This window comes from Danio rerio, chromosome 21 (genome assembly GCF_052040795.2).
Source record: "Danio rerio strain M-AB ecotype USA chromosome 21, GRCz13ab, whole genome shotgun sequence".
NCBI classification, from domain to species: domain Eukaryota; kingdom Metazoa; phylum Chordata; class Actinopteri; order Cypriniformes; family Danionidae; genus Danio; species Danio rerio.
This window is the reverse complement of record NC_141041.1, coordinates 9741435-9813523: the sequence shown is the minus strand read 5'-3', so window position 1 is coordinate 9813523 and position 72089 is coordinate 9741435. Positions and strand designations below refer to the sequence as shown.

The 72089-nt window shown below is 35.2% G+C and overlaps 7 protein-coding genes and 1 pseudogene across 7 annotated transcripts; all 8 read left to right on the top strand.

The window, feature by feature from the left end:
• The first annotated feature begins 28863 nt into the window (after positions 1 to 28863).
• Positions 28864 to 29714, top strand: LOC147838757 (chemokine XC receptor 1-like; annotated as a pseudogene).
• A 5506-nt stretch (positions 29715 to 35220) lies between these two features.
• On the top strand, positions 35221 to 42479 carry LOC147838756 (uncharacterized). Its single transcript, XM_087300731.1, has 3 exons — positions 35221 to 35281; positions 37416 to 37560; positions 38701 to 42479. The coding sequence occupies exons 2-3, from the start codon at positions 37454 to 37456 to the stop codon at positions 39551 to 39553; spliced, it is 960 nt and encodes a 319-aa protein (XP_087156857.1). The 5' UTR covers positions 35221 to 35281; positions 37416 to 37453; the 3' UTR covers positions 39554 to 42479.
• LOC147831776 (chemokine XC receptor 1-like) lies at positions 42172 to 43018 on the top strand. The gene is given in 2 exon segments (XM_087300369.1): positions 42172 to 42396; positions 42398 to 43018. Coding segments are annotated over 2 exon segments (846 nt in total).
• A 4724-nt stretch (positions 43019 to 47742) lies between these two features.
• On the top strand, positions 47743 to 49420 carry LOC147831775 (uncharacterized). The gene has a single exon (XM_087300737.1). It carries the CDS (start codon positions 48101 to 48103, stop codon positions 49022 to 49024), a length of 924 nt encoding a protein of 307 aa, XP_087156863.1. The 5' UTR covers positions 47743 to 48100; the 3' UTR covers positions 49025 to 49420.
• A 2009-nt stretch (positions 49421 to 51429) lies between these two features.
• On the top strand, positions 51430 to 52883 carry LOC147838755 (C-C chemokine receptor type 8-like). The gene is made up of 2 exons (XM_087300368.1): positions 51430 to 51466; positions 51632 to 52883. The coding sequence occupies exons 1-2, from the start codon at positions 51430 to 51432 to the stop codon at positions 52531 to 52533; spliced, it is 939 nt and encodes a 312-aa protein (XP_087156494.1). The 3' UTR covers positions 52534 to 52883.
• On the top strand, positions 52621 to 56133 carry LOC147838754 (C-C chemokine receptor type 8-like). Its single transcript, XM_087300367.1, has 2 exons — positions 52621 to 52636; positions 55241 to 56133. Exons 1-2 carry the CDS (start codon positions 52621 to 52623, stop codon positions 56131 to 56133), a joined length of 909 nt encoding a protein of 302 aa, XP_087156493.1.
• A 2349-nt stretch (positions 56134 to 58482) lies between these two features.
• Positions 58483 to 59352, top strand: LOC147831772 (C-C chemokine receptor type 8-like; the record flags this gene model as incomplete). Its single annotated transcript, XM_087302020.1, has 1 exon — positions 58483 to 59352. A coding segment is annotated over one exon (870 nt), but the record flags the coding sequence as incomplete, so codon positions are not given.
• Positions 59353 to 63145: 3793 nt separating this feature from the next.
• LOC147831771 (uncharacterized) lies at positions 63146 to 66773 on the top strand. Its single transcript, XM_087300366.1, has 4 exons — positions 63146 to 63554; positions 63645 to 63808; positions 63872 to 63937; positions 65922 to 66773. Exons 1-4 carry the CDS (start codon positions 63146 to 63148, stop codon positions 66771 to 66773), a joined length of 1491 nt encoding a protein of 496 aa, XP_087156492.1.
• Positions 66774 to 72089: the final 5316 nt, after the last annotated feature.

The window sequence follows — 72089 nt, the reverse complement described above, 5'->3', positions numbered from 1 at the left end:
CTGTATGCTTTATCCATTTGATTCATTAAATTGAATGAACTTATTTAAAGCCTCTGACCGATCATTGAACTTGGGGGACTAGGAAATAGTCCAACATGCTAGATAAACAGGTATGCTACTGTCCCATAGGCCACCTTGGCTTCATCTTGTGCAAGCTGAACGTTGATGCTTACTAAAATGTGATGGGATGTAACAATGAAGAAATCTAACCTTGGCCAGGATAGGGAGTACTTGTTCCTAAGCCTTCCACGTTTTAAGAAGATCTATGTGAAGGTTTGGGTCATCCCAACCTCTTGGTCTAGCCCAAATAGTTTTGGAACAGAACTTTAGCCCTGGTGGTAAGGGGGTAACAAACCATAAAGGGCTTTATTTCAATGCCAAGACTTAGTAGATGTGCCTCACTGTTAGGAGACACTATTCTGTTGATGGGTGGTGTTTATTACCCAGTTGGTCATGCTGGCAATGCCATATCAGATCTATAGCTGGCTCCTAAGGGTCAGAATGATTCTTCTGCAGCCACAGCTTCCGCAGCCATTTCTTTCCTGTTTATTGGGGGTCATTTCTTTAATGAGTTGAAATTTGCATGAATATATTATATATATTTAATGACAATGGAAGAACTGAACTTGAATCATGTCATTTTTAATACTGTAACATAGCAGCTATTTTTTCTGGCTCAGTCTTTTCCCTGCAGCTTCAATAAATCGTTTCATAGATGCCCATGGCCTAAGCTGTTGACATTTTATCTGGCTCTTCTATAATTCAATATATTTGCATAGATTTGTAAGCGAAAAAAAAAAAAAAAAAATCCAACATTTTTCATTCTTGTATGTGAGCTGCACTGCTAGTCCAAGGGCACCGAGTTTGTCATTTATGTTGAAACTGTGAGAAAATTTTCCAATATTAAAGGAGAAGGTATGTTTTTTTTCTTCTCTTAGTGTCATATGCAGCCATTGGTAGAGGTTTATTTTGTTCATCATACTTAAAACGTTTCATGAATATTTATATTTTTACTTACAAATTTGTTGACTCAGTTACTACCAATGTACATCAATATTGAAATGCAGTTTTGTACTAAAATAATCTCTGCTGACCGTCACTTTTTTTTTTTTTTTTTGGATGTTAAGTAAACTGAGAAAGATTCTGAAAGAGAAATGGACCTTTTCTTCATTTCAAACAGCAACATTACAGCAAACACAGCTACTGCTTTCTTAGATTTTCAAACTGCCGGATGGATCTTCACCCTACTGGTTGTATTACCTGAAAACTGCTATGTTATCTGGCTCATCATCACGGGAGCTGGAAATGGAGTTGCGTCAGAGTTCTTCAGCCTCAATCTCTCTATTTGTGAGATTTTTCTCTGCCTGCAGTCTTTTTTGGCTCTACTAAGCAGAGTTCATCAAAATATCTGGTTTGCTATCGAATTTCTGTCAGGTTTTTCCATCACGGGTTGTCCTCTGTTTCAGTGTCTGATCTGTGTTGAGCGTTATCTGGCAGTGGTTCATCCTGTAACCTATCTGAAGTACAAACCTTTCAGATATAGAGTGATCTGCACTACTGTGGCCTGGATTATTACTGTTTTGACTTGTGTGTTTGCCAGTTTTACTTTCTTTCAACATCATATGTTTTCATTCATGTGCTTTTACCTGTGTCAGGCTCTAGTTACTTTCTCTCTCATGTTGTTCTGCTGTGTGGCTGTTCTCAGAGCTCTGAAACAGTCAGGACCAGGAGACAGGAAGAGACAAGAGGAAAACCGCATGAAGAGAAGAGCTTTTAATATCATTGTAATGATAGTGATGTCAATGCTACTCATTTATTTTTCATTTGTGTTGTCAGGGATCAGCTTTATCGTGAATAATGAGGTTGTTGTAAAACACTGGACTGCTGGTCAGTTCTTTTTTTTGCTTGGTGGATTAGTTCAACCGCTACTTTATCTTCATCGGACGGGCAAACTACCATTTTGTAAAGCTTTATTTTCTTGCTAATGCTTTGGCTTTCGTTCATGTAAACATACTGTATCTTTTCTTTACATCAATATAAAATACAACCCAATAAAAGGCAGTAAAAAGAGGCCTGCATGTCATTTCTCCATATCCATGCAGGCATGTTATCCACTCATGGATTATGGCAGAGAATTTATTTGAGAGTGAACTGAACTGATCTGACAGACTGCTGTCAGTGCTGTGTACACATGCAACAAGGTCACAACCACATTAACAAGACTACCTTTAAAATGAATAATACAATAGTGCATTTAACACCAGATTAGCATAGCTAATTTTTAGCAATACAAATGCCCTAATGTCCGAATCCCTACTGTGCCAGAGTGCTGGGAGCCAAACCAGCTTACCCACAGGATGAAGATACAGGCAATTTTTATATAAATATATATTTTTTAATTCAGATATTTGCCAACCTAAAATTGCTATCTTCAATGGGTACCAGACTTAATCCTACTGTTGGGCCAGGGAGACTGAGGCAGCTGTGGATTCACCACCATCACAAACTACAGAATCCTTGTTCAAATCCTCATGCTGCCACTTAAGATGAGACTGTAGGTAAGGCAGGTAATGCTAGGCAAAGTGCCTAGAAATGCTTAGCTACAGTCAAGGATGCAGAGATAGAAGCTAGGGGTGACTGGGACTACATCCATGTCAGATTAGACATGGGATAATGGTTTTCCTTTCAGAATCCATATACTGTATTACAGTCAAGATATAACATAAGATAGGACATCTTTTGGCAGGGACTGATTTCCAGCAACAAGCTGTTGGGCAGTCTTCACTGATTTGATTTCATGTTCCCATAACAAAATACGGTACTCTTAAGAGTAGATCAGACATAATGAACACCATTCATTCATTTTCTTGTCAGTTTAGTCACTTTATTAATCCGGGGTCACCACAGCAGAATGAACCGCCAACTTATCCAGCAAGTTTTTACACAATCCAGCCGCAACCCATCTCTGGGAAATAATAATGGACACCATTGTTGACAAAACTGCTTCCTCCGCAGTGGGAAGGCTCTGTAGGCAGTTATTAACATAAAAGCATTGTTTCATGCTTCATACACAACTTTATATCTCCTCTCAATCTGATCATTTGTATGAATTTTCTAAATTAACAGATTGTATAACTGATATTAAAAATTAGATGACTTATTGGACCCAAAAACCTCACACGCAAAAACCTACAACACCATCTAACCCTTGATGGACTCTCATTTCAGTCCTGATCTTCAGTCAAAAATATGGGGGTGATTTTTGATAGCAACCTGTCGTATGAAGGCCCGATTTCAAACATCTGTAAAACTGCATTTTTTCATCTTTAAAATGTTGGCACACTTCGGCATATGCTATCAATGTCTGATACAGAAAGCTAATTCATGCTTTCATGACCTCTCAGTTAGATTATTGTAATGCGTTACTAGGCGGTTGCCTTGTTGGCCTAATTATCAAACTGGCTCAGGGATGTAACATAATAAGGGAGACGACAAGGAGAAGTATAATCAAAAAGAAGATTTATTTAATCAATTTAAATTATATAATCAAAATATCATTATTAGTATGTTCAATCAGTGTGAAATGCAAATGAATGGATGCGGTAAATGTTGTCAGTGATAGTGTATGGATGCGAAACAAAGCATAATGCCCAAATAGGAGCGCGGCTCTGGCCAACTGCCAAGTGAATGGACAGTAGCCCCGACAAACTCTCTGCCGGGGTTTAAATAAGGGCGCCAACCAGCATTAGGTGCGCTGAAGGCACGCCCCCAATCTAGGATCAAAATCAAACACACAGAAACAAAACGCAGTCCTAACATGGTTCAAAATGTAGCTGCTAGAGTGCTTTTTAGAACAAAGAAGTATGATCATATTACTTCAGTTCTTTCATCATTGCATTGGCTCCCTATTAAATATTTTATAAATTTTAAAATCTTTTTGACTTCCTACAAAGCCCTGAATGGCTTAGCTCCCCAGTATTTGAGGGAGCTCCTGGTGTATTATAGCCCCTTACATCCACTACGCTTAGTTAATTCTGGACAATTGGTTATTCCCAGAATATCAAAATCAACTTAGGCGGTAGACCTTTCTCATATCTGGCACCTAAACTCTGGAACAGCCTTCCTAGCACAGTTCATGAAGCAGACATACTCAATTTAAAACTACATTAAAGACTCATCTCTTTGCATTAGCATACACATAAAACACAAATGCTTTTAAAATCCAAATCCTCTAAAGAATTGTTAGGATGCATTAATAAGGGCAACTGGAGCTGGGAACACGTCCCAGAGGACATTATAAATTAAACAGCATCTACGCTTATGCTAGTCTGTTTTTCATTATTCCCGAGGTCCCCATAATCCCGGACCAGGCCGTATTCTGAGCAGATACTGTGGTGGTCTTGGAGGAGAAGAGAGCATGAGAGTAATTTTTAAAAGACCCAGTGACAGACGACTCTCCGCACTGATCCAATGGGCCAGCCTGAACACCTACCGGTGACCTACTCACACCAGCAGTTTCTCCTAATTGGACGTCCAGCTATAGAAATAAAGATGAATTGCATTGTATTGAATTGAATTGAACTGAATTCAAAGGCATACCTTGCCATTTGTGAACATCAGGCTGATCCCCTTTTTGCAAGTTTTGACAAATAAAATCAGAAGTAAAGTCAAATAAAACAAAAAAGGACTCCTAACAGTTAATCAGGCGAGGTCCAATCCTGGTTAAGGGAGAGACCTTAAATGGGACTTTAAGACTTTGACAACATATCCAACATCCAAAGTGTGTAAGCACTGTTGAGGTGACACTTGGTGTGTAATTGTAATGTTTTGGTGAACTAATCTAATAAAATGTAATCTATATGAATAAAAAAATATAATCCCCCCTAAAAAATAGCATGCAAAATAAATAAAACAGTATTTAAGGAAAGCTGATAAAATCTTTTGGTTCCTACAGTATCCCCATCATTAACTGTCTTTAGTTTAACTATTAGCATTTCTTTTTTTATTGGAGGGGAGTTGGAGTCATTCATTTTATTATTTTTATTTTACTTGAAAATATGATGTATTTTTTAATGACCATGGAAAAACTGAACTTGAATCATGTTATTTTGAATACTGTAATATATCAGCTGTATTTTTTTTTTCCGTTGTCATTTTCACCTGGCTCTTCTATAATTCAATGTATTTGCATATATTTGCCGGCGAGAAAAAAAATAAATATATGCAGCATTTTCTTGCTGGTGAGTTGCATTGCTTATCCAAGGGCACCAAGCTTGTCATTTATTTATGTTGAAATTGTAAGAACATTTGACGATATTAAACAACAGAAGGTATGTTGTTATTGTTACTTTTTCCTTCATATTCAGCTAAAACTAGAGTACTTTTTATTTATTTTTATTTATTTTTTGCTTAAAACTTTTATTTAACATTCATATGTTTAACTGTAACTGTAGTTTTGAATAAAAACATGTATTGCTCTTGAACGTTTTTCAGATATCAGGTAAAAGGAGCAAAGAGAAAAATGGTTCTTGACATCTTATCAAACAGCAACATCACAACAAACACCACTGCTTCATTCTCAGACTTACAAACTGCTGGATTGATCTTCACCCTCCTGGTTGTATTACCTGAAAACTCCTACGTGATCTGGCTCATCGTCACAGGAGCTGGAAATGGAGTTGCGTCAGAGTTCTTCAGCCTCAATCTTTCCATTTGTGAGCTGTTTCTCTGCCTACAGTCTTTTTTGGCACTACTGAGCAGAGTTTATCTAAATATCTATTTAGTTCTGGGATTTCTGTCAGGTTTTTCTTTCACAGGTCGTGGTCTGTTTCAGTGTCTGATCTGTATTGAGCGTTACCTGGCAGTTGTTCATCCTGTAACTTTTCTGAAGTACAAACCTTTCATATATAAAGTGATCTGCTCCACTGTGGCCTGGATTATTATTCTTATGACTTGTGTGTTTGCACATTTTTCTCTAATACAACTTCATATGTTTTCATTCATGTGCTTTTACCTGTGTCAGGCTCTAGTTACTTTCTCTATCATGTTGTTCTGCTGTTTGGCTGTTCTCAAAGCTCTGAAACAGTCAGGACCTGGAGACAGAAAGAGACAAGAGGAAAACCACATGAAGAGAAGAGCGTTTAATATCATTGTAATGATTGTGATTTCAATGCTACTCATATATTCTTCATATGTGTTGTCAGGGATCAGCTTTATCGTGAATAATGAGGTTGTTGTAGAACACGGCACTGCTGGTCAGGTCTTTTGTTTGATAGGTGGTTTGGTTTTACCACTTCTTTATCTCCACAGGATGGGTAAACTACCATTTTGTAAAGCTTTATAGTCCCGCTAATGCTTTGGCTTTTTTATGTACACCTATGTGACATTGTTTTGCATGTTTTGTGTTTGTGTACAGATATCAACATTGCCAAAATTATTCCCATTCTTATTAATCTACAAATCTAACTGCAACTGTGTTTGTGTGTTTTGTATGTCTACAAACTAAAAACAAAAGAATAGCCAAAATATTTCCCTGGCAACTAGCTGACACAAAATGTCAATGTTTTAGTTCAGTAGCCCAATCAGAAATAATTAATAACACCTGTTTTATCTAGTAATTGGGCCGGAGACAACTTCTTAAGTAAGCATGCGAGACCAGTTGAGAGAGAGAGAGAGAGAGAGAGAGAGAGAGAGAGAGAGAGAGAGAGAGAGAGAGAGAGAGAGAGAGAGAGCGCGCGCGCGCGCGCTAAGTTACTGCAAGCACTTTATTTGAGCCTTGCACTATTGAACACTCAAAATAAATAATAAATCGTCACTTACCTTATTGCTGAACCTGTCTTCTTCTTCCCATAACAAAGAACCTTTCTACAGTGGTGCCAAAAACTAGGGAAGAAGAAGACAGGGTCGGCAATAAGGTAAATGACAATATATTATTTATTTTAAGTGTTCGATAGCACAAGGCCAGGCCCGGATTGGCTAATCGGGAGGACCGGGAGAATTCCCGGTGGGCCGGTCCGTTTTTTTGGCCGCGAGGGCCGGTGTCCCTAGTTCCAGAATCTGTTGCTCTCAGCAGTCACACTTTTTAAAAATAATTTATTTATTTACTTGAGCACAGCCTTCTTATTCATTATTTTACCGCAGCTCTGCTCTTTTTATCTATTTTCTCGTAGCCTCGTGAGCAGGATGCAGCCTGCAGGTTTATCATGATATAACTAGATAAGTCACCAATCACCATACAGCAGTTGTGGTACAGTGGTTAGTACGTTAGTTTATGACGCGGCCAACCTAGGTTTGGTCCTTGTCTGAGTAACAATTTTTTTTTCATTTTTATTGTTAAGACATAATACTGTAAGGGTTGTTGAACATTTGAAGTTCTAAAGCAGCTGTTTTCTCAAAAAAAGACGTGATAGTGTAATTAGAAACTGATTTGGAAATGACCTTATTTTAACATAGTCAGTGGTGAACTGAGGTGGGCTTGTCTGAGGCTTGAAACTCCAGGGCTGAAAAAGAGTCCCACTCCGGCCCTGCACAAGGCTCAAAAGTGCTTGCAGTCGCTCAGCTCTCTCTCACCCGACTGGTCTCTCCCGTTCCCTTAAGAAGGTTTCTCTCCAGCCCAATCACTAGAAAAAACGTGTGTTATTAATTATTTCTGATTGGGCTACTGACCAGCCGCTGGTTTCTACACTCTCCCCCCTTTCTGGGTGTTTGGCCACGCTCTCCCCACCACATTCAGTTAACACTTCTGAAAATATGGGGTGGCACGGTGGCTCAGTGGTTAGCACTGTCGCCTCACAGCAAGAAGGATGCTAGTTCAAGTCCCAGCTGGGCCAGTTGGCATTTCTGTGCGGAGTTTGCATGTTCTGCCCGTGTTGGCGGGGGGTTGTCCTCCGGGTGCTCTAGTTTCCCCCACAGTCCAAAGACATGCGCTATAGGTGAAATGGGTAAACAAAATTGGCTGTATGACTGTGTGAAGGTGAGAGTGTTTGGGTGTTTCCCAGTTCTGGGTTGTGGCTGGAAGGGCATCCGCAGCGTAAAACATATGCCAGAATAGTTTGCGGTTCATTCTGCTGTGGTGACCCCTGATAAATAAGGGACTGAGACGAAGGAAAGTAAATAGTAAAGGAAAGTAAGGAAAGTAAAAAGTAAAAATATTGATAAAATCAATATAGTAAAATCACAAATTTGACAAATTGCTAGTGGTCCTCTCACTTTGGATGTCTGCCAAATTCAAGATTTTTTTTTTACCTTGTCATTTATGAATATTAGTCCATTAAAATGTATATGGATTGTAGGCAAGTCATCATTTGTAAAGTGCACTGTTTATTTATCCCTATTAAAACACCTGCACCCTGATTTCTGCACTGTTATCATTGAATATTTGAGCATATCTACAATTGCTATTCCCACAGTTGAACGCAATGATATTATGTAAAATAAATAATAATAATTTCATTTATCACTAACAACAAGCAAACACAATTCTAACTCACCCAAACAAACCAAAACGTATCTCTGACATCTGGAATGCTGTAAACACACAAAAAGAGTCATATTTATTTAAGAAGTCAACAAATAGGAATCTAATATTTTTAATTAACGTTTCACAACAACTTTAACTAGTCAAAATGCTCAGAAACACACTTTTCCGCAGCATCTGATCCGGTATATTTATATGACAACACTTGGTGTACTCTGGTGTCACTGCCGATTTATTTGAATGTAAAATATGGATAAAAATATGGATTAGATTACATGTAAAAAATTTTTACACAAGATATGAAACAAGACAATTTGTTTGCTAAGAGTGGGCTATCTCATATTTGTTTATTAGGCTTCATGTGTATAAATTAATATGAAAACACGGCGACCTCTTGTGTGTATATGAAAAATATGGATTACAGAATGCCTTAAATTACAATTATTTGTATACACAGATATGAAACAGCATGCAGAAAATTTGCATAGGTTTGTATACAAATGTGATTGCTACTAAGAGATGAATATGTCAAATTTAATCTCATATTTGCATTTAAGGGTTTTTTGATGTGGTATGTAGTATTTGAAGTCAGCCATATATATCCAAAGTGACAGAAATCAGTCAGCAAAACTGCACAGGGATTGACACAGATCCTGAAAGCATTCAATCTTCAGGTGAATCATACATTTTTTCCATTGAACAATGTATTATTATGTTATTGTGATTACTGGGCTTGAGGATGAATATTTAAATTCAGATGCATAAAGGTTATTGCTCAATTTGTTTAGAATACATAAAAGGTGACTGAAAATGATTTGTTTTTAAACAAATTCTATTTTCAAATGATGTACTGCTGGGACCCAGACTTGTTTTGATTTTGTTTGCAGTGCAGGAAAACCACATGAGCTTTACATGAGAAATGATTGTAACACTTTATTTTGATGGTCCATTTGAGTATTAGTAGTCTGTCTGCTTAATATCTGTTGATACTGCTCCTTCAACAGACATTTAACTGACTATAAAAAACTTTGCAAGTACATGTCAACTTACACTAACCCTAATCCCAACCTAACAGTTTTTATTTACTAAGAATACGTTGGCATGCAGTTGCAGTGTAACTTACATTCAACAAGCAGACCATCAAAATAAAGTGAGACTGAAATCATATCAGGCCTGTTAATTCAATTCATGGATTTAATCTAATGAATGGGGGAAAATGTGTCGAACTACACTATTTGATAAAGTGTTCTCTGTAATTACAGCTTCCTGATGAAATTCTTACCTTAAAAAAGTCACAGCAGATTGCTGAACTGCATAGATTTTATCCTAAATCTATGTAAAGCACCTTTAAGCGGACAAGTTTTTCAAGTTTTTTCAATGTTGGTAAACAACTCAAGCTACACTGCTTGACTTTGCCACAATTTTACAGTTATTTACAGCAAAACGGCCAGTAACATACCACACACATTCTTTACAGTTCACTACTGTAATGCACACTGCATTGTGGGTAATTTAAAAATGTTTACAGTAACTTACTGCATATTAGGAATTTACGGTAATCTACTGTAATCAAAATAATCAAGTACTGCTTCTGTAGTTCAAGACAAATATGAGACAAGTTAGTTATTAGAAATGATTTATATTCAATAGTGAAAACAAAAAATAATGGTTTTGTACAGCTAGTGTAAAATGTTAATAAATTAAAGTAAAACCAGTGTAAAGGTTGTCATACTGTAAAATTAAAATGTGTTAAAGCACATTTTACTGTAAAAAGAAGTTGCAGTAAGACTATTTTACAGGAAAAAATGAAATTGTGTTTGGGCCCTGCTTCTGTAATCCACATTTACAGGTAAGTTACTGTAAAGGAGTAGTTATGGTAACTTGCTGGCAACAGTGCCATAAAAATACAATAAAATGTCTAAAGCCGGTCACGCACGATGTACCGCAACATAGCAAGCACATGACAGTTGGAAGTATCGCACACCAGACGCACACATTCGCATGTTATTTAATATGAAACTTATTAGATGGCCTGAGTTGTAGCGGGGCGCAGCGGACATTGAATTGTGGTGCCAGTGTTCGTACACTGATAGAAACCTATGTTTACAATTTTAAAACTCATGGCGCAACGCAGTGCTTCACCGAGCGGCGCATGCAGAGTGCGACCCTCTTAACATTGTACAATGGTCTGTAACTTTAAATATCAATTAAAATTCTTTTTGAATGCATTTTTCTTAGCATGGACATCATGGCCCAAACTGTTATATGTAGTAAATTTAGTTGTTTAAATTCTGTTCTTAGCCATGTCTTTTACTAATGGAAGTTTTTGATAGATTTCCTCTACAAAATTTACAAAATGTCCTCATGGAACATGATTTTTGGCATAAAATATAAATAAAAAAAACTTTGACCAATACAATGTATTTTTAAATGTGTAAATTTAGTTGAATCAAAATATTTCTGAGGAAAGCTATTACAATATTTGTAATGTCTAAATAGAAGAATATTTGGTTGACATATAAAAAAAAGAAAACACATAATTGAGAGATTCACCTTTAAAGTTGTCTAAATTCTGTGCAATGACTTATACTAATCAAAGTTTAGATAGACAACAAATTTTACTAAATGTCCTTATGGAACATGATTTTTACTTAATACTCTAATTATTTTTGGCATAAAATATAAATTAGAAATTTTCACCTGTACAATGTATTTTGCACATTCCTTAAAAAAACCTTTAAAAAAAAGTCTCGTATGTCTTTGTAATGATTAAACAGCAACACTAAATGCAACTTGTTTTTAAATGCATTTTTTAAAGCATGGCCATCGTAGAGCAAACAATTATGTGTAGTAAATTTGGTTAAATCAAAATATTTCTTAGAAAAGCTACTATAGAATTTTGTAAAGCATGTGCTTTTCACATTTGCCACAATAATGACTTTATAATGAAATAAGTCTTCTTTTGAGAGTCATTTTTAAGTCAATATGCAATTATTTAAAATTCTTTCAATTAAACTACTGTATAACTCCAAATCAGAAAAATTTGGGACAGTATAAAACGCGCAAATACAAAAAATAAGTAGTAATTTCTAAATTAGCTTTGACTTGTATTTTATAAGAACCCAAAATATTTTATGTTTTGTCCGGTCAACTTCATTTTTATTTGTAAATATACATCGTTTCCTGTCATTCAGACACATTCCACATTCCAGGAGCAATTTAAGGCTAGTAATCAGGTAAACTGGCCTGCCTGTAGTCCCGACCTGTCTCCAATAGAGAATGTGTGGCGCATTTTGAAGTGCATAATGAGATAACGAGAACGAAAATGCCCACCTTATGACTTGTTTGCTGAGAAAATGGGACAAAATTACATCTGAAACACTTCATCACTTCATCACTTGTGTTTTCAGTTTTCAGTTTCAGTGTTTTCACATATTTTAATTGTTGTAAAAAGGAATGGCAACTTTACAAAGTGGTAAATGCTTTACTCTTACAACTTTTTTTTAAATGTGTTGCAAGAACCAACATTGGAATAAATGTTTATTTGTTTTTATTATTATTTTTAAGCATGAGGAACCCATTAAATAATGTTTGTTGTATTGTCTGCAATGAAATACAAGTCACTGTAAATTTAGAAATCACTACTTTCTCCTTTATTTGTGTTTTCCATACTGTGCCAACTTTTTCTAATTTAAAGTTGTACATATTTCTCATGATTTTAACATGATTACAGATCTAAAGCTCTTGTTTTTTTTCCGTCTGTAAAGGAAATAATTCATCATCATCATAAATAATTTCTATGCCTCTATAGGTTGAGAAAACAGAAGATGGATAACCTAACAGTGAACTTTACATCTGTGGCATCCGTGAACTCAATAACAGCACAACAAACCAACTTCTTGAGCATTTTTGTGTTCGGATTTAATTTACTTGTCGGTCTTCCGATGCACTTATATGTGATCTGGCTCATCGTCACGGGAAAAGGAAGTGGAATTGCATCAGAGTTTTTCAACCTCAGTCTCTCTATTTGTGAAATCGGCACCTGTCTGAATTGTTTGATCTTTATATTGGCAGATTGGTTTTCGAGTATTTCTAAATTAGGCATATTTTTTATAGGACTAGGCATCACCGGTCGTCCCCTGTTTCAGAGTCTGATCTCTGTTGAGCGTTACCTGGCGGTGGTTCATCCAGTAACATTTCTGAAGTTCAAACCCCTCCGGTATAAAGTGATCTGCTCTATTGCGGTCTGGATTGCAACTCTTGGCTCCTGCTCAGTCTGCATGCTCACAATGACGTCATACTTGAACATATACGCATGGTCCTTATTGATGCAGCTTCTGTTTTACGTCTCCATTCAGCTGTATTTCTGCTTGGCCGTTCTCAGAGCTTTAAAGCAGTCGGGGCCGGGAGATAAAGTGAAAGAGAAAGAGGAGGAAAATCAAGTTAAGAAAAGAGCATTTAATCTCATTCTGATAATCACTGTGAACATGTTTGTCACTTATCTGCCCTTTGTTATCGCTGCATTGTGCACTATTGTTGCAAATATTTTTCTTGATGGACTGTGGAATTGGGGATTCTTTATCTTTGCGCTGGCTGGTTTTTTACAGCCTGTTCTTTATCTTCATCGGTACGGGAAATTCTCCTGCCTCTGTTCTTCATAAAGCTTGTTTTAGTTGCTAGATAATATTAACATTTATTTTGAATTGAAAAATAGCCAGCTCATTTACACTAAATTAGATCTTACACAAATGTGACCCTGGATTACATAAGTGTCATTATATAAGCTTGAGAGATAAGCTTTCTTTTGATGTATGGTTTGTTCTCTTTGAATATCAGCAATCTAAAGCTTCAAGAAATTAACATAATTGAGAAAACCACCTTTTAAAGATAAAGGTAATTACGTTTTTAAAAGACTAACACAACAAAATGCGCAAAATGTAAAATATTCTAATGATTTATATGACTTTCTAAGAATAGTAAATATTTTTAGCTTAAATATAATTTAAAAGTTTTGACTTATACAATGTATTTTTGGCTATTTTCAAAAACAAGTCTGATCTTGTGATCTAGGGACGCGTATGTCTTTGTAATGATTAAATAAGAACATTTAGGGTCTATTTAGAGGTCATCAAATCGACTTGTATACAGTAGGCCTACATAAAATAGAGAACTAACTGTGTTAGCCCTATTATACAATAGTTTTAATTATAGTCTCTGATGTTATTTCTGTTTAATCTTTTAATAAAGCACAGCTTCTGACACAATTTCAAGTGTTTCTATCCATTGTATTAAAACTAATGTCACTTTGGTAACTTAAGCATAACTATATGTTATAACTAGTTAATAGATCATTAATAAACTGTTAGTTAATGAGGTTTAAATGACTTGTTAAATAAAAGTTAATAGTTTGTTAATTATTTTAACTGTGCCTTATAGATAGCTAATATACTTACAAGCTGATAGTTAACAAGTTATAAATGACTTGTTAAGTGTATTTTAATGGTTTGCTGTATAACTATACCTAATAAATTAGTAATAGATCATGAACAAGCTGTTAGTAAATTACTTACTAAACACTTGTTAAGTATCAGTTAATAGTTTGTATATATTGGGATGTTATTCTAAAGTTGCAATTATTCTTCATTTATTAACTGTTAGTAAATGAGGAATTGTTGCAACTAGAATAACGTCCCAATAACATGCTTAAGCTAATAATATAGTATATGTAATAATATATAAGGCTTTATATCTACTTTAATTCAAGAACATTGTGTCTTCTTGTGTGTATTTGCAATTATTTGTATACACAGACACAAAAAAAATTGAGGAACATTTGTATTGTTCCGTATACAAATGTGTTTAAGACATGCTTATGTCAAATTGAATCTCATATTTGCATTTAGGGTGATTTTATGTGTTTATGTTTTAGTATTTGTAGTCATCCATATCTAAAGTGACAACTCTGTGTCAGAAATCAGCCAGCAGAACAGCACAGAGATAGATCCGAATCAAAAACGCACTTACTCAACAGGTGACTCAATCAGGTTACTCAATCAGGTTTTTTTTCTTCACTGAACAGCATATTATAATGTTATTGTGGATGATATTGGGGATTATGGATGATTATTTAAATTCAGATGCACTAAGAGCATAGATCAGTTTGTTCAGGATATATGAAAGATGACTGAAAATGATTTGTTTTTAAAGCCATCCGCTGCGTAAAACATATGCTGGTTAAATTAGCGGTGCATTCTGCTGTGGTGAACCCAGATTAATAAAGGGACTCAGCTGAAAAGAAAATTAATGATTTTAAAGACCAGACTTTTAAAAAGTTTCATACATTTACAATAGGAAATGTAAACATTTCTTCAATGAACATGATCTCTACTTATTATGCAATTTTTTTGGCATTTATAAAAATGCCAAGTGGCAATGTTTTTTGTTTTTTTGGTCCAAAAGGTATTTTCCTGCAAAACTCCAGTAATTTTGCTTACTCCAGTATGCAACCTCTTTTAAAACGCTCTTTTATCAAACAACCACAAAAATGGCTCACCCTAAGTTTAAATTTTCCTGGTCAATCTTGAACAGTTCCATTCTCAGACGTATGGAGTGATGCTCTCTGTACAGCGTTGAGGCTGAACACCTGCACAGAATGACAAATTGCACACCTGACTGTTTTTATATTTTAAATATATATGATCAAATCAATCATAGTGTGTGGTGTAATATTCCAGTGCCATGATGAACTCCTCATTTCTGAAGTGTATAAATAGAAATAAATCACAGTAAGTCAATACCATGCAAATATAGTGAAGTGAAAACAAAGCTGTTAGTAATGGGCAGTAGTGGGAGCATTGAGATTTGTACAGAGAAATATAAATATTCAATGAAGGTATATGCAACACTTAATGCCCAATTTATGTAAATGTACTGTTATAAACATTTAAAGGTGCCCTTTTCCCTTTATTTTTATGCTGAGTTTAACAAAACTTGTATTATACTTCCTATGTAAATCTGACTAATGCAATGTATTTTGGCTATTCCCAAAAATATACATGTGCAGCATAAGCTTCGACTCCCACAGGAGCTATTCTTTTACCCCTCCCAGAACAACCCCATTATATATATATATATATATATATATATATATATATATATATATATATATATATATATATATATATATATATATATATATATATATATATATATATACGGTACGGTATTTATTGAATCATTTACAGGAAAAACAAAACTTTTGAAAATACTCCAAAAAAGTGCCAAAAGTGTCAATGACATACAAATTAGCCATCTATCTGTAAGCTTTGAAACACTATCTTCAATTTTAATAACAAAAAATTATTAAACCATGTAAAAAAAATAAAGTTTCAATTTAGTATTGTTGAAAACTCATCACATTCAACATTTAATCACTCACTTACTTAGATAGAGATGGGTTTAAAGGAAAATTATCATATAACTATAATCTGGTAAAAGCTGGTATCTCTGGGTATTTACAATGTCCCCTGCAACAGAAAAAAACCCTCTCATTTGGGACTGAGGTTTCTGGGACAGAGATATGACTTGGCCCATGTTGACAGCAGTGGGTAACGTTGTGCATTGTCTTTCCCCCACTTGAGAAGACAAACCATGAGTGAGATAGAGGTCTCTTTGCGGTACAAGTCAATGTCTGCATCAATCTGAACAGTGTGCTGTGTTTCTGCAGTCCCCATGACTGCTATTAGTCGTATTCCCCAACTTGCAGGCACGTGCACACATAGGGCTCAACCTGTGCAGTGCACATGCCCTTTTTAGTCTTGGATAGAAAATGCCCTTCTAAAACGATCAAAAGTGCCCCCGCGACGCGACACAACCTCCGTCCAGCCCTTTAGTAGACAACACCGCTCTTGAGAATGCGCGCTCAACCCCCCCTCGGCGCTTTACAATACGCGCGCGACAACACAGCTGATCAGAACACGCGCGACAACACTGCTATTCAGCACGCGCGCGGCGACAACACCCGCTTTAGGTTCGATCATTTCCATCTTTTTTTCATCTCCGCTACTAGCAGCACACTCCATTTCCGCATTACAGGATCTGTAGCGACAACAGACCGCAAAGGATTATGGCCACGCCTGGGCTGATGGGAATTGTAGTTTCAGCTACCTCCCGTTCGCTTCATTCGCCTGAGCAAATTTTCTCAGAAGACCTATAGTTTTACCGAGTCATGCGACTTCGGTAATATCGAAAAAAAATTATATTGCGGTATGACGGTATTTACAATACCGTTACATCCCTAATATATATATATATATATATATATATATATATATATATATATATATATATATATATATATATATATATAGTTAAAGTCAGAATTATTAGCCCCTCTTTGAATTATTATTTTTTTATTTATTTCCCAAATGATGTTTGACAGAGCAAGGAAATTTTCACAGTATGTCTGAAAGTATTTTTTCTTCTGGAGAAAGTCTCATTTGTTTTATTTCAGCTAGAATAAAAGCAGTTTTAAAACATTTTAAAGCCATTTTAGGGATAAAAATATTAGCCCTTTTAAGCTAATGTTTTTTTCGCTAGTCGACAGAACAAATCATCGTAATAACTTGACTAAATACCCTAACCTGCCTTGTTAACCTAGTTAAGCCTTTAAATGTCACTTTAAGCTGTAAAGAAGTGTTCTGAAAAATGTCTAGCCAAATATTATTTACTGTCATCATGGTAAAGATAAAATAAATCAGTTATTAGAGATGAGTTATTAAAACTATTATGTTTAGCAATGTGTTGAAAAAAAATCTCTCCGATAAAAAGAAATTGGGAAAAAAATAAAAAGGGGGGCAAATAATTCAGCGGGGCTAATAATTCTGACTTCAGCTGTGTGTGTGTGTGTGTGTGTGTATATATATATATATATATATATATATATATATATATATATATATATATATATATATATATATATATATATATATATATATATATATAGTTACTCCTCAGCTCTAGCTCCACCAGGAGTGTTCCTCAAGCATTTAGACTCCCTTCACTCCTGTATCCCGAAGCGAAGGGTCTTCACCACACCCTTATTTTTCCCTGACTCTAGCAGGAGGATTTCAGGTAGCTCTCAAAACCTACCTGATCTTGGATCAACTTTTATGCTAAATGCTAAAGGACCAGACAAGACGCCTGAGCTCAATTATTTCAAAGACCAGGGTTCTCTCCTGGGACAGCATACCAAACCTACAATTAATATCAAGCATGAACTAAGTTAGAACTCAAGAACCAACAGAAGGTATGTTTTTTTTTCTTCTTTTTGCTTCATATGGAGGCAAAAAGTTTATTGTGTTTTTATCACTTAAACCTTTTCGTGAATATTTATATTTTTACTTATAGATCAATTGACTTAGTAACAGCAAATGTCAAAATTTCTTTCTTTTTTAAAAAATAAATAAATAAATTTATGTTGACCGTCACATGTCAGGTGAAAAAAATAGAGGTTGAGAGAGAGAAATTGACCTTTTCTATACATCAAACAACAACATCACAGCGAACACAGCTACTGCTTTCTCAGATTTTCAAACTGCTAGATGGATCATTACCCGTGTAGGTTCTTCAGCTTTAATCTCTCTATTTGTAAGATTTTTCTCAGTCTACAGTCTTTTATGGCTCTACTGAGCAGAGTTCATATACAGTGCATCCGGAAAGTATTCATAGTGCTTCACTTTTTCCAAATTTGTTTATGTTACAGCCTTAGTCCAAAATGGATTAAATTAATTTATCTCCTGAAAATTCTTCACACAATACCCCATAATGACATTATAAGGGACTAAGCCAAAAAGAAAATGAATGAATTAAGATACACTTGACACATGACATGACATTGTTTTGCATATTTTGTGTGTGCGTATACAGAATTCAACATTCATTATCAAAACGATTCCCATTCACATTGATGTACGAAATGGACCGCAATTGTGTATGTCTATACACTAAAAACGCCAAAATATTTCCCTCGCAACTACAGTAACTGACATAAAAATGTCTGGTTAACTCTTAATTTCAGAACCAAAATTGTTTTCAATTTTCTATAACAACTGATATAGAAAAAATCAAATCACATATTTGACAATACGTCCTCTCGCCTAATGCAATAATATAAAATTGTGTAGATCATAATTACTTATTTATATTAACCTTGTCTTTTATAAATGTCAGTCGATACAAATATATATGGGTTGCAGGCAAGTCATAATTTGTAAAGTGCATGATATATTTTCCCTCTTAAAATCCCTGATTTCTGCACACTTTTTATTGAATATTTGTGCATATCTACAACAACTCCAATTTCAGAGTTAAACTAAATGAAAATATGTAAAAATTATAAATATAATGTAATTTATCACCCATAACAAGCAAACACTAATCTGACTTACCCAAATAAAGCAAGGGTTATATCTCTGACATCTGGAATGCTAGAAACACACACACAAAAAAAAAGAGTCATATTTATTATGGGAAGTAAACAAACAAGTGTAGAAAATGAAGATGACAATATTTGTCAACAATTTCAACCTGTTAAAATGCTCAGAGAACACTCCAGCGCATTATTTTCCCCAGCATCTCATACAGTCCATTTAAATGAAAACACGGCAACTTATGTGTATATAAAAAATATGGATTACAGAATTACATGAATTACAATTATTTGTATACACAGATATGAAACAACATGAGGAAAATTTGCATTGTTTTGTATACAAAGGTGATTTTTACGAAGAGATGGCTGTCAAATTTAATGTCAGATTTGCATTTTAGAGTTTTTTACGTGGCGTGTAGTATTTGAAGGTGACAGAAATCAGTCAGCAAAACAGCACAAGGATTGACACAGATGCTGAAAGCATTAACTTTTCAGGTGAATCATATTTTTTATAATAACAATATATTATTTTGTTATTGTGATTGCTGTGCTTGAGGATGAATATTTTAATTCAGATGTGTAAACTTCTTTTGAAATTCATTTTTTAAAACATGGCCATTGTAGCCCAAAAGTTTGTGTAAATTTGGTTGAATCTAAATATTTCTTAGGAAAGCTACTACAGTATTTGTAATGTTTGAATAGTACATTATAATTAGGTTGAGATACAACTCTTTGAAAATTGGAGGGTTAAAAATTACATATAGTTGAGAAAATCACCTTTAAAGTTGTCTAAATTCTGTTCTTAGCAGTGATTTTTACTAATCAAAGTTTTGATAGATTTACGCAACAAAATTTACAAAATGTCCTCATGGAACATGATTTTTGACATAAAATATAAATCGAAAACTTTGGCTTTTCAAAAAACACTAGACTGTTTTTGTGGTCCAGGATCACATACTGTATGTCTTTGTACTGAAAATAGAAACTCTATGAAATAGAAACTCTAAATGCAACTTATTTTTGAATGCATTTTTTAAAGCATGGCCATCGTAGCCCAAACGTTTGTGTGTAGGAAATTTGGTTGAATACAAATATTTCTTAGGAAAGCCACTACACTGTAAAAAAAAAAAAAAACGAATTTTACAGAAAATATCTCTAAATTTTTTACTGTAATTTTTTGTCATTTTTAAATTATATTTAAAGCTTAGTAAAATGACAAACAATCTCTCTAAATTAACAGTTTGACTTTCATTTTAGGTACTTTATCAATAAAGACAAATTATTGACATTTTTTTAAAAATTATTTATACAGTATTTTTTCTGTTATTTTAAATTGTATTCAAAAGTGTGTAAAAATGACCAACATTATCTGTAAATTAACAGCTTGACTGTTTTTTTATGTACTATATAAGTAATGACAAATCACAGCAATTTCTCTGTTTTATAAAATAAAATTGCAGTAATATTTACACAGTGTTTTTTCCTGTTTTTTTTAAGTACATTTAAAATTACGTAAAATTAAATTAATAAATTGTAATTACTTGCGCTGCAAAGAAAAAAAATAGTAAGACAAAAAGTCAAATGACTGGCAGCTACAGCTGCTAAACAAAAACCATAAAATTACGGTAAAATTTATTTGTTGAAAAAAGGTGCAAAAAATAATAAATCTAGATATTTTCATTAAAATGTTTACAGAAAAACACTGTTATTTTACAGACTTTTCCTAGATTATTACAATCAAATCAGTTCAATAAATAAAATAGATAAAATCCTCTCACAGGCACTTTGGATTCCGCTCATTGCGCGAGCGCACACACACACACAGTCGGAGTTACGAACTGATTACATGGACTTTAAAAGCAGCACAGACTTGTTTTGTTATACTGTTACTTTGAACATTATGATGTTTCTCAATATGCGATCTTCAGTGATCTTGGGTCCTCGTGTTCTCGTGTAACGTCATCATCAACTGCCAAAGTTCAGTTACAAAACTCAAGATCACAAGAAGAACGGAGGACATGTCAAAGTTCCCGAATGTTTTTTTGTTATCCAGGACGTATCGATGCAGACTTGAGTGAAAAACTCACTCGAGAAGTCCCAGAAGTCATTGCGGCTGAAAAAAGGAGGTGGGAAGCGCAGCATTTAATATGATTTATTATTAAAGTTCAGTGATATAACTCATATATCTCAGGAGCAGAGGTCGCGTTAACTGAATATTTTCCATCATTGACAGATTTTTTTCAGCAGTGACGGAAAAATCTGAAGGTGATTTGTCATTTTGACGGATTTTGGTGAGGGGGATCTATTGTAATTTGTAGCTAACTGTAATTCCCACTCCTGTCCAGCTGATGGCGATTGCCCTTGTTTTATCTCCTCTTGTAACCGCTGCATAGTTGCAGAAACAGACAAACCTGCCCGTTTTTCCCGATAGTCTCCCATATCGTTCTCTTTCCCGGAATACACTCTTCAGCTATTTGGTACAGTCCCCATGCACACCGAACACAACGCGCAACCGTCTCCATATAACTGCTTCGCGCCTTTCAGTTCGTGCGCACCACACCTACCCCTCCCGCTCTTCACTAGCTGAAGTGGCTCTAGTAATTCCGGTCTCCAGTGTGGCAGCAGAGTGCGGGTTCAGCCTCCAGAGGGAAATTAAAACTATCAGGAGAAGTCGACTTTCAGAAGCAAAGACACAGAATTTAATAACAATTGCCTCTGCATCAGTCTCTTTTGATGCGTTTGATTACGCACAGGCAAGCATCCAGTTCAGGTCAACGCAGGAGGAAGATATGAGTTAAGGCAGATAGGAGTTTTCGTTCGTTTGTCAAATATATAAATTAATAATTTAGCCTATATGCTTGTCGTGCAAGTTCATTATTAAAATATAAATGAAAAAGCGATTAGAAAATATGCTAATTAAATGCAATCAATAACAGGTTATGACGAATTTTTACAACCCTCTTCGTCAAAATGACGAACAATGACAAAGTCTAACGCAACCTCTGCTCAGGAGTTTCCCTGAATGAGAGGGTGAAAGTAAACATTACCATGAAAGTCTTGCATAAACACATGAAGAGTGTTTATTTGATGAAATTTGTATTAAAATGAAATTTCTTTGTATTGTGCAGAGTATGTTTGTAAGGTCTCTATATGCATAGTATATATTGTAAGAACTGCAAAACAATAAATCATTGTATAAATGCTGTAATGTTTAAATAGTTTTTCGTAAAAAATATGTGAACGTCATGTGACCATCAGAAAGAGTGCAGCATCTCATTTCTCACTGAATGCGTTCTCTGTTCTTGAAGTTCTCTGAGTTTGTTCTTCTGTGGTAACTTTGCAAGAACGATCTCCACAAGAACACGAGTCAGATCTCTGCATTCTTGGAATTGAGAAACAGCCCTAGAGACCATTAAGCAGGTGTGAGTTGGAGGCGTTTGGAGGTAAAATCTGCAGAGCTGCGTCCCTCCAGGAATTGAGTTTGAGACCATTACTTTAAATGAACTGATGTTTTCTATTCCTCTAGGTTGAGAAAATAGTCAACGAAAGATGGATAGCTTAACAGTGAACTTCACATCTGCGGCATCCGTGAACTCAACGACGGCACAACAAATCAACTTCTTGAACATTGTTGTGCACAGCTTTAATTTACTTGTCGGTCTTCCGATGCACTCATATGTGATCTGGCTCATCGTCACGAGAGCAGGAAGTGGAATTGCATCAGAGTTTTTCAACCTCAGTCTCTCTATTTGTGAAATCGGCACCTGTCTGAATAATTTGATCTTTATATTGTCAAACTGGTTTTCCAGTATTTCGAATTTAGGAGTATTTTTTATAGGACTAGTCATCACCGGTCGTCCTCTGTTCCAGAGTCTGATCTCTGTTGAGCGTTACCTGGCGGTGGTTCATCCTGTAACATTTCTCAGATTTAAACAGCTCTGGTATAAAGTGATCTGCTCCATTGTGGTCTGGATAGCAACTCTCGGCTCCTGCTCAGTCTGCATGCTCACAATGCCATCCCACTTAAAGATAAACGCATCATTTTTATTAACGCAGCTTCTGTTCTACGTCTCCATTCAGTTGTATTTCTGTTTGACTGTTCTCAGAGCTTTGAAGCAGTCAGGGCCGGGAGATAAAGTGAAAGAGAGAGAGGAGGAAAATCAAGTTAAGAAAAGAGCATTTCATCTCATTTTGATAATTACTGTGAACATGTTTGTCATTTACCTTCCCTTTGTTATCATCGCACTGTTTACTATTGTTACAAACATTTTTGTTTTAATACTATGGAATTGTGGTTTCTTTTTTTTTGCCCTGGCTGGTTTTTTACAGCCTGTTCTTTATCTTCACCGATACAGGAAATTCTCCTGCATCTGTTTTCCATAAAGCTTGTTTTAGTAATAACTTACTAGATATTATTAACATTTATTTTGAAAAATAGCCAGCTCATTTACACTAAATTAGATTTTACATGTGACCCTGGATTACATAAGCATCATTATATAAGCTTATTGAAAAAGATTAGCTTTGATGTATTGTTCGTTTTTATAGGACGATATTTGATCAAGATACAACTGTTTGAAAATCTGCAATCTGAGAGTTAAAAAAATCACATAATTGACAAAATCACATTTAAAAGTCTCTAAATTCTGTTCTTAGCAATGCCTTTTAAAGTTTTGATAGATTTACACAACAAAAGTTTACAAAATGTCCTCATGGAGCATGATTTTTACTTAATATTCTATTGATTTTGGGTATAAAATATAGTTTAAAAATATTAAATAAAATGTATTTATTGCTATTTCCAAAAACATAAGACTGGTCTTGTGATTCAGGTTCACATATGTCTTTGTAATGATTAAATAGGGTACAATAACACTTGTGTTCTATTTAGAGGTTGTGGAAATATAAATTTATATCATCTAATTCTAAATGAACAATAATCTACGTATAACTAAAAAGTTATATTCTCTGGTTTTTAATTAGATTATTTCATCAACATTCCAGCTAGGAGGCACATTAATCTTTTGTCTTTCTCATTAAAGGCTAGGCCAAAGTAATGCAAATTGTCAGTTTCACAGCATGGGGTGTCTATTGTTTTCTCTTTTCGATCAAATGGTCAGGCGGTTTCTGTCTCCAGAACATGATAAGATTAGGCCTGAAAAAGCAGTTTACCATGCCGACCACAGCTCTTAATTTGCATGCTTTGTTTAGCCATGTCCCCTCCTCCTAACAGGACAATATAGACAGGACATCTTTGTCTTAATCAGACTTGTGAGACTTGTGAGAGACTTGTGAAAGAACTTGCAGACTGCGGACCTCTAGTAGGCTCTTGCAGACACATGGACATCTTAAAGACGCTGTATGACTGCAGATTAACCAACACGTCTCAATATAGGAGTTCTGCTTGTTCCGAGTCTCCTGTACTGGGTTCTCTCTTCTTTTCACTCATTTATTTTTTTACAACAAGGTCATCAAATTGACTTGATACAGTAGGCTCATACATAAAATAGAGAAGTAACTGTAATAGTCCTATTATACATTATGTATAGTTTTTTTTATAGTCACTGATGTTTGATTTGTGTGATTTCTGTTTAATCTTTTAATAAAACAAATCATTTCTGACGCAACATTATTTCATTTCAATTGTTGCTATCTATTGTATAAAAACTAATCTCACTTTAAAGGAACACTCTATTTTTTTTTTTAAACAAGCTCATTTTACTCTTAAACCGAGTTTTATCATTTTTGTAGCCATTCAGCCAATCTCTCGGTATGGCTGGAGCACTTGTAGCTTAGCATAATTCATTGTTTTGAATTAGACATAAACATCTCACTCAGATTTATTTTTTAACTTGCTATTTTCTAGGTTGATATAACTAAGAACTACCATATACCCACATTCCAGTGTTATAATCAAAGAACTTTGCTGCTTTACCACAGTTGGAGCAGGTGCAGTGATATTACATAGCAGCTAAAAATAGTCACCAGTTAGGTTTTACAACTACGCTGTAAAAAAAAAATCTGGAATTTTACGGTTTATTTCCGGCAGCTGGGGCCGGAAAAAAACTTAAAATAACGGCCGTTAAATTACAAAAATTTACTGTAAAATAACAGAGGTTGAATAGAAAGAAATTAGACAGAAATTTATCAGAAATTTTAATTTAAGAAAATTTCTGTAATTTAATGTCCGTTATTTTACGGTAAATTTCTGTAATTTAATGTCTGTTATTTTACCGTAAATTTCTATAAGTTAATGTCTGTTATTTTACAGTAAATGTCTGTAATTTAAAATCCGTTATTTTACTGTAAATTTCTGTAATTTAATGTCTGTTATTTTACGGTAAATTTCTGTAATTTAATGTCTGTTATTTTACCGTAAATTTCTATAAGTTAATGTCTGTTATTTTACAGTAAATGTCTGTAATTTAAAATCCGTTATTTTACTGTAAATTTCTGTAATTTAATGTCTGTTATTTTACGGTAAATTTCTGTAATTTAATGTCTGTTATTTTACCGTAAATTTCTATAAGTTAATGTCTGTTATTTTACAGTAAATGTCTGTAATTTAAAATCCGTTATTTTACTGTAAATTTCTGTATTTTAATGTCTGTTATTTTACGGTAAATTTCTGTAATTTAATGTCTGTTATTTTACCGTAAATATCTGTAATTTAATGTTCGTTATTTTACGGTAAATTTCTGTAATTTAGTGTCTGTTATTTTACTGTAAATTTCTGTAATTTAATGTCTGTTATTTTACTGTAAATTTCTGTAATTTAATGTCCATTATTTTATGGTAAATTTCTGTAATTTAATGTCTGTTATTTTACCGTAAATTTCTTCCCAGCTACCAGAAATAAACCGTAAAATTACGGATTTTTTACAGATTAGGTAACAGCTCTGCATAAAATCATTGTGCCTACTACAGTCATGGTACGGCAGCAAAGTTGCTTGATTATTACACCAGAATGAGAGAATAGTTCCTATCCATATCGGTTCAGAAAATGGCAACTTTTTATTCTTGTTACACAATGTTACTACAGAAGGGTCAAGATTTACATTGGAAAATTATTGAAACTCTTCTTGATTTTTGAGCAAAATGCTAATAGACTAATGCAATTCAATGATTTATGCTAAACTAAGCTAAAATGCTCTCATCAGACATGCATATTGGCTAAATGGATTCAAAAATAGTAAAATTGCCCTATTCCTCCAAAAACCAGTGTCCACCGAGTTTCTCCCAGTCTTTCTTTACTAGGGCATTTTTTGGACTGATAAAAACCTGAAAGATAAAACATGAAATGATTTGTCTACTTTAAAAGAGTTTGTCTTTTTGAACTGTGAGCACAGATAAATATTTGCATGTGACGTAGCCATTTTTTTAATCATGCAACCTGTAACATTAGATCAGACTAGAGAACGCTGTGCAGAAAAGGTCTGGGTTGACATCCCTCTCAATGTGATTGTTCTGATATTTTGTAATATTCTTGTAACAGTGTTTGTCTACTTAAATGGATTAGTTATTGTCTTGATTGTTTTAGATTGTATTGTAAAATTACATGCATGAGCTTTATCTTTTGGTACCACTTTATTTAACCCTTTAACAGATTTTGTTGATTATTTGTTACATTGCAACTACATGCCAACTAATTATCATTAGAGCACTGGTAAACTGTTAAGTTAGGTTTAGAGTTAGTGGTCCCACTTTATATTAAGTGGCCTTAACTAATATGTACTTACATAGTAGTTAATAGTTTGTTACAATGTACATATTGTGTAAATAAATGTATTTACTGTGTACTTATGCTTGATTAAATACATGTATGTAATTACATCTGTAGTTAACTTTTGTATTTACATTTGTAAATACACTGTTGACCATCCCTTACACCTTAACCTACCCTTAAACCTACCCATACTACCAAACCTGTCCATAACCTAACCTCTATCCCAACTCAAAAGCACCACAAGTGTTCTCAAATACATTATAAACTCAGTAAGTACATTGTATTTATTTTTTGATGTAAGTACATAGTAGTTAGGGACACTTAATATAAAGTGGGACCGAGTTAGTATAGACAATTTTAATGTGGCTATGTCATTGACCCATGAACATTTCCTGCTTGTTAATAAACTATTTAATAACTAAGAGGCAATTACATCATAACTTAATGTTAAAACAGATATCATAACATTATTTATCAATATGTGGCTCTTTTTGGATTCTCGGAAGCTACAGAAATGAAAAATGTAAAACAGAAAAATATGTTGGGACCATTGTTTTTGTATACATCCGTCAAAATGATCAATATTTTGACATATTTGCAAAGTCAGGAGAATGTCTGTTGGTGGAGCAGCATCATTAGATATTTCAGTCTGCTAATAATACAATGAGAATTATTTGTCATGTATTTGTAATGTAATAAACTGGTGCTGTTGGGGAAATAAGTATTGAACACGTTATGTTTGTTTTTGTTTTTTTTCTCTTGGAAATAGTATTTCTAATGGAGCTGATTTTGACATGGAATTAAACCCGATTTTGGTAAAAACCCAAACAATACGGTTAGCTATGTGTAATAACAACTGAATGACACAAGGAGAAAGTTCTAATTTATTCATTAATTTTCCTACGGCTTAGTGCGGTTGCCACAGCAGAATGAACTGCCAAATATTCTGACATATGTTTTTTATGCAGCGCATGGCTTTCGGCTGCAACCCAGTGCTGGAAAACATCCATACACTCTCTCATTCACACACACATTCATACACTATGGCCAATTTAGCTCATCCAATTGACCTTTACCGCATGTCTTTGGACTGTGGGGAAAACCGGAGCACTTGGAGGAAACCCACGTGAACACAGGGAGAACATGCAAACTCCACACAGAAATGACAACCGGCCCAGCCATGACTTGAGCCAGCAACCTTCTACCTGTGAGCCAACAGTGCTAACCACTGAACTACTGAAATGTATTTAATACTAATACAAAAGGCTTTTGGGGGGGGGTTGGCAGCCTAAAGACGCCTCTCATATGGAGAATGAAGTCACATGCATTGCTCAGGTGTGTGTTTTTTTCACAGACGTCAACAGAGTAAAAATCCTGATGGTTCTGTGGGTCTCGTCTATTAAATCTGATCTTTAATTTGTATGTTCTTTTCGATTCAAGTTATGTGATTGGCTGGGTCATTTTACAGTTTTCTTGACTGTGAATTATTGTCTTGCTAAAAAAGTCCACTCTAGAGTCATCTCCATCAGACTGGTTATGTCAGGTGGTAATAATTTTACGTTTTGTCAGTTTAGTGGCTAATTCGTATGAATTCGTACATGTTCAGTCCGATTTTAAAAAGGAGGCGTGGCACCTAACCCCACCCCTAACCCCCACCGTCATTGGGTCATGAGCAAATCGTACTAAATAGTACAAATTAGATTGTACGAATTCATACAAATTAGCGACTAAATCAAAAAGTTACGAATTGCTGTGAGATAACGTTGGTTATGTAGATGTTCGACTGAAGCAGTAAATTATTAATTTGCAAGTGAAAAGGGCAGAGGGTTGCTGAAGAACTACTGAGAGATTTCAGCTGCTGTCTGGGCTTTCACTGCCTCTCTACACCACCCTTTCTTCATGTGTTCATGCCTACTTTTCCCTGTTTCGTTGCATTTTATTACACTTAACTTCATCTGTAAATAAATTTAAGTTTGTTTTCTTTGCACAAGTGGATTTCTTTGGTTGTTACCAGCATCCAGTTAAAATTTAAAGTCAACAGCAACCTTAGAAATGTTTTCTGAGAAAAAATGGTGACATGTTCAATACTTTTTTCAGTCACTATGTATTTGCATTATTAATCTATCAAAAAATAAAACAAACATGCACAAACTGACACACTCATTATGTTATCTGTTGTCTATTTTAGACCTTCATAAATACTGCTCATATATTAGAGAAGAACCAAACATGAACAGCTCCACCGTGAACTTCACCTCACCTGTGGTTGATCCTCTCACTGACCTCATACCGCATTTCAGGGCTGGTGTGCTAAGCTTAAATCTACTGTTCGGGCTTCCTTCAAACGCCTATGTGTTGTGGCTTATTGTTAAAAAAAAGAAGAATTCCATCAGAATTCTTCAATGTCAATCTCACAATTTGTGAGATCATTTTCTCTCTGATTTTTTTGGGGTTATTTTGCGTATGTTCTACAAAAATTCCCAAGTCTGCGATTAATAAGTAACTTCTTTCAAGCACTTACCATCACCGGTCGTCCTCTGTTCCAGTGTCTGATCTGTATTGAGCGTTACCTGGCAGTGGTTCATCCTGTAACCTTTCTGAAGTACAAACCTCTCAGATATAGAGTGATCTGCTGTGCTGTGGTCTGGATAATCACTCTTGGCTCCTGTTCGGTCTGCACAGAAATATTAACATTTTCTAGTCTGAACACATACACAATGTTGTTCTCGCTGCAGTTCCTCTTCTTCCTCTCCATCCAGTTGGTTTGTCTTGTGGCTGTTCTCAGAGCTCTGAAGCAGTCTGGACCAGGAGAGTGAAAGTGAGAGGAAAACCAGATGAAGAGGAGAGCGTTTCATCTCATTTTGATAACCACTGTATCGTTGGTTGTCATGTTTGCACCATTTATCCTAATGGGTTTCCTCACTATTCTGCAATAGAAGGAACAGAATGAAGTTTCACTCATCTGGTTTTTTAGTTTTTGCTGTTTTATTTTGACTGGTTTTGTGCAGCCTGTTCTTTACCTGCATAGAGTTAAGAAACTCTTCTGTGTCGGTGAATGCTTTAGAAAAAACATTTAGTCATTGCACATAATCGATATATATTCAATTGAACTCATGTTTATATAGCGCTTTTACAGTTTAGATTGTGTCAAAACCGCTTAACATAAAGGTTCTAGTAAAGTCCAGATTTCAGAGTTGAAGTTCAGTTTAGTTCAGTTCAGTGTGGTTTACATTTCAATGATGAAAGTTCAAACACTGAAGAGTAAATCCATCGATGTGCAGCTCCACAAGTCCCAATTGAAGCAAGCCAGTGGCAAGGCAAAAACTTCACCAAGTGACGAAGTGAAGGAAAAAATAAAAAACCTTGAGAGAAACCAGGCACGACCATTTTTCCTCTGGCCAAACTTCCTTCTGTGTGGAGCTGTAATCTAGGCAGCAGAGACTGGGGAACGCTGGGCGTCCATCATGGAGAACTGCATGTGTGAGTAGGTCACTTGTGGCTGATCAGGCTGGCCCACGGAATCAATGCGGGCTCTTGTCTATCACTGGGGTCTCATGCTCTCCGATCCTCCATGACCACCACAGCATTAGCTCAGGATACGGCCTGGTCCAGGATTACGGATACCTTGGCATCATTTCTTCACAGGTCTTGGATCGCATCAATGGCGCTGCATAATCTCTAGGGGCCTCAGGATGAGTATCCCCAGGTGGAAATAGAGAAAGAAAATAATTAGCATAGCTGCTGTTTATAGTGTATTTAAATGAGATGCTAAAATCAAGTGTTATAAATGAAAATAGTGGTTATAACAAACATGTAAAGCATATGAGTGTTTCTAAGGAGGAGGACAGGAGAAGTGTGTCCTACATGTGGTTGTCAAGCCGCTCACCTGTGTGGAGCACAATCATGCATCATACCGCTATACGATGCATTGTGTATGCTTTACTACAAAGATGTGCCTTTAATTTAGTTATGAGCTGAAAGAGTGTTTCTGAGCCTCGGACATTATCAGGAAGGCTATTCCAGAGTTTAGGAGCCATAAATGAGAAGGCTTGACCTCCTTTAGCGGACTTTGCTATTCTGGTTACTACCAGAAGCCCTGAGGTTTGAGATCTTAAAGAGCGGGTTGGATTGTAGCAAGACAGAAGGTTGGTAAGATAAACAGGAGCTAGATTATTTAAAGCTTTATAGGTAAGAAGCAGTATTTTATAATCAATACAGAACTTAACAGGCAGCCAGTGTAAGGAGGATTAAATTGGGGTGATATGATCATATTTTCTGCAGATATAGCAGCTGAACACAAAGGAAGATATTTTGAAGAAAGCTGGAAAACTGTAAACATTGACTTATATCTTATGGTTTTCCTATGGTTTTTATATGGTCAATGGTTAGAGGTTTTCAGATTTCTCAAAAAATATAATTTTGTGTACAGAGGAAAGAAGCTCATCAAGGTTCGGAACCACTCGATGGAGAGTAAATTGTGAGCACATTTTCAAGTGAACTATGCCTTTAAGTTGTCATCTAACACATAGGTGACACAGACTACTTTGTCTGTTTGACCAGTTTTACATTTATTTTATTAGGCACTGTTATGTATTTGTGTTTTTTGTGCTCTTTTTCTCTGTGTTTTTTTCCCTCTCTCTCTCTCGCACTCGCTCTGTTCTCCCATATCTGCTCTCATGTATTCTCAGGTTCCGTTCATTGGTCCATTCAGCTGTCAGTCATTCCTCCCCGGTTACGTCACTCTTACATCACATCCAATAAGCAAAGACCACCCATGTTAAAAGCGCGCGCCAGACCACTCGCTCTCTCTTGCTTGCATTTTTCTCTTTCGCTGTTTTGTCGCTTGTTTGTATTTACCGCGTGCGTTTTGAAATAACCCGTCTAACTGTGTTTTGTTGTTGCTTGTTCCTGTGTGCACGTTATCCGTCTGTTATTCGTACATTGTTCTTAGTTTATCGTTGTTTACGAGGCTTGGACGAAGCGGACAGGTAAGAAGGTCACGTGACATACATTTCGCAACACATAGGACTACTCTGCTGTCTAGTACACTAGGTTAGGGGCGAGCGCCACTCCTTGTACTTTTTGGATAGATAGATAGAGTAGATAGTTAGGACTCGGAAGATCTTTGTGTGTTAATTATACTGTTTTTCACATAGTTAGTTAGCTAGATGCTTCTGGGAAGTTAGATTTAGTTTGGGTTTTGTTCTTTTCATTTCTTTAGCGCCGCTCGCGTCCCTTCTACCAGCTCTCTTGTTTTTCCCGTCTTTACTTGTTTCAGTGTTGTACATACTGTAAATAGTGTATTTTTGCCTTACTTACTTTTTCTTTATTTTTGATTAATTCGTTGTTGATTGTTCATTTTGGGATTGTAAATAAAAGCACACATTTTTTGGCATTACTTTGGTTATCTTTCCACTCATTCACTGTTTATATAAATATATTTTAATTAAATAAATGTCAAACCCCACACCCTAGACTAACATCAGGGGTTTGTAACAGGCACTCTTTATTTATATACTCCTCTGACATTGTATATATATATATATATATATATATATATATATATATATATATATATATATATATATATATATATATATATATATACAGTAGTTTTTCCCTTTTAAACTTAACAACACAATAATGTATGTAAAAATAATAATAAATAACATTTCAGTTTGGCAATTTATTATTTCTCTTCAATAAACTTTTTTTTAGTTATTATTTCTTCACTAAACTAAAACCATTTAAAATGGCTCACAAATGTGTGTATTCAAAGGACTATTTTTTTTGGAAGCCAATTGCGACATAAAATTTTAAAGGACAAAAATACCAACAAATTGCAATTTGATTAACTTGCAGGAATTAAAACATGTCAACAAAATATTATATTTGCAGAACTGCTGCTCTTTTTCAGACCATTCTCTGTGAACCCTAGAGGTGGTTGTGCTTGAAAATCCCAGTAGATCAGCAGTTTCTTAAATACTCAGACCAGCCCATCTGGCACCAACAACCATGCCATGTTCAAAGTCACTTAAATCCCCTTTCTTCTCCATTCTGATGCTCTGTTTAAACTGCAGCAAATCGTCTTGACCATGTCTACATGCCTAAATGCATTGAGTTGCTGCCATGTGATTGGCTGATTCAAAATTTGCGCTAATGAACAGTTGTACAGATGTACCTAATTAAGTGTGTTGTATTCTAGTTAATAAATAAACCTAATACTGTGTATCAATCTTAATTAGTGTCGCTGAGTAACTATTTTAGTTCTCAGTAGCCATGTCTGTATACAACCACAATTATATGAAATATAATACTCACATGGGCGAGGCAGTGGTGCAGTAGGTAGTGTTGTCGCCTCACAGCAAGAGGGTCGCTGGTTCGAACCTCGGTTCAGTTGGTGTTTCTGTGTGGAGTTTGCATGTTCTCCTTGCCTTTGCGGGTTTCCTCCGGGTGCTCCGGTTTCCCTCACAGTCCAAAGACACGCGGTACAGGTGAATTGGGTAGGCTAAATTGTCCGTAGTGTATGAGTGTGTGTGTGAATGTGTGTGTGGATGTTTCCCAGAGATGGGTTGCGGCTGGAAGGGCATCCGCTGCGTAAAAAACTTGCTGGATAATTTGGCGGTTCATTCCGCTGTGGCGACCCCGGATTAATAAAGGGACTAAGCCGACAAGAAAATGAATGAATGAATGAAAAATACTGACATTGTCTAAAAACAGAAACATTACTGAAAAGGAACAATAATTCAAACTATTAATGAAAACGCGTGTTTCTGCACGCACAATACAGCAGTTGTAAAATCCGACTTTTCATTTAAAAAAAAAACATTTCTGTTCTCTACGCAATAGCCACTAGGTGGCGCAAGGAACAACCACTTTTCCATTGACTTACAGGTAGTTTTCATACAGTACGTGTTAATAAATACTACATATTTCCTAAAAATTGCAATTTAAAAAATGAAAACAAGACTATTTTTTGAATACAAATTTATTACATCATATATCATTAGGAAAAAATTGCATTCTGTTAAAGTTTTAAAGTAAAAAACTGTGGCCTACTGTCATTTATTAGACAAAAACAAACAAACTGGCCAGCACATTCAAATGTCCTCAGTCACAACTTAGCCATTTCAATAAAAAATAATAATTTAAACATAATAATAACAACATCAACAACAATAATAATAAATAAATAAATAAATAATACAATAATAATTAATTCTTCAGATTTTTTCTAGCCTCTTTGGTAAAAAAAAAGTACATTTGAAAATTACTGTAACTATATTACTATAACTGTCTATAATTGATATATTTTTAATATGTAGTTATATAATGGTCGTGCCCAACTGAGTCTGGTTCTCTCAAGGTTTTTTTTCTTCACTCCCATCAGGTGAAGTTTTTTTTCCCTCTCCGCTGTTGCCACTGGCTCGCATGGTTCAGGATTGGTAGAGCTACGCATTGATGAATTGGCTCTTCAGTGTTTGAACTCTCAGTAATGATTAAATCACACTGAACTGAGCTAAACTGAACTGAACTGAACTTAAACACTAAAACCTGAACCACACTGTTCCAGTTACTGAACCACACTGTTCCAGTTACTATGACCATTTATGTGAAGCTGCTTTGACACAATCTACATTGTAAAAGCGCTATACAAATAAAGCTGAATTGAATTGAATTGAATATTAGCTGTGTCATTACATATTATATAAATATTTATATAAAAACTTCCCTAAAACAAAAAACTGTACTGTGATTTTCAGTCAGTTATAAGTCTTGTTTAAATTATAAGTATGGAAATTTAAAATAAATAGCTGATTCATGATCCAGATAAAAAAAAAAAGATAGAAAAATTACAAATTACGCATATAATGCACATAAAGTCTATCATGTACACTAAAAGTCTTCTCACTAATCATGCGTGCATATGATAGATGTTTCTGTTTCTGTTATATGTTAAACACGAATAATAATATTATGTACAAAAAGTTGTAGGCATTTATCACCCATATTAATCAAACTAAATTTAACTTACCTGAACAAAGCGGGATTTCTCTGCCATCTGGAGTGCTGCATGTAAGGACAGAAATTAGGAGTAGAACACCTTAAATTATTTAATTAACTTTAATCAGTCAAAATGTTCATAAAATATTCAGCAAACACCAACGCATTGTTATCCTCAGCATCAGTATATTTATATGAAAGCGCATGGTGTATTCCGGTGTCACCACCAATTTATTTGAATGTAAAATATGGATTAGATTATGTAAATTATTTGTACACAAGATATGAAACAAGGCAATTTGTTGCTAAGTATGGGCTAATTCACATTTGTATATTAGGCTTTAAATATCTACTTTAATACGAGAACATTGTGTCTTCTCATGCGTATAAGCAATTATTTGTATACACAGATACAAAAAACAATGTGGAAAATTTACATTGCTACACAGTATACAAATGTGATTGATACTAAGAGATGCTTATGTCAAATTTAATCTCATATTTGCATTTAGGGTGTTTTTTTATGTGGTGTTTTAGTATTTGTAGTCATCCATATAAATCAAAAGTGACAAATCTGTGTCAGACTTCAGTCAGCAGAACAGCACAGAGATCGACAGAGACCGAAAAAGCATTCACTCTTCAGGTGAAACTTAGTTTTTTCCATTGAACAATATATTGCAATGTTATTGTGATTACTAGGCTTGAGGATTATGAATGATTATTTAAATTCAGATGTGTATAGCTCAATTTGTGTAGAATATAAAGATGGCGTAACATGATTTGTTTTTATACAAATGTGATTTTCAAATGATGAACTATTGGGATGTAGACTTGTTTTTATGTTGTTTGCAGTGCAAAAATTTCCATTTGCTTTAATATAATGAATCCATTATATAAATTAAACCTGTCCAATTTAGATTGTTTGTATAATGTTTAAGCAAAGCCAGCAAAGGAGTATCTGCTATACTGTCAAATAAATAATGACTGATCATCTATAATGACTGATAGACAACTGTTCAGTCTCTTATATTGAATGGCGATCGAAAACAACCTTCACCATTTGCCCATCTCGATCGTCATATTTGTGAAATAATATACACTATTGTCTATTGTGTTTTAACTATATAAAAATATATTAATGATGAGGTCCGAAAAGACGTTAATAACATTAACATCCGTCGTAACCAGATATGGTTTACCCCTGCCTACATCGCATGTCCTGGATTGCGTGTGCTGAAACGGGTGTGGATCTGAAGCAGGATATTATTAAAAATTAATACTCTTCAATATTTTGAAATTGGATTGCAAAACCAATTTCAACCAGATCACTACACCATCCTACATAATGCACTATTAATGTTATTTTAAACAACAATACCACAGTATAGCCCCAACCTTGTATTGTGTTTCTGTGATGTTACTGTAGACTGTTCATGCTAAATAGACACGTGAACATTTTGACTTTACTCGCTTCATTCGCACGTCAAAATGACTTCACAACAGATGTGAATTCGCATCATGGTCAGGGCTTCTGTCTACCGGTGACTCTAGCATTGTTGCTAAACGGCTAACATGGATTTTATTGAGAGAATAGCTGTGTTTATGTGCTTAATGAAGACTGAAAAACAGCGTCGATACGTTTGGAGCCATGTCCACTAGATCCATTCAGAGATGCACCCAGCTATATGAGTTCATAAACCCTTACAGAAACTATACCTGGATTATGGAAGCTTTCAGCGATGCTTCTGACTGAGTCGAGTCCAGTTTGACGAACTGTTTTCGGTGTCTGCAGGAGGATTTTTCCCCGGGACACCAACAACAGGCGCTGCATCATAATTACGCCCCTACAAGACAAAGCTCCTGATTGGTTAATGCAGCACGAATGTCTGCTGAAGTTAAGATTACTAAATCTCGCAAAACACTCAACTCGTGCCACTTCATTTGCATGAATCACGTCATTCGCACCACCTCGTTCACACGTATCGTGCTTCAGGATGTCTATTCGTGTCTTTGCATTGACTTAACATGTAAATTACTCATGCTTGATGCTTCTTCCACGTCTGTGTGAACACAGCATTACAACAATCGTACCACATGGGATTTGCCGGCCATTTGTTGTTAAAGGAGGCATCAGTATCAAAGATTATAGATGTAGATTGGACTTTTGAGACTTTACCAATTTGAATGTTCTTCTGAGATTGCACTCTCATGGCATCTGTCATTGATAAGTCACCATAAACAAAGCTTTCACACCAAACACAAAAAGCGCTGCGCAATGAATCCATTCATTTTCATTTGAATGTTTTGGACCGCATTGATCAGAACACATCTCCAACAAGCTTGTGATCAAAGATTAAAATAGTTACATTTTTGCCATTGTGTCAATTAATACTGAATGTATGTCATTGTTATTACCTAGAGTTATGATAAATAAAGCCGTATGCTGGCGGACAAACTGCAGAGCTTCTATTACACCTATAACTGTATTTTTAATGCCACATTGTGGCATTCAATTGCCACAATGATGACATTGACTATGTTTACATGGACATAAGTAATTCAATTATTTACCTTAATCTGAAAAAGACAATAATATGATTGAGGTGTTTGCATGAGTGTTTACATGATCCCATTTTACATGTTATAGCACATCATTCGATTAACGTCATTGTGTCACCACGCTACCCATGTTTTCTCCTGAGTTTCATGTAATTTCTGGTGTTTCAAATTTATTTTGTCAACTTTAACTGCTGTTTGGCACTTTCACTTTTATTCAGGAACATTTCCTGTGACAAACGAGATATTGGATGCGAGTATGAACTGCTGGAAGAGTGTTGTTTTAATGAATTTTGATACTGCACCTGTATGGAGAAAAACCTCCGCATTATGCGATGCCGGTGTCTGTAGTCCTTCACTGACTCGGTAGGTGCAGAGAATATTGTCAAACAGCCATGTGTATGGAATATCATGTCAGAAAAAGCTGCGAAAATCCTACACGACAGTAATAGTTTGATTTCGGTGTTTACATGTCTGTAATACAGTTCAATAATGCCATAAAAATAAGCATACTCCACGTCTTCATTCAATTTCTGTTTAGTTCGATTGTGACTTTAGTCAGATTAAATTATTAAAAAATTACTGTTTACATGGTAGACTCTTAATCAAAGTACTGTCTTAATTGGATTAAAATCTGATTATTGGTGTCCATGTAAACAAACTCAATGATAAAAGTTATTTTGGTAATTTCTGAAATCAATATGTAATTATTTTGATGAATCACTTCATTATGACATTAATTAGATTTTAAAATAAAAAACTGTATGTTTACAGTGTTCCAAACCCATATATTACACAAGGGATTTTAACATGTGATTATAGATCTAAACAACCTGGGCTCATCCTGAGAATGTAGTCCCATGGACGTTTCTGGAGACCGCGAGATACATCCAGGGAGATACGTATTTTTGCAGTTTTTGTTTTCACGAATCTCCGAGAGGCCACTGTCGAACGACCTTCTGCCTGTCTGCCTTGATGACAGAATGATTGACCATGCGACGGCTAATTGTCCGACTCACCCTCCTCTTTCCCTAAACCCAACCAACGACGATTCACAAAAGCCGTCCAGAAAAAGAAAAGCCCTTGTCTGATTTTTACCACATTTTCGGATTTTGACCTCATTTTCACCCTGTGATGAACTCGTTTGCTTTATTTTTTGGATTTTGTTTTTGTTTTCTTACCTGATTTCTGGAACCGCTCTTCCCTGGACTCGAACCCGGTCACTGTCGTCGTGGTCAGCCCCTCTCTGCACCTCAGTACACCTAGAGCTAACCACACAAACTGGAAGGAACAGCATCACATCGCCCCGCAGCATCCGCTTAAAAAAAATAAATGCAGCCGTACGTACCTCCGGCCACGTATTTCACGGTCTCCAGAAACGTCCACGGGACTATGTTTTCAGAATGAGCCTGGGCTGGATCTAAAGGTATTTATTTTTTTGGTAAGGGAAATAACCAAGTACATTAATAATATTCTCTTCCCATATATGGTTTACTATGCTTCCAGGCTGAGACAAAACAGACAACAGAAGATGAATAACTTAACAGTGAATATCACATCTGCGGCATCTGTGAACTCAACAATGGCACAACAAATCAACTTCTTGAACGTTGTTCTGTACAGCTTTAATTTTCTTGTTGGTCTTCCAGTGCACTCATACGTGATCTGGCTCATCGTCACAGGAACAGGAATTGCATCAGAGTTTTTCAACCTCAGTCTCTCTCTTTGTGAAATTGGCATCTGTCTGAATAGTTTGATCTGTATATTGGCAAACTGGTTTTCAAGTTTTAAGATGTTCTCAGTATTTTTTGGAGCACTAAGCCTCACCGGCCGTCCTTTGTTTCAGAGTCTGATCTCTGTTGAGCGTTACCTGGCGGTGGTATATCCGGTAACATTTCTGAAGTTCAAACCTCTCCGGTATAAAGTAATCTGCTCTATTGCGGTCTGGATAACAACTCTTGGCTCCTGCACAGTCTGCATGTTCACATTGACATCCAGCTTGAATGCATATTCATGGTACTTATTAATGCAGCTTCTGTTATACATCTTCATCCAGTTGTATTTCTGTTTGACTGTTCTTAGAGCTCTGAAGCAGTCGGGGCCAGGAGATAAAGTCAAAGAGAAAGAGGAGGAAAATCAAGTTAAGAAAAGAGCATTTATTCTAATTCTAATAATTACTGTGAACATGTTTGTCATTTACCTGCCCTTTGTTATCGCGGCACTGTTTACTATTGTGGCAAAAATCTATGTTGAAAAACTGTGGAATTGTGGTTTCTTTTTCTTTGCGCTGGCTGGTTTTTTACAGCCCGGTCTTTATCTTCACCGGTACGGGAAATTCTCCTGCCTCTGTGCTTCATAAAGCTTGTTTTTTGTAATAAATAACTAGATATTGTTAACATTTATTTTGGATTGAAAAATAACCTCTAAATTTACGCTAAAGTTGGTCTTACAATTGCCTTCGTAATGATTATATACTGTACATAAAATAGAGAAGTAACTGTATTAGTGTAGGTTGTCATTTAATTATATTTTTTGTGCTAAATCTGCCAATAAATCAATTAATTTCTGACACAACTTAATATTTATTCCATTGCATATTAGTCTAACATCCAGTTGTGACATACAGGATACACACTTTGATGCGTTACATTGTTTTAAAGCACAGTATTTGCTTATAAGGAAAGGATTTTGTACAAAAGGGATCCATACATATGCCCTATACTCACTAAAAAGGGCACTTGAAGTAATATTTTGAATGCGGTACAGCGCATTGTAATCAATCTCGGTGTTGTTTTCCATCAGGAGTTTCCAAACATTACATCAGTCAGTTTTAAGTCAGTTATTGCTATCTTTTACTGTAGACTGCCAGTGCAGAATATCAGTTTACATTTCCAAACATTATTTTTTCAATGAATTGTGATAAGTGACAGTTCATTGATCGGTTTTATGCCCTTTGCTGTCTACAATATAAATGCTACCTCTGGCAGACATTGTTGGAAGGCATGGGATCAGCTTTCTCAATACTCAATTATATATTTCAATATAATCTGATGAAACGTGTAAACTGTCTAAGTGAACTGAATGTGTTAAAGATGAAAAAGACTGGATGACCAACAATTTCCTTCACTTAACTTCACACAAAACAGAATAATTACTTATTGGGCCAAAATCCTGTACACAGAAGATCTCACAACTCGACCGGCAAATTAGAGGAATACAATGTTAGTATTAGCGCTACTGTAAGATCTTGGTGTTATATTAGACAGCAACTTAACTTCTGAAAACCATATCACTCATGTCACAAAAACAGCCTTCTTCCATCTAAGAAGTATTGCTAAGTTAAGAAGCATGCTATCTATCTTCATGCTAGTTCATGCTTTTATGACTCCTAGACTAGATTACTGTAATGCTTGCCCAGCATCCTCTATTAATAAACTTCAGTTAGTGCAAAATGCAGCTGCCAGAGTTCTTACCAGGTCTAGAAAATATGATCATATCACCCCAATTTCATCCCAATTTCTACTGGCTGCCCTACTGTTTATCTATCCAACCTTCTGTCCTATATCAGATTTTTGTATGAACAAGCAGCCAGTACTCAACACAGAGATCTGATCTCACATCATCAAGAACCATTGAATTAAAAAAAAAAAAAAAAACTGGCAGCGTCTCTAAGACAATTCAAGAAACTTGCTTGCAAGTCTATCTGTAAAAATACAGTAAACACAAGTGTACACAGGGCAAGAGCAGTTTTAAATGTTTTCTAATACTAAATTAAAAGGATGGTTACACCAAATGTTTAATTTAATTAAGTTAATTGATGTTAATTGGATGCCATGGCAGCATATAAAACAGCATTGCTGCATCCCTATTCGAATACTATTCATCCTAAATAGTATTAGAAAATAGAATTAGTATGTCCCAAATCATAGTATGATGAAGAGTGTATGCCAAAGGTTTTAGGTGTAGAAGCATCCATACTGATATTGCCCACAGTACATTGCGCGTTGGACGTGAATTCGATTAGAACTACATACGCGAGTGAAAAGTGTAAATAAACTACAAACATGACGGACGCGCGAGACCAACCGTCAAATAGAGAGGCTTCAGTAAAAAGACTGTAATAATATCTAGCCAAATGGAAATTTTTTAAACACGTTTTCTGTGTTATATTTCATCTGCAACAACAATACTTATATAAAGGTGTGTTTGGACATTATCGCCTGAATGCAGAATTATACAAAAACCTGAGGAGATTTCTCTGCATGAAAGACTCGTGAATGGGAGATTGTCCTACTGTTGCTTCTTTAATAAGGTAGGAAATTAAATATGACAGAAATGTGGATGATGCGTGGATGACTGACTGGGCTCATAACTAAACAACACAACGATCTGTTAGCGAGGAAGTAGTGAGTCCCAAAGCTTGCATACTCTTCTGTGACACACTCAATAGTATATATTTTTCCTTTATAAAATGTACATACTTTTCAAGGCATAGTATGCGAATTGGGACACAGCCCATGTCTTTTTTAATGTTTTTACTGCTAAATATTTGCATGTCACATGACGTGTATTTTTGTAACCATTCGCTTCTGTTAAATCAGACCAGAGAACTCTGCAGAAAAGATCGGGTTGACATCATTCTCAAGGTGACTCTTCTGATATTTTATAATATCATTGTAAAGGTGTTCGTCTACAAAAATGGGTTATTTATTATGTTGGTTACTTTAGATCAAAGGCATTGCATAAACTGTTCATAAGCTTAATCTGTTTTACCAGTTAACACAACATGAGAGATGACAAGATAAACTGAATTATTCTCAAAACATTTATATTTGCCTTAATCTCAAAATAATGCAAATATTGTGCAAAACTAGTGATTTAATTCAGACACACTCATTATGCTATCTGACATTTATTGTTGTCTCTTTTTCTTTTGTAGAACTACATCAATATTGTCCATAAATTAAAGAATTAAACATGAACGTCTCCACCGGGAACTTTACCTTTCCTGTGGTTCATCCTCTCACTGACCTCATAACATATTTCAGGATTGGTGTGCTGAGCTTTAATCTACTGTTCGGGGTTTCTTCACACTCTTATGTGTTGTGGCTTATTGTTAGAGGAAGAAGAATTCCATCAGAGTATTTCAATGTCAACCTCACAATTTGTGAGATTATATTCTCACTGATTTTTTTTTGTTTATTTTGCGTATGTTCTACAAATATTCACAAGTCTGCGATTAATATGTAACTTTTTACAAGGACTTACCATCACCGGTCGACCTCTGTTTCAGTGTCTGATCTGTATTGAGCGTTACCTGGCTGTGGTTCATCCTGTAACCTTTCTGAAGTACAAACCCCTCAGATATAGAGTGATCTGCTGTGCTGTGGTCTGGATAATCACTCTCGGCTCCTGTTCGGTCTGCACAGAAATATTAACATTTTCTAGTCTGAACACATACACAATGTTCTTCTCGCTGCAGTTCCTCTTCTTCCTCTCCATCCAGTTGTTTTGTCTAGTGGCTGTTCTCAGAGCTCTGAAGCAGTCTGGACCAGGAGAGAGAAAGAAAGAGGAAAACCAGATGAAGAGGAGAGCGTTTCATCTCATTTTGATAACCACTGTAACGTTGGTTGTCATGTTTGCACCATTCATCCTCACAGGATTCCTCACTATTCTGCAACAGAAGGAACAGAATGAAGTTTCACTCATCTGGTTTTTCAGTTTTTGCTGTTTTATTTTGACTGGTTTTGTGCAGCCTGTTCTTTACCTGCACAGAGTAAAGAAACTATTCTGTCTTTGCTCCGGAGGGAAATTAATGCTTTAGATGAATTATTTAGTCATTGAACGTAATCGATATACAGTTGAAGTCAGAATTATTAGCCCCATTGTTAATTTTTTTCCCCAATTTTTAAGTGAGAATGTATTTTTTCAACACATTTCTAAACATAATAGTTTTAATAACTCATTTCTGATAACTGTTTTATTTTATCTTTGCTATGATGACAGTAAATAATATTTTACTAGATATTTTTCAAGACACTTCTATACAGCTTAAAGTGACATTTAAAGGCTTAACTAGGTTAACTACGCAGGTTAGGGTAGTTAGGCGAGTTATTGTATAATGATGGTTTATTCTGTATATAGAAAAAAATAGCTTAAAGGTGCCAATAACCTTAAAATGTTTATAAAAATAAATTATTAAACTGATTTTATTCCAGCCGAAATAAAACAAATAGGACTTTCTCCTGAATAAAAAACATTATCAAACACACTGTGAATTTTTTTTCTTTCTGTGTTAAACATCATTTGGAAAATATTTAAAAAAGAAAAAAAAATCCAAAAGAGGCTAATAATTCTGATTTCAACTGTATATATCGGTTGCATATATATATATATATATATATATATATATATATATATATATATATATAAACAAACTGCTCTGTTTGATATCCAAGTTGTTCCTATAAAAAATTACATTTCAGGTTGGTTTTTTATTAAAACGTCCTCAAATTGTGTCTTATTATTTCCACCCCTGCTGAAAAATCCAGCTTTAATCAGCCTAGGCTGGTTGGCTGGTTTTAGCTGGTTGACCAGGCTGGTTTTAGATGGGTTTTGGCCCTTTCCAGGCTGGTTTCCAGCCATTTCCAGCCTGGTCTTAGCTGGTCAGGCTTGAAAATGACCAGCTAAATCCAGCTAAAACCAGCTTGACAAGCCTGGTTTAAGCTGGACATAGCTGGTTTTGGCTGGGCTCCCAGCCTGGCAAGGCTGGTCAATCTGGTTTTAGCTGGTTATCTCTCAGCCTGACCAGCTAAGACCGGGCTGGAAATGGCTGGAAACCAGCCTGGAAATGGCCAAAACCCCTCTAAAACCAGCCTGGTCGACCAGCTAAAACCAGCCAACCAGCCTAGGCTGGTTTAAGCTGTTTTTTTCAGTAGGGACACCACATTTAAAATGTGTCTCACAAATGCATGTTTATAGAAATTAGTCTAATCTATTGGTAGCCAATCACATCATACCATATTTCTAAGGACAAACTGACTAACAAATCAGATTTGCATTTTGATCAACTTGCGGAAAATGAAGAGATGATCTAGATGTGAGTGTCAGTGCACGTCATGATTTTGTCAAGTATGATGCGATGCTGAATAAGCATCTATGTTGATCCTGGAACATAATTTTTGTTTAAAAATGTAATCCATATCTATTCCCTACCACTAAACCAAACAATTACTGTAAAGTATTACCAAAATTGGAGGGGAATAAAAGTTGGATAACAATCATGAAGTGCATAAACCTAACCATAAGCCTAAACTTATGAACAAAATAGATGCTAATCCAGAAACATGTCCTTCTTGTTGAAATATAGTTGGTGAGTGGGGCGCCTGCAGGATTTCATTCCAAGGTACGCACAAATCCAGCACCGCCCCGCCCCATTCCGATGGCTGTTATTTCAGTATTCAAACAATAAATAACGGATGCATCAAGTAAAATAAAAACAAATATTTTTTAAAATTTAGCAAAATTATGCTCTTTTTATCTTTGTATTTTATTTTTGTTAGTTTTGATATTTTATTGTCTTCATAATTAAAGCTATAGACAAAATCCTGCTTGACATTTTAGAAAATATTTGGATTAGCTAGTATGTATTAAAGATCACTGAGAAAAAAACAAAACAGAAACATGTTACATGCCCTCATAAATGTCCAAATTATATTTAACTGAATCGCAAAAAAAAAAATAAAAAAATTGAGTAAAAACTATACCGACATTTAAGATTCCATATCTATTTTATTTATTCATTAATTTGACCTGTTTATTTGTGCATAAATAATTGAACTCATACAACAGTATCTTGGACAGCTACAGTGCCACTAAAGCTTTCAAACACAACCCCAATGAAGTAATGAAAGATTAGACTTTCTCCGGTAACGGCCGACATCTCAACACGCCGTAACTGTCCTTCGGGTGGTATAGCCAGCATTAAATCACAACACAAGACGTCTGGCTTGACTAAAGTGCAGTTATTTCCTCGTTGTTCAAAGAGTGTGCAAGTTCGTGTTTCATGGATATAGTATGTAGGTATAGGATTGTAAACATCAATAATGTTAAGCATGTCTTTATTCGATGCACAGCAGAAAAAAAGTCTTTCAGCAGTGCATGTAGCTGTTGGTTAAGTTCTCTCCCAGAGTCCTCAGTGGAGAAACAACCGTAACCATACCCAAGTGTTCTCAGAACGATTTGGCACGATGGAAAAGCAGGCAGCTGTAGTGTATACTGTTTAATAATCAATTTAAATTGTCACAAATAAATAAATAAAAAGCGGCATTAATTCCCGCCCTCTCGTGGTAGGTATGCACAGTGCATAAAACCGTACGGCTGCATGCGCCACTGGGTGAGTGTCAGTAAGAGTGAGTGTAGAGGACACTCACACTTACATATAAAGCTCTGCATGGTACCGCTCCTTCCTATATATGTGACATTGTCTCTCAGTATACACCTTCTGGCTCTCTGCAGTCTGCTGATACTCTCACCCTTCAACAACCACCCTGTAGACTAAAATCAATGAGGGGGAGAGCTTTCTCTGTTGCTGCACCTACACTCAAAAAAAATTGTTGAATGAACATGATTTAATCGTGGCACCCTTTATGCATCTAATCCAATCAAGTAAACCTGAACTGCTTTGAACATGTTGTATGAACACAAAGCACATTTGTAGATAAAACATGGTTTCAATATGTCAGTCTAACTTCTTTGCAACTAATTGACTCAAAATGTTTGTATTGTGTTATTCTAATTAAAATGATTCTAATTTACTCAATGTAACACTAAAGCTTTACTTTAACAAAATTATGTCTTGTTAAATCAGCTAGTAAATTTCTTGTTCAATATTGTTGTTTAAATTCATTCATTCATTCATTTTCTTGTCGGCTTAGTCTTTTTATTAATCCGGGGTCACCACAGCGGAATGAACCGCCAACTTATCCAGCAAGTTTTTTTTACGCAGCGGATGCCCTTCCAACCGCAACCCATCTGGGAAACATTCACACACACACACTCATACACTGCGGACAATTTAGCCTACCCAATTCACCCTAACCACATGTCTTTGGACTGTGGGGGAAACCAGAGCACCCGGAGGAAACCCACACGAAGGCAGGGAGAACATGCAAACTCCACACAGAAACGCCAACTGAGCCGAGGTTCGAACCAACGACCCAGCGACCTTCTTGCTGTGAGGCGAACTAGCTACCCACTGCCTCGCCCTGTTGTTTAAATTACATTACAATACTATGAAGCAAGATTTAAAATTAAGTAATTCAACACAAAAAGGACAGAAAACATGTTATATATATTATATCTTTATTATATCTTTATTTATCGTTATATATATCTTTTATTATAGCCTTTAGCAGGCACCAATCACATTTAAACAAATTTCTTCTTTAATATTCTGATACAAAATGTTATATAATATCCAAAATTGTAATATGTAATATAAAATGTACAAAAAACATTTAGCAAACAAAATAACCTTGGCTCTTAAGAAAACTGATCCCCAAGCAATAGCTGTAGGACGTTAACATCATTTTTTTTTTACCAATTGAGTTTAAACAGCTTTTTTCACTTTGGTACTCCTATTCAAAATGTAAAAGTATAAAATGTATAGGAAACATATAGTCAACAACATAACATGCAAAACATTCAAGCGCTTGGGAAAACCAATTCCCAAACTGTGCCGAAAACACGCGGTGATACTTCTTGTTGTTTTCGTATGACATCCAAACGCACTACCGCCACCTACTGATATGCGTGAAGTGACTCTCCAGAGTGAGAGTTGTCGATTTGAAGAGTCTCAGTCTCATTGAATCAACATGTTCTTGATTCAGTTTCAAATAACATGAATTAATCATTTAACATACGTAAACTTGATTTGTTCTTTTCAATCTGACAAATTTTTATTTTGTAAATCCAACACATGCCTAGTTGATTTTTTTGAGTGTAGGTTATAGAATGCTCTCCCTCACTCTGTAAGAAATGCTTCCACACTAGCTAGTTTTAGCAAGACGCTAAAAACTAATCTTTTTAAGACTTTTTAAATTCTTGATTATTCTGTGTTTATATTTTAGAACATTTTTTTAATGTATACTTGTATTTTATTGCAATTGCATGCCTGATTTCTTTGTTGTTGTAGCGCTTTGGGTCTTAGAAAAGCGCATTATAAATAAAATGTATTATTATTATTATTATTATTATTATTATTAATAGTGTAATAAAACAAGAATGAACTTTAAAAGGTTTCCTGACAAAAAAAGAGCATTTTTTTTAAATGCTTAAATTTTAAATTTAAATAGCATCTCATGTAATCGCTAAATCAGTTTAAACTGCCATTCAATATTTACAATATATTTACAACATATTTTAGATTGATTTCTTTTCTTGCTCTCTGTTTTACATTATTTGATGCATGATTTCTCCTTCATAGTTTGAATACATCTGTCTTTTTAATGTTGATTTTCATGAGGTTTTTTTTTTTCATTTGGAACATTATGTTGATTACTAAACGTATTTGCATGCCACATGTTGCTTTTAGGCATTTGGTCAGGCTCTTTTATTTTTATTTTCATCATTCTACAGAACACTGCAGAGGTGAAAAATTGAAACAACTTCCCTCACCAGGTAATAAACTCTTTACATTTGAATTACTTTAGGTTCATAAGTTACAGCATGAATTGATTTGTGTGAACATTCAGAATTAACACAATGACACGTTCAAATAAAAAAAACTTACAAAATATGAACGTCTAATAAATATATTGTGCTGATGGTTGTAAGTTTAATCATTCTATCAAAACTGTTTTCTTATCTGAAATTTATAGTTCTTTCTGTCACTTTGTAGGTTTTAATGGATCAGGTCATGAATGGGTCAATTGAGAATTTAACCTCATCTGAGATTTATCCTTCCACCAACCTTACAACATATGAATATCTGTTACTCAATCTCAAGATTGGTTTGCTATGCTTTAATTTATTTTTTGGGGTTCCTACACACGCATATATTTTGTGGCTTATTGCTCGAGGAAGAAGATTGCCATCAGAATTCTTTAATGTCAACCTCACAGTTTGTGAGATAATGTACTCTCTGATCTTTTTACTTTACGTTTTACAAACTGTCCCAAATCTTGGGTTGCTACAACGTTTTTTACAAGGACTAGTTTTCACTGGGCGTCCTCTGTTTCAGTGTCTGATATGTGTTGAGCGTTACCTGGCAGTGGTTCATCCTGTAACCTTTCTGAAGTACAAACCTCTCAGATATAGGTTCATCTGCTGTATTTTGGCCTGGATTATGATCGCTGGGTCTTGTTTGGCTAGCATAATCATAAAAATATTATCTAGTCTTGAGGCATATACATTGTTTATCTCAATTCAGTTCCTTCTCTTCCTCTCGATCCAGTTGTTTTGTCTTGTGGCTGTTCTCAGAGCTCTGAAGCAGTCAGGACCAGGAAAAAGAAAAGAGCGAAATGAGGAAAACTACATGAAAAGAAGAGCATCATATCTCATTATAATTACTACCGTCACAATGATTGTCATGTTCATACCTTTTACTATTACAGGACTTCTCGTTGCTCTGCAACATAATCCAACAGATCATTCTGAGGCCTGGTATTTTGTTAGTCTTTGTTGTTTTATTCTAACTGGTTTTGTGCAACCTGTTCTTCATCTGCACAGGGATGGGAAACTCTTCTGTCTCTGTTCTTCTGAAAGACAAATCTTTCAGTCAGTAAACCTTTTACTAATTGATATATGCTGTCAGTTGGGAAATGAATAAAAAAAAAACAGAAATGGTGATCAAGATGAGTTTTACTTTATGTGAATAGCAGAATTAGGACTGTAATAAATTAAAATGAATTTGTTAACTTTAAAAAATAAAATAAAATTCATTTAAATAAAAAACAATGTATAAAAAAATATGTTAAATGTAATAAAAATGACATTTGCTGCATAACTTACCTTTCATTTCTGACCCCACGTTTATCCCTACATTCATTGATACATTCATCATATACAGTGCATCCAGAAAGTATTCATAGCGCTTCACTTTTTCCACATTTGTTTATGTTACAGCCTTATTCCATATTGGATTCAAGTAATTTATTTCCTTAAAATTCACACACAATACCCCATTATGACAATGTGAAAAAAGAGTTTTTGAAATTGTTGCAAATTTATTAAAAATAAAAAATCTGAAAAATCACGTTCAGAAGAATTCACAGCCTTTGCTCATTGCTGTGTTGATGCACGTTTGGCAGCAATTACAGCCTCAAGTCTTTTTGAATATGATGCCACAAGCTTGGCACACCTGTCTTTGGGAATGTTTGCCCATTCCTGTCTGCAGTACCTCTCAAGCTCTATCAGGTTAGATGGGAAACGACGGTGTACAGCCATTTTCAGATCTCTCCATAGATGTTCAATAGGATTTAGGTCTGGGCTCTGGCTGGAAACTCACGAGTTGTTGTGAAACCATTTCATTGATATTTTTTGCGGTGTGCTTTTGGTCAATGTCTTGTTGGAAGATGAACCGTCGCCCCAGTCTGAGGTCAAGAGCACTCTGAAGCAGGTTTTCATTTAGGATGTCTCTGTACATTGCTGCATTCATCTTTCCCTCTATTCTGACTAGTCTTACAGTTCCAGCTGCTGGAAAAACGTCCCCACAGCATGATGCTGCCACCACCATGCTTCACTGTAGGGATGGTGTTAACCTGGTGATAAGCGGTGCCTGGTTTTCTCCAAGCGTAAGACTTGGCATTCAATCCAAAGAGTTAAATTTTAGTCTCATAAGACCAGAGAATTTTGTTTCTCGTGGTCTGAGAGTCCTTCAGATGCCTTTTGGCAAATTCTAGGCGGGGAGTGGCTTCCGTCTGGCCACTCTACTGTACAGGCCTGATTGGTGGATTGCTGCACAGATGGTTGTCCTTCTTTAAGGTTCTCCTCGCTCCACAGAAGAACGCTGGAGCTCAGACAGAATGACCATCGGGTTATTGATCACCTCCCTGACTAACGCACTTCTCCTTTAATCACTCAGCTTAGATGGCCGGCCAGCTGTAGGAAGAGTCCTAGTGGTTCCAAACATCTTACACTTACGGATGATGGAGGCCACTGTGCTCAATGGAACCTTCAGAGCAGCAGAAATTTTTCTGTAACCTTCCCTAGCCTTGTGCCTGTAGACAATTCATTTGTCTTCATGCTTGGTTTTTGCTTTGACATGCACTGTCAGCCCTGGGACCTTATATAGACAGGTGTATGCCTTTTCAAATCATGTCCAATCAACTGAATTGACCACAGCTGAACTCCAGTTAAGCTGCGGAAACATCTCAGGAATGATCAGTGAAAATAGAATATACCTGAGCTCAACTTAGAGCTTCACGGCAAAGGCGGTGAATACTGATGTACATGTGATTTTACAGGTTTTTTAATTTTTATAAATTTGCAACAATTTCAAAAACTCTTTTTTTACATTTCATTATGTACCATTGTGTGTAGAATTTTGATTAAATGAATAAATGAATTTTTGGATTTTTGGAATAAAGCTGTAACATGCAAAAATTATTGCTGATATTTTCTTATATATTATTCTATTTTGTCTGTATTGTCATGCAAACACTTGTTTGTAGAGCATGTGGTTTGACCGTTTTCTGCCGTTTATAATTCCTAGTCATTTCTCTTATAGGCAACTGAATCGGAAGTTTTAAAACAATCGCAAAAACCAGTGCACTTCCGCATTGAAGAATAAGGTCAATAAAGTGGCAGGTAATGTGTATTATGGATATTTTCACAGCTAAAAGCTAACATAAATCAGGAACAAATCAGGGAAAGTGTTTAAGTTGCGTAATCTTGATTTATTCTGCAATGCAGAAGTAATCTATTTTCTGCAACTGTTTTAGGACTAACGATTCTGAATCATTTCCAATTAGGCAAAAGACTAGGAATAAAAAACGGCAGTCAACGATCAAAGTACTGGCACTACAAACAAGTTTGTTGATGACTTTACACATAAAAATAATATAATAAATAAGAAAATACTGTTTCAACAGCATAACAAGCTGTTTACAACTAAAAAAAACAATGGAAGTGAAGGAGACCGGAAGTTTTAAGGTTTCCAATGACTCAAAGAATTAGGTCGATACAAAAATAAATCTTAGTATTGTTCATTGACTAAATATATTAAACATTTGCATGCCATATGTGAGGTGTTTAGTCGTGCTCCTACTGGGTTTAGTCATTCTGAAGAACACTGTAGAGAGCTGGATGTCAAAATCACTCTTAAGGTAAATAAAAAAAACTTATATTAAAATATGCTGATATTCTTACCTCATCCTCTTTTTAAACCTGTGATATTTTATCTATTTAGTTGACATTTCATTTCTATCTGTTTCAGATTATAACTGTACAAATACATACCTACATATTAGAGAAGCACTGAGCATGAACGTCTCCATTGAGAACTTCACCTCACCTGGGGTTTATCCTTCCAACGACTCCATTACATTTGATTATTTGTTAATGAATAGTTTGAGGAATGGTTTGCTAGGTTTGAATCTACTGTTCGGGGTTCCTACACGCTGCTATGTTCTGTGGATTATTGTACAAGGAAGAAGATTTCAGTCTGAATTCTTTAACATCAACCTCACAGTTTGTGAGCTAATGTACTCTCTGATTTTTTTATTTCATGTGTTTCAAGTGGTCACAAACCTAGAGTTGATGGTGCGTTTTATGAAAGGACTAGGCGTCACCGGTATTCCTCTGTTTCAGTGTCTGATGTGTCTTGAGCGTTACCTGGCAGTGGTTCATCCTGTAATCTTTCTGAAGTACAAACCTCTCAGATATAGAGTGATCTGCTGCTCTGTGGTCTGGATAATCACTTTTGGCTCAAGTGCGAGTGCAATAACCCTCCGTATAACATCTGATCTGAAGGTATACGCTGGGTACTTTTCAGTGCAGTACTCCATCTTCCTCTCCATTCAGTTGTTTTGTCTTGTGGCTGTTCTCAGAGCTCTAAAGCACTTAGGACCTGGAGAGAGAAGACAAAGAAATGAGGAAAACCTAATAAAGAGAAGAGCGTTTCATCTCCTTCTGATAACCACTGTAATCTTTATTGTCATGTTTTCACCTTTCATTACCATAGGATTTCTGTGTGCTCTGAATGTGTTAAAACTGACAGAAGTTTCACTGATATGGACTTTCAGTACATGTTGTTATGTTGTAGCTGGTTTTGTGCAACCTCTTGTTTATCTGCACAGAGCTGGGAAACTCTGCTGTCTCTGTTTTTCAGAAAGATAAATAATTCAGTCAGTGCATTTATTTACCAATTGATATATAAAGTCAGTTGGGCATTCAATTAAAATAAAGCCAGAAATGGTGATCAAAATGGGTTTTACTTTATGTGAGTATTAGGATTAGGACTGTTATGAAATAAAATGTATTTGTAAATGTAAAAAAGGAAGGAAACTGTAAATTGTATTTGCTGCATAACTAATCTTTAATTTCTGTTCTCGCATTTATCAAAGAAATTCTTCTCATGTTGGAGAAATATCATTGTAGAGTTTCTGAATATTTTAAAGTTTTCTTTTTCAGGTATGATGTTCATCATGTTATGCTGTTAATTTATATGTAGAAACATTGTCTGCAGTTCAGTCTAAAAAGGGGGAAAATGTACATGTTTTTATGATGAGAGATTAAATGATGCATGTGTTTGAGGATGAAAAAGTGTCTGAAAATAAATGACAATGCACATAAACAGTTACAGCCTCTTTTTTCTTTTACTTAAGCTCCATCTAACAAGGCCTGCCTATTGTGGTGAGAAGTTCCACAGCCGACTCTCTTCACTTAATGGCTAGATGTCTAGTGATCACTGAATAACATAGGTTTTGTGGACAATTTACCAAGTTTCTAAAGTAGACTTGACCTGTTGAAGAGAGATGGTCTTCATCTCACCTGGTCTGGGGCAGCTCTGTTCTCGAGTAATCTGGCTCATATTCTTAGTGTTCGCACATGCATAGCTGGAGCCCATGTCAGGCAGCAGACAGATTGGCTAAACGAATCGTCAACTAGCCTCCAGAGTTTACCAAACTCAGATAATCTGCAGCACATAGAGCCACCTAAATATTATAACATAGAGAATGTCTGTCTCTATGTCTCAAACTCAGAAAGCAGTTCTGTATTGAAAGAGAAACGCTTGGACACATGCCCAATACTGTTATAGTATCCAATTGACTCAAAGGTAAACCAGAACTAAAAATACATGGCGTTGCGAAAGGCGGAAGTATGTCATTGTGAAAAGGGTCTATTAGAGCACTGTAGATCTGTCATGGATAGACTTCACACGTTCTTAGCAGTAGGTGAGGAAGAACTATCTAGTCGGATTCATTCCTTCAAATCAACAACATCTATGTTAGATCCAATACTGACCCAATTTTTAAAACAATTGTTTTCAGAAGTTGCTGAACCTGTTCTTAACCTATTGAATTCATCCCTACCTTTAAGATATATGCCTAAAACGTTTAAACTACCTGTAATTAAGCAGCTTATTAAAAAACTATTTTAAACGTGCTTTTGAAAGATACTAGAAAAGTCGTATCCACTTAACTATGTTCCTCCCTACAGAAAAACAATATTTGTGAGAACTTCCAATCTGGATTTAGAGCATATCATAGCACAGAAACAGCACTATAAGAGTTACAAATGACCTGCTTCAATGACCATAAAATTACCTACAATCAATCATAACATTCTCATTGATAGGCTTGAAAATTATGTTGATATTGCTGAAACTGCACTGGCTTGGTTCAGGTCTTATCTATCTGAACGTTATCAGTTTGTATCAGTTAATGAAGAGGCATCATACTGATCAAAAGTACAATTGCTTTTTACACCATATGTGCTACCGCTAGGTGATATCATTAAAAGAACACGGATTACTTTTCACTCTTATTCCAATAATACACAACTTTATGACTTCTCTCAACCTGATCATTTGTACAAATTCACAAAATTAACAGATTTTTTTTTAGCTGATATTAAAAGTTGGGTGACTAACAAATTTGGTAACACTTTATTTTGATCATCAATTTAAGTATTAGTAGACTGTCTGCTTGATATCTATTGATTCCGCTCCTTTAACATACGTTTAACTGACTATAAAAACTTTGCAGGTACATATCAATTTGCACTAATCCTAACCCCAACCTTAACACCATCCTTACAGTCTTATAAGTATTAGTTGGCATGTAGATGCAATGTAACTTAAATTTAACAAACGGATCATCATAATAAAGTGTGACTAATAACTTCTTATTACTAAATTCAGATAAATCTGAGGTCTTGCTTATTGGACCCAAAAACCTCACAAGCAAAAACCTAGAACACTGTCTAACCCTTGATGGATTTTCAGTTCAGGAAATCGACTAGGTTACAAATTCACACTAGAATATCCTAGTGTGAGTACACCCTATGACTACACATAACAATAAAAATAATATAATAAGAAAATGCTAGTTTATTACGGCATAACAAGCATTTTTTTTTTTTACTAAAAATCAATAGAAATGAATGAGACCGAAATTTTTGAGCCAATAGGTTTCCAATGGTTGAAAGAATTAGGTCAATACAATAATAAATCTTAGTATTGTTTATTTTCACATAATTTTTTAGCCGGGTTTCACCTTCAGACTGCTATTTGTCATTCTGAACATGTTGACTAAATAGACTAAACATTTGCATGCCATATGTGAGGGGTTTAGTCGTACTTCTACTGTATTTAGTCATTTTGCAGAACACTGTGCAGGGTTGGATGTCAAAATCACTCTTAAGGTAAACAAAAATAATTTTATATTGTCATTAGAACTAACAATTTATAGTTAACAAAATTCATTGTGTTTTTAGGTGTTGAATAAAATGTGTTGATATTGTAATATCATATTCTTATTAAACATACAAACTTGTGAGATTTGATTAATTTAACTGACATATACAGTTCTCTCTCTTTCAGATTATAACTGCACAAATATAAACCTAAATATTAGAGAAGCACTGAACATGAATGTCTCCATTGAGAACTTAACCTCACCCGAGGTTCATCCTTCCAACGACTCCATTACATTTGATTATTTGTTAATGAATAGTTTCAAGAATGGTTTGCTAGGTTTAAATCTACTGTTCGGGGTTCCTACACGCTGCTATGTTTTGTGGATTATTGCTCAAGAAAAAAGATTTCAGTCTGAATTCTTCAATGTCAATCTTATCATTTGTGAGCTAATGAATTCTCCGATTTTCTTATTTTATGTGTTTCATGTTGTCACAAACCTAGAGTTGATGCAGCGATTTATGAATGGACTAGGTATCACTGGTATTCCTCTGTTTCAGTGTCTGATGTGTCTTGAGCGCTACCTGGCAGTGGTTCATCCTGTAACCTTTCTGAAGTACAAACCTCTCAGATATAGAGTGATCTGCAGCGCTACGGTCTGGATAATAACTCTTGGCTCATGTGTGGGTGCAATAGCCCTCTATTTAACATCTGATCTGAGGGCATACTCATGGTTCTTTTCATTGCAGTACTTAGTCTTCCTCTCCATCCAGTTGTTTTGTCTTGTGGCTGTTCTCAGAGCTCTGAAGCAGGCAGGACCTGGAGGGAGAAGAGAGAGGAATGAGGAAAACCTCATGAAGAGAAGAGCTTTTCATCTCCTTCTGATAACCACTGTAATCTTTATTGTCATGTTTTCACCTTTTATTACCACAGGATTCCTGTGTGCTCTGCAGGTATTGAAACTGACTGAAGTTTCACTGATATGGTCTTTGAGTACATGTTGTAATGTTGTAGCTGGTTTTGTGCAGCCTCTTGTTTATCTGCACAGAGCTGGGAAACTCTGCTGTCTCTATTCTTGAGGAAAAACAAATCATTCAGTGTGTGCATTTTTTTTACTAATGGATATATAGTCATTTGGGCATTAAATCAAAATAAACCCAGAAATGGTGATCAAAACAAGTTTTACTATATATGAATAGTAGAATTAGTTATTAATCAAAGTGTATTTGTTAATAAAGAAAAGGAGGGGAATTTGTAAATTGCATTTTCTGTATGACCAAGCTTTAGGTTTTGATCCCACATTCATCCTCCATCAAAGAACTTATTTTCATGTGGGAGAAATATCATTGTACAGCGCATATTTTAAAGTTTTCTTTTTTCAGGTATGATGTTTATCATTTTATGTTGTTTATTTATGCATGTAGAAAAATGCTCTGCCACAAAACCTTGCAGTTCAGTCTAAAAAACTGGACATGATTTCATGGTGAGAGAATAAAATATGCATGTGTTTGAGGATGCCAATATATAGTGCTGAAAATAAATGACAATGCATAAATGTCTCTTTTTTTACTTTAGTTCCATCTGACAGGGACTGTGAAACTTAGGATCAGTTGAATTTCTGTTTATTTATCGTCACTGTTTCTGACAGAAAGATTTTACTTTATTCTGCAATGCACAAGTAAGGTCTTTTCTGCAATTGTGTTAAAGGTGCAGTATGTAAGTTTGACACCAAGTGGTTAAACTAGGTATTGCACGGCTGGTTCAATACATGCAGGTTGTCAGATTGATGACACCAACAGGGCTGGCCCTGATTATCAAGCCTAAATGCTGATTTAAATCGTGTTCTACATAAAAGCAACGGTACTCAACAGAAGAAATATTCTCCATATTAAGAGAAGTTTTTGTTCTAACCAACAGCTGAAACTTATATTTTAAAAACGGCTTCTATTTCTTGCAGCTGAATAACAGAAAACTGACAATGGTCACCTCAGGTACAACTCATGTGCTTTATTCAGAGTTAAATGCTTATAATGTGAGTTCATATGCCCTTTCACATGAAGTATATTGCCATACTGCTGAAAGCAGCAGCAGATAGTTCACCTCAGATCTTGAAAATAAAAAAAACTATTTGAAATTGAACTTTAGAACTGTGACTCTTATATCAGTTATTCAGTATCTACATTATAATTTTAAAGAAGTTTAATATTTATTAATTAGATTATAAATCTTACCAGTTTGTTGAAGTGCAGTGAGTGCTCTATTCTGTGCTTCTGAATGGCTGTATTTCATATTCTGTCATGGTGCAAACAGCTAAATTGGTTATCACTGCAAATCTTGTCACATAGCATGTTGTTAGGACATGCGGTTACAATGTAACCTGCTCACCCAATGTTTACATTCATAATATTTATGTAGTTTGGTAATTAATAACCACCTCATGTGGAACTCTTAATCTGTGTCTCATTTCGGAAGCTGCTACTGTCCATTGGAGCATTTTGGTCACCGATGCGTACTTTAAGAGCCTTCCTGAATGAATTAATGAAATACGCTGTTGTCCAACAAGGCAACCCGTAGTGCTGAAATATAGTTCGCTAAACAAGCAGTGGCTGAGTTAAAATAGCCAAAACAAGGACAGCGTTCCGGCACGTAACACTCATTTTCAAAGCAGAATATCTGACTTCAGCATTGTTTTTCAAATAAACAAGAAGGTTCACTGAGCATGTTTCTTTAATATCTGCAAACATATGATGGTATTTTTATGCTTTAGAAGAGTCAAAAACATACATACAGCACCTTTAAGACTTACAATTCTGAGTCATTTCCAATGAAACGGCAGTAAATGGTCAAGGTACGTGCACTACAAACAACTGTGTTTATGACTATACATTTAAAAATAAAAGTAATATAATAAAAAATACTAGTTAACAACAGCATAACAAGTTGTTTTTTAACAAAAGAATCTATGGAAGTGAAATAGACTCGACGATTCAGGCCAATAAGTTTCCAATGGCTGAAAGATTTAGGTCAATACAAAAATAAATCTTAGTATTGTTTATTTTCACATACTTGTTTATCCGGGTTTCACCTTCAGACTGCTATTTATCATTCTGAATATGTTGATTAAATATACTAAACATTTGCATGCCATATGTGAGGGGTTTAGTCGTTCTTCTACATGTATTTAGTCATTTTGCAGAACACTGTGCAGGGTTGGATGTCAAATTCCCTCTTAAGGTAAACAAAAATTATTTAATATTGTCATTAAGACTAAATATTATAGTAACATTGTGTTTAAAGATGTTGAATAAAATGTGCTGATTTTGTAATCTCATATTCTTATTAAATATACAAACTTGTGAGATTTGATTCATTGAACTGACGTATACAGTTCTCTCTCTTTCAGATTATAACTGTACAAATACTACCTACATATTAGAGAAGCACTGAGCATGAACGACTCCATTGAGAACTTCACCTCACCTGGGGTTTATCCTTCCAACAACTCCATTACATTTGATTATTTGTTACTGAATAGTTTGAGGAATGGTTTGCTAGGTTTGAATCTACTGTTCGGCGTTCCTACACGCTGCTATGTTCTGTGGATTATTGCTCAGGGAAGAAGATTTCAGTCTGAATTCTTAAACGTCAATCTTACAGTTTGTGAGCTAATGTACTCTCTGATTTTTTTATTTTATGTGTTTCAAGTGGTCACAAACCTAGAGTTGATGGTGCGTTTTTTGCAAGGAATAGGTGTCACCGGTATACCTCTGTTTCAGTGTCTGATGTGTGTCGAGCGCTACCTGGCAGTGGTTCATCCTGTAACCTTTCTGAAATACAAACCTCTCAGATATAGAGTGATCTGCTGCTCTGTGGTCTGGGTAATCACTCTTGGCTCATGTGTGAGTACTATAACGCTCCATATGACATCTGATTTAAGGACATACGCTTGGTTCTTTTCAGTGCAGTACTTGCTCTTCCTCTCCATCCAGTTGTTTTGTCTTGTGGCTGTTCTCAGAGCTCTGAAGCAGGCAGGACCTGGAGAGAGAAGAGAGAGGAATGAGGAAAACCTCATGAAGAGAAGAGCGTTTCACCTCCTTCTGATAACCACTGTAATCTTTATTGTCATGTTTTCACCCTTCATTACCACAGGATTCCTGTGTGCTCTGAATGTGTTAAAACTGACAGAAGATTCACGCATATTGTCTTTCAGTACATGTTGTTTTGTTGTAGCAAGTTTTGTGCAGCCACTTCTTTATCTGCACAGGGCTGGGAAATTCAGCTGTCTTTGTTCTTCATAAACAAGATGTTTTAATGTTTAAGAAGCTTGCTCAAACCACATTGCAAATGATATCTGTTTGAATGTAGTATATCACATTTGTAGTCATAAGGGTCCTTTTTGGGATTTGAGATTTATCTGTAGGTTGAATAAATAAGCTTTCAGTTAATGTATACTTTGTTGGGATGGAAACATGTTTGGCTGAGATACAACAATTTAGATATATGAAATCTGAAAGTTCAAAAAAATCTAAATAATGAGAAAGTTGCCTTTTAAGTTCTCAGCAAGTTCCTAGCAATATACATTACTAATTAAAAATTGAGTTTTGATATATTTATGGTAGGAAATTAAAACTATGTAAATTGTCAAGTAAAACGTTTGTCACGTCTAAACGTCTATCTCATTCAATATACAGTAAAAGTCTGCTCTGTGCTTTGTTGACACATTTTAAGGCGGTCATTACACTTGTGTTTTGACTAAAGCATGCTCTTAAGCAAATACATTTCAATGTCAAATGGTCTTAAACCACTTGATATTCACATATATTCTGGGGCGGAGTAAACCAATAAGCGAGGTAAGCAGCCACTTAGGGCCCCAGCGAATTAGGGGGCCATGACCAATGCCAAGAAGCCTCATTTAGCTCTTTTATACATTTTCCATTGTATGTTGTAAAATCTGTCAATAACCATTGAGATTTTAGCGTTATTCTTTTCAAAACTGGGGGCCCCCATGAATAATGGAATGTTCCTTCCGTACAGCCAGGGCCAGATTAAGAACCCATTGGGCCGTGGGTCTATAGCAAATCCAAAGGCCTCTTTTTGCCTCACAAAAGTATATATATATATATATATATATATATATATATATATATATATATACAATATATATATATATATACACACAATATATATATGTTTATATATATATATATATATATATATATATATATATATATATATATATATATATATATATATATATATATATATATATATATATATATATATATATATATATATATATAAATGGGGCCCCCCAGTCAAACCAATCTTTTTCTAAAATGCTAGGGCCCACATCTGAAATTGCATAGGGCCCCCATAAAAAGTCCTATTGTATAAGTTTAAGAGCACTCATACTGTATAAAACACAAAGAATAGCTACTTTTTCAGTCATTTCTATACTTCCTATAGTTTTTTTTATAGTCATTATTGTCCTATTTGTTCCCTGGTGGCATTACATTATGGATGTTAAAAAAATTTTGTATATATTATTATATTATTTGTCTGCTGAATTTTGCAGGTGTAAAAATATATTTTGAGTGCTTGTTCTGTTTTAAGGTAAACCATGTTTTTGTAGTTCATTCATTGCATTAGTCAAAATTTAGCTTTTTTCTTGCATGTTTGAAAATCCTTTATTACATCCCATATAATTTGCATCCATTTTACTACATATCCGATGAAATTTCAAATCTGAATTTTCCACATTTATGTAAACTGGATTGTCGGTCAACTCTATTCAAATCTCTGACCTATTTGTTTATGACGTTATATGTATATTGGCATATATTTCCTTGTTACAGCATGTATAAATATTCAAGTCAGTTAAGAGATTTATAAGATGATCCAGAAAGACAACTCATTCAGGTGACAAAATCCCTTTTAAATCAATATTTTTAAAAACTCTACCTTTTGTTGCTTGCTCCATGCTAATAATACATTACAATATTTTTTGCTTTAATAGTCAGAATATATGAATTATGGGTTCAGAAAATCTACAGAAAATGTATCGCTATTTTATTATCTACTTTGCTTAACTATTGTACATATTAGTATAGTACATATATAGTATTTTTACAGTGTAATTGTTTAAGAATTATAACCATTTCACATCATTTTATCATTTTATGTATTGAAAGGCTTTCTGTGTAACGATGCAGTGATTCATTTTGGTATACAGCGAAAAAAAAATTGTACAAATATCTAAATATTTTTAAATCAAGAAGCATTTTCTACACAAGTAAAAAAAAAATATTATTTTTTTTCAGAAATAATAAGTCAAAATGAAGTGGATTTTACTTAGAACAAGCAAAATGATCTGCCAATAGGGTAATAACAAGCAAAATGATCTGCCAATAGGGTAAGAACAACAATCTTATTTTAAACAGAAAAAAAGATTTTTAATGTAAAGTTACTTATCTGTTGGAAGATTATTTTCCTTTGTCAAAGAAATAAAAAACAAATTCAAGTTTGCATTATTATTTTTGATAACAAAACATATATATGTATGTATAATATGTGTTGTATAATAACATATAATACAATTATTATTTAAAAAGTTGAAGTGTCATCTGGAATTGTCTTCTACATTGTGTATTTTTTCTCAGCCCCTTATAGTTTATGCTTAGTTATTTCATGTTAAAAGTAATGGAAATAACCTATTCTTTGCATTAAAAGTGTAATTACTGAACCAATGAGAAAATGCGAATTTTAGAAGAAAATTTCAGATGCAACTTAGAGGTTTTTGCATATATACAGTTGAAGTCAGAGTTATTAGCCCCCCTTTGATTTTTTTTTTAATATTTTCTAAATTATGTTTATTAGAGCGAAGAAATTTTCACAGTATGTCTTCACAGTAAGTTTTAATTGTTTTAATTCATCTAGTATAAAAGTGGTTTTTAATTTTTAAAACCCATTTTAAGGTAAAAATTTTTGGCCCCTCAAAGCTATATATTTTTTCGATAGTCTATAAAACAAACCATTGTTATACAATAACTTGCCTAATTACCCTTACCTGCCTAGTTAACCTAATTGACCTGTTTAAGCCTTAAGCCAAACAGGAATTGGGGAAAAAAATAAACAGGGGCGTTAATAATTCAGGGGGGCTAATAATATATATAATAATATAATATAATATATATATATACACAAGTAACACGAGTTACGTAATCATATTACTCTTCTAAGTAATGAGTAAAGTAACAAATTACTTTTAAAATTAAGTGATAATATTTAAGTAGCTTTTTTGAAACTGTAACACAAGTTAATTTTTTGTTTAATCAATAAGCTTTAAAAAAGAAATTGCTAAATTAAAATTAAATTAGTCCTTATGAATCACGCAGTCAATGAGACAATGGGTTTATTTATTATGTTTAACACATCGAAGCAAGGAAAAGGGAATTGTCTCAATGGACAATGATTTCTACTTATGACAAATAGAACAAAAGTAGCAAACACCTTGCTTTAAACTGTCATTTATCTGTATATACAGCATGTATAGCTCTGAAATCTGGAAATTCTCAGATAATATCATAAATCTTTTTTTAGAATTCAACAGGTTAAACAGTGCGTTGTTATTGACTGTTATTACTTTTCTTTTTCTGGATTGCTTTTTAAAATACTGTCAGTTGAGTTTAGGGAAGGGGTTGGGTTGGGGTATCAGTCGGTCAGTCAGCGAGTCAGTCAGTGGACAGTGGCCTCTGGTGGATTTACATGAGAACAGCAGGCACGAATGGAACTCGCAAGAGAAATTTGAGATCTTAAAAAGAATACACAGTGGCCTCTGGTGGATTCGCGAAAACAAAGACTGCAAAAAAAGTACCTCCTGGGAAGTATTTGGCGCTTTCTGCAAATTTAGAATGAGTCTGAGCTGACTTTGAATTTACTGTGAATTTACGGTCATTTTTTTTACAGTGAATACTATACTTACAGTATGGAATACCGTTTTTGTCAGTATAATGCAAGACGTGTGTATACAGCTCATTTCTTCACTTAACTGACAGTAATTTGATTGACATTGTAATAATTTCACCTGAACAGATGAATGACATCACCGGGAACTCCACCTCACCTGAGGTTCACCCTTACCGCAACACCACAACACAAGCATCTTTTTCAGTGGACGGTTTGCAGATGGTGTTATGCGTCAATCTACTCATCGGTCTTCCGACACACTCCTACATTATTTGGCTCATTGCCAAAAGACGAAATGGAGTTTCTTCAGAGTTCTACATCTTCAATCTCAATATCTGCGAGATCTTTTACTCCCTGTCTTCTTTGTCCTATATGCCAATCGAAAAGCCTCTGTTTTGTTTGACAATCCAGACACTTTCGTTCGGACTCGTCATCACGGGTCGTCCTCTGTTTCAGTGCCTGATGTGCATTGAGCGTTATGTGGCAGTGGTTCATCCTGTCACCTTCCTGAAGCACAAGCCATTTAGATATAAATGTGCATGTTCTGTTTTTGTCTGGTTGTTGTGTGGGGGTTCCTGTTTGTTTTCCCTCTTTATCTTTCTGTCAAATATGTACGCTTTTTTAGGGTTTATCCTCGTGCAGTTTCTCTTCTACCTCTCCATCCAGTTGTTTTGCTGTGCTGCTGTTCTCAGAGCTCTGCAGCAGTCAGGACCAGGGGAGAGAAAGAGAGAGACAGAGGAGGAAAACCACATAAAGAGAAGAGCATTTCATCTTATTTTGATAACCGCTGTAACAATGGCGATCATATATGTCCCTTTCATCATTGCAATAATGCTCTGTTTTCTTATACAGCTGGATCATTTTGTGGTCATGCCCATTAGTTTTGGTGTTTTCATTCTGGGTGGTTTTGTGCAGTCTGTACTCTATCTGCACCGTACTGGGAAACTTCACTGCTGTTAACCATTTAACACTTAAAATCTGATGGGAGATATTTATATTCTGCATTTGGAGGATTTGCTTATGGACATTTGTAAATTTATATCTATGAGCAAAAAATAGTTATTGTTTTTGAGATAGGACACACAGCAAGAAGGTCACTGTGTCAAGTTTGGACCAGACATATTGTTCATATTGTCTGCAATGACATACAAGTCTAATGTTCATATTGTCTGCAATGACATACAAGTCTAAGTAAATTTGGAAATCACTACTTGTTTTGTTTTTTGTTTTTTTCTTTATTTTCATACAGTCCTAACTAGGGATTTAACGGTATCAGAATTTCACAGTACGATAATACCTCGGTATGAATGGCACGGTATGGTATTTATTGAATAATTTACAGGAAAAACAAAACTAATGAAAAGACTCAAAAAAAGTGCCAAAAGTGTTTATTTAACTTAGCACAGAACATATAAATGACATACAAATTAGCCATCTATCTGTAAGTTTCGAAACAGGAACTTAAATTTTTCAATTTTAATAACAAAAAACTATTTAACCATGTAAAAAAATAAAGTTTCAATTTAGTATTGTTGAAAACTCATCACATTCAACATTTAATCACTCACTCACTTAGATAGAGATGGGTTTTTTTAAGGAAAATTATCATATAACTATAATCTGGTAAAAGCTGGGATCTCTGGGCATTTCCCTTGCAACAGAAAAAAAACCCTCTCATTTGGGACTGAGGTTTCGGGAACAGAGAGATATGATTTAGCCAAGGTTGACAGCAGTGGGTAACGTTGTGCATTGTCTTTCCACCACTTGAGAGGACAAGCCATGAGTGAGATGGAGGTCTCTTTGCGGTACAAGTCAATGTCTCCATCAATCTAACAAGTGTGCTGTGTTCTGCAGTCCCCATGACTGTTTTTAGTCGTATTCCCCAACTTATATTTCACCACAGTCTGGCAGTGCCTGCATACTGTTTTTTTTTTTTGTCTGTCACCTTTTCTCCTTTTTCGTATCTTTTTAGAAAGAAACCGAAATGCTTCCACACATCTGATTTAAAATTCGCTTTAGGTTCGATCATTTCCAGCTCTTTTTCATCCCCGCTACTAGCAACACACTCCATTTCCGCATTACTGGATCTGTAGTGACAACAGACCGCACAGGATGATGGCCACGCCTAGGCTGACGGGTATTGTAGTTCCCGCTACCTCCCGTTCGCTTCATTCACCTAAGCAAACTTTTCTTAGAAATATAGTTTTATTGAGTCATTCGCCAGCGGTAATATTGAAAAAAATTACTATGATGGTATTTACAATATTGTTACATCCCTAGTCCTAACTTTTTCTGATTTGAATTTTATGTATAAATTGTATAGTATGATGAGATAAGTTCAGGTTTGAACAAAAAAAAATTACTGAAATGCATACTTTAAACTGATTGATGACTGTACTGTATGTCATTTTGAGAATAATATAAATAACTACATATTTGCATGCCATCTGTGAGGTGTTTATATATTCATACAGACAGCATAAGCTGTTGAACAGAGCACTGCGCAGAGGTGAATGACTGGGCAACTTCTGAACAGCAGGTATAAAACTCCTTCTCATCAGCCTTTGATATTTTGTTTATCTATTTTATTTATCTATTAACAAATCATTAACTAAGACTACTAGCTCAATAAATCACTAATAAGCTGCTTATTAATAGTTAGTTTGGTAGTAGAATTCCCACTGAAGGTTTAACAATCTGTTTCATGCATCCACAGAAAAGATAATTTAAAAAATCATTGATACCTACACTGATTTAATAACTTTTATATTTATATTTAATAACATTTTCATTAAGTTAATATATGCTGAAACATGTGATTGAAAGAGTAAGATTTGATTAATATATCAGACTTTTATAGTTTACTTGTTTTCTCATTTGTAGAATACAATTATATCCACAGATAATGAACATCTCCACTGAAAACTTCACCTCACTCGAGGTTCATCCTTTCAACAACTCCATCAAATTTGATGATTTGTTACTGAATAGTTTCAGGAATGGTTTGCTATGTTTAAATCTGCTGTTTGGGATTCCTACACGCTGCTATGTTTTGTGGATTATTGCTCAGGAAAGAAAATTTCAGTCAGAATTCATCAACGTCAATCTTACAGTTTGTGATCTAATTCATTCTACGAGCAGTCTCTTTTATCTCTTACAAGTGCTTACAGATTTAGAGTTACTGCACCACTTTACTCTAGGACTAGGTGACACTGGTCGTCCTCTGTTTCAGTGTCTGATGTGTGTTGAGCGTTACCTGGCAGTGGTTCATCCTGTAACCTTCCTGAAGTACAAACCTCTGAGATATCGAGTGATCTGCTGCGCTGTGGTCTGGATAATCACTCTTGGATCCTGTGTAGTCGTTACGATCATTCTAATAATATCTGATCTGAAGACATACTCTTGGTTCTTTTTACTCCAGTACTTCTTCTTCCTCTCCATCCAGTTGTTTTGTCTTGTGGCTGTTCTCAGAGCTCTGAAGCAATCAGGACCAGGAGAGAGAAGAGAAAGAAATGAGGAAAACCTAATGAAGAGAAGAGCGTTTCATCTCATTCTGATAACCACTGGAACTTTATTTTTCATGTTTACGCCTTTTATTATCACAGGATTCCTATGTGCTCTGCAGGTGATTGAACAGAATGAAGATACACTGGTATGGTTTTTAAGTCTTTGTTGCTTTATTCTAGCTGGTTTTGTGCAGCCTGTTGTTTTTCTGCACAGGGTTGGGAAGCTCTTCTGCTTCTGTTCTACATAAACAATATGTTTGAATGCTTTATAAGCTTTTAACTACAGTTTTATTCGGAAAGATCACTCATATATAACACAGGCTACAGAAAGTGGGATTATTTTATGTGTGTTATTCATATGCTTGTGTATTTTTATTTTTTTGTAAAACAGGATATAGGATAACCATTGTCAGCTACGAACAATTTAGTCATAAAAAAATATATATTTTACTTTTTTTTTGGAATCTAAGCTAGCTATCAAGTTGTTGCTTTGTTTTTTAATTACATTAATGGACTAATTCCTGTCCTATTTTTCACAATGCTTTTTGTGAACTGGGTGTCATCTGATTCATACTATGGTCCATTAATTTGCATACATACTGTATAATGTGCATGTACATTCACTGACAACTAGCACATTCAGCATTGCACATCTAGAGTCCATGCTGTTCATCTTACAAGGCACAGTGTGAAGATTAAATTATCAGCATTCAGGTACTTTATTGACTAATGCTTTACTAAAGTATAAAATGTAAACATTTTTGTTAGAGGTTTGTGTTACTGCTTAAAAGAGACTCGTATTATGAATTAATCACTGTAGACCACCAAAATTAAAAGATTGCTTTTTTGCCGATGGTATAAAAAAAAAGTGTCATTGTCTTGTTTTACAGTCAAATTCCATCTTAGATGCAAATTTATTTTTAAAAAAAGAAATCTGAAAAATCATATTTAAAGAGTTTATGCTTAAAAAAGGACAAAATCTGTAAATGTTTATTTATTTATTTTTTTTGAGGGCCTCAAATTTTTCTTGTTTGAAATATTCACTCATTTCATTTTAATGCATTTTTTACAAGATATTCAAACTTGAAATTAATTTCCCTTAATTTTCTTTTGATTGCACTAGTTTTAAATGTGATACATTTCCTGGCGCTGATAGCTTAGTGTTTGGTGCACCCACAAATAGTGCAACCCCGGGTGTGAGTTCGAATGCAGACTCGTGGACCTTGCTGATTCCATACCTACTCTCTCTCTCTCCGGGTTTATTTCCTGTCAATATTAATATCATAATTCCAAAAATTAAATCTTAAAAAATGAATACACTTTTGGTTTGTTTAGGCTTCACTCTGACATTTTTAAGACATAAAATACAAAACAAAAAGGCTACTTTGTGACTGAACCTTACAAACATGTAACAATGCTATTTTTTATTTGTGTAAGGTTTAAAAGTTGTGTTAAACAGTGTCAATGCATACAAATGCAATTTGTGTACTTATTTGGTTCATTTTAGCACATCTTGGCATTTTTTCATTTATTTAAATGTCTTTTGTATGTGTCGCATTCATATTGATGTTAAACCGTATATCATAGTTCCCAAAACACAACATTTTACTGTTGTTGGTAAAAAAGGCTTAGCTATCACTGAATGAGTAATTGGATCAGAGTTTGGGCTCTATTTAACAATCTAAGTGCATGGTCTGAAGCACATGGTTACAATTGTGCTCCCTTCGCAGTGCACTTTGAAAACATTGGTGTCATTTTGAACACAGCCGAGCGGAATTTATGTTACGTCTCCAAAGCTAGTATATTATTTACAGACATTGCTCTAAAGCTTGTGAAAACGAAAAACATTGCATAGGTTAATGCTTTTATTTAATAGTAGGTTATTTATTAAGAAATTGAGAAATGTAACCTCCTGCATATGACATGGGCCTGTTGTTTAGAACATTTCTGCAGTGGTTTGCATGTGTCAAATTGTAAAAGTAGACTTTAAAAAAAAAAAAACTAAAAAAACAATATCCTACTTAATAATAATAATAATAAGTTTTATGTTATGCTTTAAGTGGTTTTATGTTTTAGAACAGAATAAGTAATGTTCTTATATCTAATATCTGTAAAGGAAACATAGAAAACAATTAATATAGAAAGCGAGTGCATGATTTTACCAAAAAAAATTTGATTTTTTTCTTAAATGCATGTGCGTGTAAAACAATATAATTCATACATTATGGGGTTCTTCTCTAAAGAAGTTGTTACTCCATCCAGTTAAGAACATTATTATGGCCGTTTTATGTTATAACTAATGTGGTTCCAACAATGGATCTGTGACAGAGAAACTAAGGTTTTGGGAAACACTCGTCACTACATTGTTTATTTTTATTTTTTTTCGATGCATCGTACTATCATATTTCTGCCACGAGTTACATTGTTGTTTAGGAAACACACCAAAGGGCAGGTAGAAAATTATTCTAAGCAGGGAGCAGGTGAACAAAGGCTGAATATACAGTGGGGGCAGTCAGGTGTGGAATAAAAAATTGCGGAAATGGGACTATAAAATTTGTCCCGTGCAGACCTCTAGATCCAAATCACATGTATGCATTAAACATCTTAAAATATTATTATCACCAAACAATGTGCCAACACGCCATCTTTTCAAACCAGCATTGCCAATGGGTGCAAAAAAGGATCAAATGTATTTTCTTTAAAAAGAAAAAAAAACAAGACACAAGATGTAAAAATGATGGTGTCCTGCCTGAAATTAGAAAAAACAACACTTAGTCCTGCATTGTGCTGGGTGTATTCTAGTTTATAAAATAAACCGAACCTGCCAAGCGTAAACACGTCTTATCATTTTTCATCTTAGTAAAGTTTAATTTATGAATGTTTAGATAATTTTTATAAATAAGCACAATTTTTTTTTTTTTTTTTTTTGTGGTGTAATCCAGATTATTATGGCATTCTTTCAGCAATGCGGTTGCGAAAATCCAAATGCAGATTTTTACTACATTAAATCAACCTGAGCTAATCTCTGAACCAAACGTTTAGACCAGGGGTGTCAAACTCAATTCCTTGAGGGTCGAAGCCCTGCTTAGTTTAGTTCCAACCCTGCTCCAACACACTTACCTATAGGTTTCAAACAAGCCTGAAGGACTCAATTAGTTTGATCAGGTGTGTTTAATTAGGAACTAAACTGTGCAGGGCTGCGGCCCTTTTGGAACTGAGTTTGACACCTGTGGTTTAGACGAACATGACTCTTCTTGACAGTCTAAATCTTTCTTCAGGTTCAAACAGCATAATGAACATCTCCACAGAAACTACCGAAGCTCCAACATCTAACATGTCCAACACCCAGGAGGTTTATTTAGCACCCTTTGATGTCGCATTGCATGCCCTGCATTGCACAGTTGGTTTTCCTACACACTCCTACATCGTGTGGCTGATTGTCAGAGGATCAGGAATTGCATCTGAATTCTTTACTCTGAACATCTCTGTGTGTGAGATTGTGTTATGTCTGCGCTCATTGTGTGCTATAGTGATCAACACGTTTCCGGTGCTCTGGTTCATAATGAGGTTTTTGTTTGGGATTACCATCACTGGACGTTTGTTTGATTGCTTTGTCTGTGTTGAGCGTTACCTTGCAGTGGTTCATCCTGTAACCTTTCTAAAGTATAAACCTCTCAGATATAGAGCTGCATGTTCAGTTTTGACCTGGGTGATGATTGTGGTATTCTGTGTGCTTTCTCTGCTTTCACAGCCCTTTTTAAATGACTGTTTTATATACGTGCACGTGATGCAGTTCTTCCTCTTTCTCTCCGTAAACCTGTTCTGCTGCCTGGCTGTTCTCAGAGCTCTGAAGGAGTCAGGACCTGGAGAGAAAAGGAGAGAGGAGGAAAACCAGATGAAGAGAAGAGCATTTCATATTATTTTAATAACTACTATGGCTTTAATAATCATGTACGTTCCTAGTTTGATTGTGACAGTGCAATATATTTTCCAAATGCAAACTATTCAATACCTTAATTCGTTATGCCTGACATGTTTCATTCTGTCTGGTTTTGTGCAGCCTTTTCTCTACATTAAGAGGGCTGGTAAACTGCCCTTCTGTAAGTCTCAGTAGTTGACATAATCTTTTAATTTAGTACCTCTTTTAACAACAGTGCCTCGGGAGAGGTCATGACATGTCATTTTCATTGATTTGTTCTTTTCAGTCAAAGTGAATGTCCTGTGTGGTAATATTCCATGGAGCCATAAATGTGTCAATCATCTGTCGAAGATATAAATAGCATGAAAATATTTTGGTCAACAGGTGTGGACATGCATGTGCAGATGAATATACATAAACTTTATTTCTAAATAATTACAACAAAATGTAAATATGTGAACTCAAGAGTTCACACTTAGCTCATGATTTATACATAGCTTGTTTGGCGTGCTGTTCCGGGAGAGAGCCCTGAGCTCAAGGAATCCTCTGGTCCAGTGCTCCCTCCCTTTTGCAGGGTGAGGGGAGGTTGAGCTCAGGTCGATCTTAAAACTCCCCCGCTGCTAAGGCTAACTTCCTGAGAGGAAGACATTATAAAAATATATTTAGGTTTATTTTGTCTAGAACAATGGATCTCAAACTTTTTTCATCAAGTACCACCTCAGAAAAATATTGTCCCTCCAAGTTCCACCATATGACCAGTATTGAAATGCAGTAGTGTAGTAGGCCTAATTAGACAGCTACAGCTCTGCACAGTTTAAGAACGTGGCAGATTAATTACTATTATTAATATTATTTATTATTATCGGCCACTTTAAACCTTATAAATAGTTTGAACATTAACACTGCTGTGTTTATATGTAAAAAAACAAACAAACAAAATAACATGGCAACGTTTAAATTAGATTGTTGAAAAACAAAACATATCATAGAGTTGGGTGGTGGTCAGCAGGAGTAGGTCCAGGACGCTGGATCTGCTGTCGAGCCCTCCTGAGGTGTCATGGGCTTAAATCGTTGAAACACCGAGGAAGGGGGGTGCCCATCTGATGACCGGCTGTAACCACCAACCCTTATAAAGAGTATATCCCTAACTCCCTAACTGGTGCTGAAGGAAGAAAGGAGGGGGGAATTATGCCACTGGCTCACAGTTGGTGCAGGGCAGAGTACCTGTAAAGGTGGGCCAGTTGCGATGGTCTCATCGTATTTTGCATATGCTTTTAAAAGTTAAAAATGGTAGACTACTGTTCCTAAAAAGTAAAAAAAAAAATCTCCTGTACTTAAATGTAAAGTGTTAACCTATAGTATCCTATTCCTCAAAGCCTGGAAATGCTGCTTGGACCTTATAAATATAGGCTATATGTCATCATATTCATATATGAACCATTTTTGATACATTTTAAAATATATGTTTCATGTACATATGATATATTGGATTACACTGCGTACCACTAGAAGGCCGCCCACGTACCACTACGTACCACAGTTTGAGAACCACTGGTCTAGAATATAGAGCATAATTAGACAGTGGGAGGAAAACCCGGGGAAAACCCACACGGACACAAGGAGAATGGCCCAGCGAGGACCCGGC

Coding starts and splice junctions, on each gene's coding strand:
- LOC147831775 (XM_087300737.1), top strand. CDS start 48,101: ATGGATCAGGTCATGAATGGGTCAATTGAGAATTTAACCTCATCTGAG.
- LOC147838755 (XM_087300368.1), top strand. CDS start 51,430: ATGCCATATGTGAGGTGTTTAGTCGTGCTCCTACTGG. Junction 51,467..51,631: donor TTTAGTCGTGCTCCTACTGG/GTTTAGTCATTC, acceptor TATCTGTTTCAG/ATTATAACTGTACAAATACA.
- LOC147831771 (XM_087300366.1), top strand. CDS start 63,146: ATGAATGACATCACCGGGAACTCCACCTCACCTGAGGTTCACCCTTAC. Junction 63,555..63,644: donor CAAGCCATTTAGATATAAAT/GTGCATGTTCTG, acceptor ACGCTTTTTTAG/GGTTTATCCTCGTGCAGTTT. Junction 63,938..65,921: donor TGGGTGGTTTTGTGCAGTCT/GTACTCTATCTG, acceptor TTATATCCACAG/ATAATGAACATCTCCACTGA.
- LOC147838756 (XM_087300731.1), top strand. CDS start 37,454: ATGAACTGCTGGAAGAGTGTTGTTTTAATGAATTTTGATACTGCACCT. Junction 37,561..38,700: donor TGTAGTCCTTCACTGACTCG/GTAGGTGCAGAG, acceptor CTATGCTTCCAG/GCTGAGACAAAACAGACAAC.